At 37.0% G+C, this 72089-nt stretch overlaps 3 protein-coding genes and 1 long non-coding RNA gene across 5 annotated transcripts; 2 read left to right on the plus strand and 2 right to left on the minus strand.

Moving 5' to 3' along the window:
- Positions 1–33660: 33660 nt before the first annotated feature.
- Positions 33661–42556, minus strand: LOC104249141 (uncharacterized). The gene is made up of 5 exons (XM_070147286.1): positions 42451–42556; positions 41746–41839; positions 41456–41570; positions 40398–41189; positions 33661–33744 (listed from the first exon to the last, which is right to left on the minus strand). Exons 1-5 carry the CDS (start codon positions 42554–42556, stop codon positions 33661–33663), a joined length of 1191 nt encoding a protein of 396 aa, XP_070003387.1.
- A 1450-nt stretch (positions 42557–44006) lies between these two features.
- On the plus strand, positions 44007–51243 carry LOC104249140 (protease Do-like 10, mitochondrial). 2 transcript variants are annotated; one of them, XR_716648.2, is made up of 8 exons: positions 44007–44610; positions 45152–45397; positions 47101–47296; positions 48026–48285; positions 48805–48932; positions 49600–49803; positions 50124–50295; positions 50429–50479. XR_716648.2 is itself a non-coding variant. In XM_009805514.2 (8 exons), exons 1-8 carry the CDS (start codon positions 44157–44159, stop codon positions 50833–50835), a joined length of 1782 nt encoding a protein of 593 aa, XP_009803816.1. In that variant the 5' UTR covers positions 44008–44156; the 3' UTR covers positions 50836–51243. The 2 variants fall into 2 exon arrangements, 1 of the variants encoding a protein (XP_009803816.1); XM_009805514.2 differs by lacking the exon at positions 50124–50295 and adding an exon at positions 50593–51243 and having other exon boundaries at positions 44008–44610.
- A 7651-nt stretch (positions 51244–58894) lies between these two features.
- Positions 58895–61552, plus strand: LOC104249139 (L-ascorbate oxidase homolog). The gene is made up of 2 exons (XM_009805513.2): positions 58895–60399; positions 60986–61552. Exons 1-2 carry the CDS (start codon positions 59030–59032, stop codon positions 61287–61289), a joined length of 1674 nt encoding a protein of 557 aa, XP_009803815.1. The 5' UTR covers positions 58895–59029; the 3' UTR covers positions 61290–61552.
- Positions 61553–67954: 6402 nt separating this feature from the next.
- On the minus strand, positions 67955–68921 carry LOC104241135 (uncharacterized). The gene is made up of 2 exons (XR_714632.1): positions 68767–68921; positions 67955–68209 (listed from the first exon to the last, which is right to left on the minus strand). It is a non-coding gene; the product is annotated as an uncharacterized lncRNA (long non-coding RNA).
- Positions 68922–72089: the final 3168 nt, after the last annotated feature.

Below are 72089 nucleotides of genomic sequence, written 5' to 3' on the forward strand. Positions count from 1 at the left end.
TGAGAAGGAGGTGATATGTATAAGAACAAATCACAACACTTTATATCAATGGTAAATAAAAGTAGAATTTGCATTAATTGAATAAAAATAAATAAAAATTGTACAAAAATACTTCTTCCCTTCATAAATCATTTTGTGAGTAACATATGTCCCTCATCCTTTGGTATATGTATATATGTTGTATTTGTGAAGAATAGTATTAATCATGTTCTTATTCTTTATTTTGAATTTGAATAGTCTTGGATGAACATAATTAATACTCGGAAATTATAGTCAACGGGCAACACTTAATAAATTGTGAATTCTTTTAAGAATTTAAAGGCATCCCTTAAAATATGAATTTTACAGGAATTTCATACAAAAAATGTGTAGATATAATAAACAATTTTGTGGAAAATCCATAATATTATTACAAAGATTTTGAGCAATTAGGGATGCGTTCGCGTACCCTGATTATATTTTTAAAAAGCAAATTCGGATTATGCGTACGCGCAATTTCGAGCGAATAAAAAAAAGGATTTTTCCAAGGATGTTATTAAGTTTATAAAACCCGAGATGTGCGGTTCACTATTTAAGAAAGACGAATATTCTTGATTCGACACAATTGCGAAAAATCATTTTTTTATATTATCAAGATTATCGTGTACACGTGCGCGTGACACAATTCCGCATTTTTATAATACGAATATACGTACGCGTAATTCGTCATAAACAATAAATAAAAACGTATTTAGTAAAATCAAGATGATTAAGCCAAGAATAAAAGCAGTTGAGCGACCGTGCTAGAACCACGGAATTCGGAAATGCCTAACACCTTCTTCCGGATTAACAGAATTCCTTACTCAGGATTTCTGGTTCGCAGAATAATAAACAGAGTCATATTCTCCTCGATTCAGGGATTAAAAACCGGTGACTTGGGACGCCTTAAAATTCCCAGGTGGCGACTCTGAAATAATTAAATAAATCCCGTTTCGACTGTCCTTCAATTGGAGAAAACTCCACACGCGCCCTCGCGGGCGCGGTAAAAAGGAGGTGCGACACCTCTGGCGACTCTGCTGGGGACAAAAACCAGTGTTATTGTAACCCAGAACCATTGGTTCAGGGTTTAAAGAATTCGAGCTTAAAATATCTGTGTTAATTGGCTTTATGATTTTCAACTGTTTACATGCTAATATGCTAAATGTTTTTTTTACCGCTTTAATATTATTTGAATTGTGAATATATACAACTGCTACGAAACCCCCTTCTTTCTGAGTCTTCTGAATTTATGGTGTACACGTGCGCGTGACTCACCTTTCTGTTAAAGTCATACCAAATAAGACGGAGTTGGGACAAGTAACTAGGCCGGGCAGACTTTCGTGCTCCCGGTACGTTGCCCCCGCTTCGGCTCAAACTGTCCATTTGGGTAAGCCAGGTTTAGAACAATCAACCTAAGGTTTTACACTTAGAATAACTCAGCCATGTACCGGATCCCTAGTAGGAACGTCTATTTGTATCATACACATTTGGCCTTGGAGACTCAACACAGGGGTTGGGTCTGTCTAGGACAGGTGAACCCAAAAATAAAAAGACCATCATGATGCATCCTACTTGTTGCTTGTGCATTCATTTGCCTCGAACATGCTTGTTGACCAGCTTAAATAAAATCATGGTGAGAAGAAGGGAATAAAATGGGTTGTTTTAAAAAAAATCGAAAAAAAATAGTTTTAAATTTTGAAATAAAGGTATTTAATAAATAAAAAAAATTTCGAAAATGATTTTTTGTTTTTTTTTTAGTATAAATTTTCAAAAATGAATTTTGACTTTATCAAAATTAAATTTCAGATACAAAATGAGCACCACATAAAGCCCCTCATCTACAAGTACAGAAGAATTTCTATGTCAGCTTCAAATGTGGTGGTATGATTTAGGCGAAGACGGTCAAAAATGGGTCGTCAAGCATTTGGGAAATCTCACGGACATTATGAAAGTTAAACCCCGTGATGATCTGATTGCGGCGTTAGTAACTTTTTGGGACCCTGCTCACAATGTTTTTCGTTTCTCTGACTTCGAGCTTACTCCTACATTAGAGGAGATAGCTGGATATGCTGGTTTTGACGGAAGTTTAAGAAATCAAAGCTTGATATTCACAAAGGCTCCTTCGGTACATCGATTCTTCGGTCTTCTGAACATCAGCAGTCAAATCAGGAAAAGCAATGTCATCAATGGATGTTGTTCCTTCAACTTTTTGTATTCAAGGTTCGGAAAGTCAGATGGGTTCGAAATTCATGAGAAAGGCCTTACTAATAAGCAAAACAAAGACACTTGGCAGATGCACCGTCGATTTGCTTTCATGGTGGCTTTTCTAGGAGTCATGGTCTTCCCAAATAAAGAGCGAACAATTGATATTCGCACCGCAAAAATTGTGCAAATCCTCACCACCAAAGAAAATCACACCTTTGTCCCCATCATTCTATCAGACATTTATCGGGCTTTGACTTTATGCAAATCAGGAGCAAAAGTCTTCGAAGGATGCAAAATTTTGTTGCAAATGTGGGTGATGGAGCATCTCCAACAACAGCCCAAGATCATACAGTATGGGTCAAACAATGATAATTGCATCGAAAGCTATGAGGAAAGAACAAAAAATTATCAGGTTCCAGAAGGGATAGAAGCATGGGTATCTCATCTAAAGGCTTTAACGGCAAATCAAATTGAATGGACTCTGGGATGGCTCCCGATGAGGGAAGTAATACACATGTCAGCCTCAAATAGTTATCTACTACTATTGGGATTGAGAAGCATTCAGCCGTATGCACCACTGAGAGTCCTAAGGCAATTAGGGAGATATCAAATAGTTCCTGATGATGAAGATTTGAGTGTGCAAGTAATCGAATTACACCCAGAAGCCATTATTCCCGAGGCTCTACTTCAGCAGATGTGGAATGGGTGCCGATACTTGAAAAGTGATACTCAAGTCCCAGACGCTACAAAGGGTGAGATAAATCCTGGATATGCAAGGTGGTTTGAAAAACGGTCTCGCGTAGATGATGTACCAGAGCCTGAACTAAGAAGGCCAACAAAAAGACCCCATGTTCAAAACTTCAATGATAAAATCCAAGAACGGTTGATCTGGGGAGAAAAGGAAAAAGGGTACAAAGCAACTATCCATGCCCTAAAAGAAAATCTGAGAAGCCTCAGTTTGGAAAAAGATTTACAAGCACAAGAAGCCGAAGGCGAGAAGAAGAGTCTAGCTTGTGAGAATGAAAATCTTCATGCTCGATTCCAAAAAATGAAAAGAGTTTCTGAAACGCCAAAGAGGAGCTGGAAGGATCAAAAAACCATCGCCAATCTCTTTGAAAGAATGCAAGATTATGATTCCATTCTTGCGGAAAACGAAAGGGCATTGAGCAAGGCAAAAGAAAGGATCCAACAATTAAACGAAGAAGCCAGATCTAACAAGGAACGCCAGGATAGGCAATCCGAAAAAGACAAGGCACAATTCAAGAAGGAAAAGGACTATTGGATGCAATCAGAAGACCAGCTTCGTGCACAACTAGAAGAGGCAAGAAGATGCAACAGAAAACACCAACAAGCAGACCTCGACAGGGAAAGAGCGCAAGCAAGATTAGAGCAGGCCAGACTCCGAGCTCTGTTAGAATCAGCTCTAGATCGTGAGAACCGTGTCAGAGATATAGCCACCACTCGTCAGCAGCAATTGCAAGACCAAGACCAACGTCTCCAAGGTTTCAGGGCACAAATCCACGACCTGGCAGTCTTCACATCTCAAAGTTATGTAAACTGCCAAGGAATGGATTATGAAAGGTTTACAGAGCATGCGCCCACTTTTGCTCGTCATCTAGCAATGGAGTTGGAAAGGATGTATCGTACGCTGGGAGGCCATCCAGGGTCAAGCCCCACATTGAGCAGATAATCCAATATTTGACAACAAAAGTGGAAAGTGGGGCACGTTGTGAGATGTTAAGAATTGTATCTTTTATTTTGATTTAAGTGTGTGTGTTTTCAAGCCATTTTCTTAAAGTTTTCAAATGTAATTCCATCTTTGTGTAATGAATAAAAGTGATTGCCTTTGGTCCAAACTACGCATGGTCTGATTCATGTGGGGGCATGATACGTAGGCAATCTCTAAGATTCGACCACCACGATAAAAGATATATATAATAAATAAAAGTGAATAACAATAAAAATTTCAAGAAAGCTGGGACGACACAAGCAGCCGAGCAAATGCATAATAGAAAGGGATTATTTGTCTAGGAGCATTGCATCTCAACGTGTGATTATATATGTGTTAAACTCTCAAAACTAACAAGTTTGTTCATTTTCAGAATTCAAGCAGTTAGTTTCTCTAAAGAGTATACTGGCATATTATCACTATCACACAAGATCAAAAGGACCAATACCCGAAAGTATGTCTATCCCAGATGTTGACACAGGTATGGAGATAGAGGAGATGGATGTCGGGAAAATGAAAGAAGAGATGTTTAAACTCAAGCAGCAAATGGCTGAGATGTACCAAGCCTGGTCTACAGGACAGTTACCCCCATCTTACCCAAATAACCCTGCTCCATCAATGACCCAAACTCAGGATAATATCACCACTGAATTGTCCCCAAACTTCCCCATTTACCAGCACTACCGAGGCACCACCTCTCAGACACCGCAGTCTCCACCTCCGAAACTCGTTCCATATTTTCCTCCACCTATGACTCCTGTTTTCGTAGCACCTCCCCTTGCTACATTCCACAAATCTCCTAGTGAGCCTACATTCTAGGCCCAAGACAACCAATATTACCTCCAGGAGCCCACCCTCAAAGCCTCCGAAATTAATTCAACTGCTCCTCGTTTTGATCTCCCAACCGAAATTGACAAGCCAACTAAAAATGTTGAACAAGAAGAGATGTTCAGGAAGGTCAAGAGTCTAGAGCAATCGTTCAGAGACATGCGAGGATTAGGCGGGCAAGTCAGTGTAGCATACAAAGATTTATGTTTATTCCCCAATGTACAATTGCCAATTGGCTTCAAGATGCCCAAATTTGACCTATACAGCGGGCACGGCGACCCAGTAGCTCACTTAAGGGGTTTCTGTAGCAAGATGCGAGGAGCTGGGGGAAAGGATGAATTATTGATGGCTTACTTCAGTCAAAGTCTAAGCGGATCAGCTTTGGAGTGGTATACACGCCAGGACCATGGAAGATGGTACACCTGGGATGACCTGGCACAGGCATTCGCATACCATTTCCAATACAATCTGGAAATCATCCCAGATCGATTATCTTTGACCAAATTTGAGAAGAAACACAATGAAAGTTTCAGAGAGTATGGTTTTCGGTGGAGAGAACAGGCAGCAAGAGTGGATCCTCCTATGAAGGAGAGCGAAATGGTAGACTACTTCCTCCAAGCCTTGGAACCGACTTACTATGCCCACTTGGTTTCAGCGGTTGGGAAATCATTCAACGAAGTAGTGAAGATGGGAGGTATGGTGGAAGAAGGCCTCAAGACAAATAAAATCATGAGCTATTCAGCAATTAAGGCAACTACTCAAGCTATTCAAGGCGGGGTAGGAGGAATTGGAAGAAAGAAGAGGGAGGAAGCAGCGGTAGTTGATTCAGGAATTTGGCCGGGACCAAGAGGGTCACCGCTTTACTATAATCAACAACGACCTCGCCCATCAGCTTACCACCATGATTCATCCCAACACTACTATCACCCTTCAGAGCCTCATTTTTCCATTAACCATGCTCAAGCATACAATCAGCCACCTGTTTACACCAATTGGCGTGCTCCTGTCACACCAAATACTTACCCACGAGCCTATCCCGGACCAGGTTTCAGGCCTAGGCCAGCATTCAGGGGAGAAAGGGAACAGAAAAAGAAAACTTACACTCCATTGGGAGAGTCTTACACTAGTCTGTTCCACAGGCTGAGACAGCTAGACATGCTGAGACCAATACAATCCAAGCTACCCAATCCTCCTCCAAAGAATCTGGATTACACCATTAGCTGTGAATATTGCTCCGGTGCACCAGGCCATGATACGGAGAAATGCTGGCATTTGAAAAATGCAATACAAGAGCTGATTGATACTAATAAAATCGAGGTTCAAACCCCCGAAGCCCCAAATATCAATAGAAATCCAATGCCAGCCCATCAAGAGGCTAATATGATAGAAATCATACAAGCTGATGGGAAGACAAAGAAGCCGTCACAAACTGTCATGATGATCAAGTCTCATGAAACCAAGCCAGATAAGCAGTTAATGGAGGAGAAGCCGGTGTCTAAGCAGAACAAAAATGTTGATGAACCATCTATGATAGTCGATGAGGGATCATCGAGCAAAGTTGCTGCAAAACAAGAAAGGCCGAAAGTGATAGTACCAGGGGTTGCTAACAAACCCATTGTATTCGTGGAAGGAGCCCGTACAGATCGGGTTATTATTGCACCTGTAATCCAGCTACCGGTCATCAACAACAAAGCCATCCCATGGAGCTATGAACGGGTGACTGTAATGTATAAAGGCAAAGAAATCAAGGAAGAAGTGTGTGAGGTGCAAGGCTTGACTCGTTCGGGAAGATGTTTTACTCCCGAAGAGCTGAGAAAAACTAAAAACAATCCAATGCCAACAAAGAGAGCTGTGACGGAAGAAGAGGCGGAGGAGTTTTTAAGAAAAATGAAACTCCATGATTATTCTATTGTGGATCAATTAAAGAAGACCCCCGCTCAAATTTCACTGTTGTCATTACTGATCCATTCAGAGGAACACTGTCTGGCGTTGATGAAAATCCTGAATGAAGCTCATGTTCCTGAAAAGATCTCTGTAAATCATTTGGGAAAAATAGCCAACAGAATCTTTGAGACAAACAGAATTACATTTGCTGATGATGAATTACCTGTGGAAGGTACCGAGCACAACAGAGCTCTTTACCTCACCGTGAAATGTGAAAACTCCATAGTAACCCGGGTATTGGTTGACAATGGGTCAAGTGCAAACATATGCCCTCTCTCCACTTTAAACAAATTAAAAATTAAAGAGGAGAGGATCCAGAAAAATAGTATCTGCGTACGGGGGTTTGACGGTGGAAGCAGAGATTCATTTGGCGACATAGTGTTGGAACTAACAATAGGGCCAGTTGAATTCACAATGGAATTCCAAGTGTTGGACATAACTGTTTCTTACAACTTGTTGTTGGGTCGACCATGGATCCATGCTGCTAAAGCAGTCCCGTCAACACTACATCAGGCTGTCAAGTTTGAATGGGATCATCAAGAAATAGTCGTGCATGGAGAAGAAAGTTTAAATGCTCACAACAGTACCATTGTACCGGTCGAGGGAACAGAAATTGACCAAGGACCATGGGTATACCAAGTGTCCGACACGGTGTCAGTAGAGAAAATTCCAGAAGGGAAATACCTTCCGAATCCAAAGATATCCTCTGCATCAGTCATGGTAGCTTATGAAATGTTAAAGAATGGCTTTATACCCGGCAAAGGTCTGGGCTTATCTCTGCAAGGAATTGTACAACCAGTATCTCTCCCCGAGAACTGGGGAACATTCGGTTTAGGGTTCATACCCACCGCCAATGACGTGATAAGGGCCAGGAAGTTGAAACACCGAGCATGGGTTCTTCCAAAACCAGTACCACATCTGTCAAAGTCTTTTGTCAAGACCAGTGCTAAAAATCGCCCGATAACAACAATTCCTAAATCCCGGGTCAATCCTGAAGAGGAATTAATTGAAAGGTTCGAGAAATTGTTTAGTGATGTGAATATGTTGGAAAGCGGAGAAGGGTGTAGCAACGCAGAAGTTCAATTCGTTGGGCCAGAAACAAAGCTCAATAATTGGAAAGCCACTCCTCTCCCAATTCGAAAGGAGTCTTGGTAGTTTATTTTGATTTTCTTTCAGTTTGTTTGGGTTATTTCAAGGTTGTAATCCCAAAGTTTATCTTACAGTTGGTTTGAAGTGTGCAAAACCTTGTTATCTTTCATCATCCAATAAAAAGCAGTTTCCTTTTTATTATCATTCCTAATAGCTTTCTTTTCTTTTTCTTCTTTTCTGTACAGTTCCTTTTACGCTGGCTCTAGTGATATGGCATGCATGAAGGAATCCTCAGCCCAGTCTTAAAAATCAATCTGGTTCCGAAATATTAATTCAAGAAATATATTGTGATTATGAATCAGAATATGATGAAGATGAGGTTTTTGAAGAGATTAGTAAAGAGTTAATTCACTTTGAGGAAAAAATCAAACCTAACTTGAGTGATACCGAGGACGTCAATATAGGGGACACGAGTAATGTCCGGGAAACTAAAATAAGTGTCCATCTCGAACCAAAGATCCGAGAGGAGTTAATTAAAGCACTCATAGAATTCAAAGATGTTTTTGCATGGTCGTATGACGACATGCCGGGCTTGAGCACTGATTTAGTGGTCCACAAATTGCCCACCGATCCAACGGTGCCTCCTGTCAAGCAGAGGCTGAGAAAATTCAAGCCTGATATGAGTGTGAGAATTAAGGAAGAAATCACCAAACAATTGGAAGCAAAGGTCATTCGAGTCACTCGATATCCTGTTTGGTTGGCTAATGTCGTTCCTGTGCCAAAGAAAGACGGCAAAATTAGAGTATGCGTCGACTATCGCAATCTCAACAAAGCAAGTCCAAAGGATAATTTCCCATTACCCAATATCCATATTTTGATCGACAATTGTGCCAAGCATGATATAGGGTCTTTCGTGGATTGTTATGCCGGGTATCATCAAATTCTAATGGATGAAGAAGATGCAGAAAAGACGGCATTCATCACACCATGGGGAACTTATTGCTACCGGGTAATGCCATTCGGTTTAAAGAACGCCGGAGCAACCTATATGAGAGCAATGACCACAGTGTTTCATGATATGATACACAAGGAGATTGAGGTATACGTGGACGATGTGATCATAAAATCAAAGCATCAGGCCGACCACGTTGGGGATTTGAGGAAGTTCTTCTTAAGACTTCGCAGGTACAACCTCAAGCTTAACCCTGCCAAATGCGCATTTGGAGTTCCATCCGGAAAGTTGCTGGGATTCATAGTCCAGTCGACGAGGCATCGAGCTAGACCCATCAAAAATTAAAGCCATCCAAGAATTGCCACCTCCCAGGAACAAAACTGAAGTAATGAGTTTATTGGGAAGGTTAAATTACATCAGCAGGTTTATTGCTCAGCTCACAACAACCTGTGAGCCAATTTTCAAATTGTTAAAAAAGGATGTTGCGATCAAATGGACCGATGAGTGTCAAGAAGCGTTCGATAAAATAAAAGGGTACTTGTCGAACCCACCCGTGTTGGTCCCGCCAGAGCCAGGAAGACCTTTGATTCTTTACTTAACGGTTTTGGAAAATTCATTTGGTTGCGTATTGGGGCAACATGACCTCACTGGCAGAAAAGAACAGGCCATCTACTACCTTAGCAAGAAGTTCACAGCTTATGAGGTTAAGTATACTCATCTGGAAAAGACATGTTGCGCCCTAACATGGGTAGCTCAAAAATTGAAACACTATTTGTCATCCTACACTACTTACCTCATTTCTCGGTTGGATCCATTGAAATACATTTTTCAAAAGCCTATGCCAACGGGAAGACTTGCAAAGTGGCAGATATTGCTCACGGAATTCGACATCATCTATGTGACTCGAACTGCAATGAAGGCTCAAGCACTGGCCGATCATTTAGCCGAAAACCCGGTCGATGAGGAATATGAGCCGTTGAAGACTTATTTTCCTGATGAAGAAACAATGCATATCGACGAGGTGGAGCAAATTGAAAAGCCTGGCTGGAAACTTTTCTTTGATGGAGCCGCTAACATGAAAGGAGTCGGAATAGGAGCTGTAATCATTTCTGAAACAGGGCATCACTATCCTGTTACGGCTCAATTGCGATTTTATTGCACCAATAATATGGCTGAATATGAAGCTTGCATTTTGGGGTTAAGGCTAGCTGCAGACATGGGTATCCGAGAAATCTTAGTCATGGGAGATTCGGATCTTTTGGTACATCAAATTCAAGGAGAATGGGAAACCCGAGACTTGAAGCTCATCCCATACCGACAATGTCTACATGATCTTTGTCAGCGGTTTCAATCAGTGGAATTCCAACATATTCCAAGAATCCATAATGAGGTTGCCGATGCATTGGCTACCCTAGCATCAATGTTGCACCATCCGGACAAAGCTTATGTAGATCCAATACATATTCAAGTCCACGATCAGCACGCTTATTGCAATATGGTTGAAGAAGAATTTGATGGTGAACCATGGTTCCACGATATCAAGGAGTATATCAGGATGGGGATATATCCCGCACAAGCCACAGGAGATCAAAAGAGGACCATTAGGCGATTGGCAAATGGATTCTTCTTAAGCGGAGGAGTTTTGTATAAAAGAACACCAGATCTTGGATTATTGAGATGCATAGATGCCAGACAAGCTGCAGCTGCCATGTCTGAAGTACATTCAGGAGTTTGCGGACCCCACATGAGTGGATATGTGTTGGCAAAGAAAATCCTCCGAGCCGGTTACTATTGGCTTACCATGGAGCGAGATTGTATCAGTTTTGTGCGCAAGTGTCATCTATGCCAAATACACGGAGATTTGATTCATTCTCCACCATCCGAGTTACACACAATGTCGGCACCATGGCCCTTCGTTGCCTGGGGCATGGATGTAATTGGACCAATTGAGCCGGCAGCATCCAATGGGCACAGGTTCATTCTGGTAGCTATTGATTATTTTACCAAATGGGTTGAGGCCAAGACATTCAAATCAGTGACCAAGAAAGCTGTGGTCGATTTTGTCCACTCAAATATCATATGTCGATTCGGAATCCCGAAGGTGATCATCACAGATAACGGTGCTAATCTTAACAGCAACCTAATGAAGGAAGTATGTCAACAGTTTAAGATTACACATCGCAACTCTACCCCATATCGGCCCAAGGCGAATGGAGCAGTAGAAGCAGCCAACAAAAACATAAAGAAGATACTTCGGAAAATGATAGAAGGTTCAAAACAATGGCATGAAAAATTACCATTTGCATTATTGGGATACCGCACTACTGTTCGCACTTCAGTAGGAGCAACTCCTTATTTGTTGGTATATGGCACTGAAGCAGTAATTCCTGCAGAAGTTGAGATTCCTTCCCTTCGGATCATCGCCGAAGCAAAGATTGATGATGATGAATGGGTCAAAACCCGTCTGGAACAGTTAAACTTGATTGATGAAAAATGATTGACCGCAGTATGCCATGGTCAATTATATCAAAGAAGAATAGAAAGAGCATACAACAAAAAGGTGCGTCCTCGGAAGTTTGAAGTAGGTCAGCATGTGCTGAAACGTATTCTTCCACATCAGGTTGAAGCAAAAGGCAAATTTGCCCCGAATTGGCAAGGACCATTCATTGTGACCAGAGTATTATCAAATGGTGCACTATGCTTAACAGACATTGAAGGCAAATGCATAGATATGGCGATCAATTCTGACGCGGTAAAGAGATATTATGCATAACTTTTTGAGTGTTTGTATTTAGCATTATTTCGAAGATTGGAATGACAAAGGCAATTTATTCTGCTATCCAAACACTATACCATTTGCTTCCCCTTTGAGCCATACTGGTTTCTTTCCTACCCTCTCTTGGAATCAATAAAAAATCAAGTATGAAATAAGTAATAAAAAAAAATTACTATTATTTAGTGAACTACGTTTGACCTGATTCCTCAAAGAAGGATACGTAGGCGCCTCACGGCTCGGTCATAGGGTGCACAATATAATGATGTGCACAAAAAAGAAACATCAGGTGACCCCAATCAAAAAACTAGGGCAAGAATTGTATTAAAGAAAAAGATTCCAAGAGTTGTAATTCTAAACACATACCAAAACTGTTTAGCTTTTAATACCTTTTCCATTTCTAACCCCATACCAGAAAGACCTTTCGACCAATCTTAGAAAAATGTTGAGTCAAGCAAATGAAGATGGTTCATAACACTCTGATACAAACAAGAAAAGAAAGTAAAAATGAGAGAGTCTTATAGGTGAAAACCCACACGGGCACCATAAGGCGACGGAAGTTGAGAGAAAAGTAAAATGAGAGAGTCTTATTGGTGAAAACCTTCATAGGCACCCTAAGGCGAAAAGGAAGTGAGAAATAAACAAATGAGGAAGGTTTATCGGTGAAAACTCTTTGAGATATTGCAAGTCCAACAGGTCTGTGAAATGAAAAATGAAGTTGTATTACGGAAATTTTGGGGAAAACCAAAATGAGACAATTGAAAGGAGATTGATTAAAACACTGGGTTGATTAATCCAAAATGCATACCCTGATCATCGGTGCCGGTAATTCCAATCAGATAAGTCCTTTATTCTTTTTCCAACAGTCATCCAAAACTTGGATTTTTATTTTCATTCTATAATTGTCGAAATCAGCGTATTTCGTCACTAATAATCTTACTTTTCTAAAAGCCTTGAGATAAGTTTATTTCCAAACAAATAAGAAGGAATGTCAAGGTATACTACCAAGATTTAAGGTTACAAAATACAACCACGAAAGGTGGGAGATAAAGGATATGGGTGTAAAAAAAAAGGTAAAATCAAAAGTGGATCAGCAAAGTCAGAAGGAACATATGATTACAGTTACAAGGGTTTGAAGGAAAACATACAGAGGGGAATCCTATAGTCAAGGATCAATTACAAGGACAAAACAGTCTTTTCAACCATTCCAAGACAGTAAAGAGAGACGAAGAGAAGCCTCACCATCGGCAAGAATACCCCAGTTAACCACCCTGCTTTAAACTAACGAAGTTTTCTTTGATTTAAAACAGGGGCAAATACAACATTTGTGTCAGGAAATACCTGGTAAAGAAAAGAAGAAGTCAGGCGTCCACCTGGAGAATGAGGACAAAGAAAAGAAGAAGTCAGGCGTCCACCTGGAGAATGAGGACAAAGAAAAGAAGAAGTCAGGCGTCCACCTGGAGAATGAGGATAAGAATTAGAGAAGTCAGGCGTCCACCTGGAGAATGAGGACAAAGAAAAGAAGAAGTCAGGCGTCCACCTGGAGAATGAGGATAAGAATTAGAGAAGTCAGGCGTCCACCTGGAGAATGAGGATGAAGAAAAAGAGAAGTCAGGCGTCCACCTGGAGAATGAGGATGAAAATCAAAGAAGTCAGGAGTCCTCCTGGAGAATGAGGATAAGAAAAGAAGAAGTCAGACGTCCACCTGGAGAATGAGGATGAGAATTGAAGAAGTCAGGCGTCCACCTGGAGAATGAGGATGAGAATTAAAAAGGTCAGGCGTCCACCTGGAGAATGAGGATGAAGAATTGAAGAAGTCAGGCGTCCACCTAGAGAATGAGGATGAGAATTAAAGAAGTCAGGCGTCCACCCGGAGAATGAGGATGAGAAAAGAAGAAGTCAGGCGTCCACCTGGAGAATGAGGATGAAGAATTGAAGAAGTCAGGCGTCCACCTGGAGAATGAGGATGAAGAAATTGAAGAAATCAGGCGTCCACCTGAAGAATGAGGATGAAGAAGTTGAAGAAGTCAGGCGTCCACCTGGAGAATGAGGATGAGAATTAAAGAAGTCAGGCGTCCACCTGGAGAATAAGGATGAAGAATTAAAGAAGTCAGGCGTCCACCTGGAGAATGAGGATGAAGAATTGAAGAAGTCAGGCGTCCACCTGGAGAATGAGGATGAAGAATTGAAGAAGTCAGGCGTCCACCTGGAGAATGAGGATGAGAATTAAAGAAGTCAGGCGTCCACCTGGAGAATGAGGATGAAGAATTGAAGAAGTCAGGCGTCCACCTGGAGAATGAGGATGAAGAATTGAAGAAGTCAGGCGTCCACCTGGAGAATGAGGATGAGAATTAAAGAAGTCAGGCGTCCACCTGGAGAATGAGGATGAGAATTAAAGAAGTCAGGCGTCCACCTGGAGAATGAGGATGAAGAAATTGAAGAAATCAGGCGTCCACCTGAAGAATGAGGATGGAAAAGTTGAAGAAGTCAGGCGTCCACCTGGAGAATGAGGATGAGAATTAAAGAAGTCAGGCGTCCACCTGGAGAATGAGGATGAGAATTGAAGAAGTCAGGCATCCACCTGGAGAATGAGGATGAGAATTAAAGAAGTCAGGCGTCCACCTGGAGAATGAGGATGAAGAATTAAAGAAGTCAGGCGTCCACCTGGAGAATGAGGATGAGAATTGAAGAAGTCAGGCGTCCACCTGGAGAATGAGGATGAGAATTGAAGAAGTCAGGCGTCCACCTGGATAATGAGGATGAGAAAAGAAGAAGTCAGGCGTCCACCTGGAGAATGAGGATGAGAAAAAGAAGTCAGGCGTCCACCTGGAGAATGAGGATGAAGAATTAAAGAAGTCAGGCGTCCACCTGGAGAATGAGGATGAAGAAAAAAAGAAGTCAGGCGTCCACCTGGAGAATGAGGATGAAGAAAGAAAGGAAGCAGTCAAGGCACCCACCTGAAGAACGAGGGAATGCAATTGAAGTGTTGAAATCAAAAGCCCGATCGTATGATAGAGGAGCATGTTTGGAATCAATAAAACAGAGGAGCCCAACAAAATCCCCAGCAAGAAACAACAAGAGTTCCAAAAGGAATACGGAATAAGCCAAATGCCCAAGAGTCACCAAGATATCAAGACAACAAGAAACGCAAGGGCATGATCTAGATAAGATTTTTATAATTCATGTACCATAGTCTAGTTTAGCTTTTTGTATTTCCTTTAAAGTAAGGTGTAATAAGGAGGTCAGCAAGCAGTAAAAACAGCATGAAGCAGCAGTAACATCACAGTCCCACGGTAGTCCCAGCTACCCAAAATTCCCGAACTACATTGACCTGATTCCTTTATAGCCAAGGATATGTAGGAAACCTTTGAAGCAGAGGTTCGGTCAAATCTTTCTAAAAATGCTTCCCACGGAGTATTCGAACGGGCAAAAATCGCTCGTATCCGCTCACTTTATCTTTGCACGAAAACTCTTCGAGTTTCCGCACAAAGAGGGGCAGCTGTGAGCACGTGATTTTTGCCTTACGAAAAACTACTCCAAAATAAATCAAAAGATAAAATAAATTTCTTTTACTGTGTAATTTTTTTTGAATTTGCGTGGTGTTAAATACTTGTGATATGTCCGTAAGTGTTTACATTGTCATAATAAAATGAAAAATAAAATAAAATACATATTGCATGCATATAGGATTTAATTATGCATTTAAAAGATAATTTAAATAAAATCACAAAAAATATGCAATCGTTCTATTTTAAATATTCCACTGTGTGATTGATGTTTTGTTTATGTGTTAAATAATTGTTATAGAGTAATTAATGTATTTTTTGTGAAGTTAAAATTATTTTATAGTTAATATTAAAATTTAAATTAGAAAAAAATGAAAAAATAATATATATATACACAAAATCGGACCTGGATTAAAATCCAGGCCCAAACCATTTTAACCCACCCCCACAGCCCAATCCAAAACAGCCCAGGTACCGGTCCAATTCAGCTACGCCAAACGACGTCGTTTGGTGATCATTCATCAAGGGCCGTTAGATTAGATCAATTCAACGGCTGAGATACACTACCCTTTACCCGTAACCCGTAACCCGATCCAGTGACCCGACTCAGCCGACCCTGGCATTAAACCAAACGACATCGTTTGGTTTAATGAATTGATCCTGGCCCTTCATCTTACTTGATCGGACGGACAATATAAATCCACCCCACCCCTATATAAGTCCCAAGCCCCTACCCCGGCCCCTAACTGAACACCCCCCTCCTCTCACTGTTCATCATCTTCCTCAGACCCCCCCTAACCCTAGCCGCCCTAGGATCCCACCGCCTAAAACCCGGCGGCATCAACGCCGCCGGTCACCAAAATAACACCCTAGAATCCCCTGAACATCCTCTACACAGATCTAACATTGTTTTCCTTCGAATCAGGCCCCAACTCTTCGAATCTTAAATCGAAGGTTGGCCTGAAAACCTTATCTTCTCCGATGACCTCCAAAATAACACCACAGTTTCTCCTAAATCCCCTCACCAAGGATCTGTTAGTTGCATGGTTCGAATCATACTGGAACTACTCGAATCTTCATTTGAAGATTCGAGTACAACCTGACCTTATCCCAACCTACTTCAAACTCACACCAGTTAACCCCCTGACCTCTCTCACCCTTGTATCATGTTTGGTTCTCCTCGAATCTGACCAGAAATGGTTAAATCCCAAATCGAACTTTCAAGAACCCTAAAAATACCAAACTTTTGGATTCCGTTCAGATTGAATAAAGATTGAGGTTTAATCGACCTTAGTCGAAGTATTTTCAGTGGAAAATACTTCGACTAAGGTCTGTTTGATTTCAAACAAAATCCGAAGCCGAGTTGAGTTCGAGTCTGATTAAAATTCAGAGGTACTTTTCTATTTCTGTTTGCATATTCTGTATGTATTTTTGTTTGTTTTAATAACTTGTTAATTTTTTTTTGTTTTGATTAATTCTGTCATTTTGTCTCATGCCCGTCTATATGATCAAAATATGAAACTGTTTCTGTTGGTTGTGATTGTTCATAATGTAAGTAATCGACTCGATTAAGTTCGTCGATTAGTTATATTATGAATTCTCATTTATGATAATGCTAATAAAAAAACAGTCTGCTTCTATTATTTTAGACTGATTATAGACAAATGTTGTAAATAGTCTACTGATTAATACTTGTCAATTAAATCATGTTTGTTTGCAAATAAGTAATTTCAAATGTATGATGTGTATATATCGTTTTCTGAACAGGGCATTGTCAGTATATTGACAAGGCTCCTGTGTTTGTTTGATTTATTGTTCAAAGTTAAAGCTCAGTTACTGAACTCAGTGTAATATGTTGCTATGATGATTGGTTCTGAATTCAGTATGATTCTACCAATGTTTGATTGGATGTAATTGTGTTAGGAATTACATTTTTAATCAGAATTCAGTCCAAACTTTAGGATTGGTTATAGCTGCTTAAACAGATTTTAAAATCTGTATTGTGAAATTCTGAATTTAAGACAGTAATAACATTAATTACAGTAGAAAATCTGGGACATTTTTGGACAGAATAGTGAGGGTAATATGATATAAAAGTGAGCTGATAGTGGAGTGATAATGGCTATTAGTTAATGAGTAATAATGGGGAACAAAGGGTAATGGGCTGCTTAAAATCAGGATAGGATCATTTAATGTATTAAAAAGTAGTTTGTAATGGAACTTTCTGTTTTAAAAGAAGAAAGGGGTCCAAGAAGCACTTAAAAAGCATAGGACCAGCCTTGTATAAAGACAGGAGCTGGACAGCTTAATAAAGAACTGGAAGAGAGTTTGAGAGATTTTAGGAGAGAAAAAAATCTGAAAAACAGAAGATTTTAAGAAAGAAAAAGAAAGGAGACTGAGAGTTTTTGAGAGAGAGAATTGGGAATGATTTAGGGCAGCTTAAAAGAAAGAGTTTTCAGACAGAAAAATTAGAAAGGAAGAAGAGAGAAAATCTGATTTGAAAAGGAAAGGGGCAGATTTTGAATACAGATTTGGAAGAAAGATTGAAATCAGATTTTGAGAGGGAGATCTTATCAGTTTTCATAGAAAGAAAGAAAAAAACTGAAGCACAAAAAATAGAATTCTGTCTCGAAAGTCAGGATTGAAGTTGATTCTGTGTTTAAAAATTGAAATTTTTTCAGTCTGTTTTGTTCTAAGTCTCAGAATCAGAAATATCATTCTTTTCATTAAATCTGTCCGGATTTGTTCAATATCGTTGTTCAGTTAAAAATCTGAAACTTCCTAAAAGTACTGTCACTGTGCATCTGGGTTCTTCGGGTCTTATTATTGCTCAAACCTGTGGAAAGACTGCTATTCCATTGATTTTGTTACTGCTGCTACTGCTGAAATTTACTCCTTCTACCTTCATTTTCAGGTACATATCCTTTTAAATTCTATGTTGGAAAGAGATTCAGCATGACAGATAAATGAAGCTTGAATTGTAATAATGTCTGTTATTCATTTGAGCTCTTTAATTAAAAATTCAGTTTTGTTTCTTGATCAAATAAGTAATATATGTTGATAGGATGACTGTAAGTTAAATGTCCTTTATTGAAGACTGTATAAGTGTTGTAATAAGGTTAATTTTCTAAATTTTCATTAAAGTATAGTTATGATTGAATTGTTAAGGTAGGGAATATGGCAGAAAGTTGGTTATTAGTTAAGTCCTATGACATTGTTAGTCAGGTATAGAATATTCTGAAATATCAAAAAAATGTATGGTTAGTGTAATTCGATTGTTTGGTTGTGGATTAAGGTCAGATGTTGTTAGTTGAATAAAGAGTAGTATAAAATATCAAAAACCATATTGCTAGCTTATTCTAATACCTGATTTAGTTATGGATTGAATGGTATGAGTTATACATTCATATATGGCGTAATAACAAGTATATATATAACCATTAAGGGATGATGAATTGATGTATCTCATTATGATGCTAAGAATATTATGAATGTTTAACTATGTTGTATGTAATACAATTAGAATTGAATCAATTTGCATAATAACTCTTATTCTCATCAATTTGATCATTTATCATTATAAATAAGCGGAGTAATCATAATTCTGGATCAAAAACAAGCGTGTGAGAAGGAGGTGATATGTATAAGAACAAATCACAACACTTTATATCAATGGTAAATAAAAGTAGAATTTGCATTAATTGAATAAAAATAAATAAAAATTGTACAAAAATACTTCTTCCCTTCATAAATCATTTTGTGAGTAACATATGTCCCTCATCCTTTGGTATATGTATATATGTTGTATTTGTGAAGAATAGTATTAATCATGTTCTTATTCTTTATTTTGAATTTGAATAGTCTTGGATGAACATAATTAATACTCGGAAATTATAGTCAACGGGCAACACTTAATAAATTGTGAATTCTTTTAAGAATTTAAAGGCATCCCTTAAAATATGAATTTTACAGGAATTTCATACAAAAAATGTGTAGATATAATAAACAATTTTGTGGAAAATCCATAATATTATTACAAAGATTTTGAGCAATTAGGGATGCGTTCGCGTACCCTGATTATATTTTTAAAAAGCAAATTCGGATTATGCGTACGCGCAATTTCGAGCGAATAAAAAAAAGGATTTTTCCAAGGATGTTATTAAGTTTATAAAACCCGAGATGTGCGGTTCACTATTTAAGAAAGACGAATATTCTTGATTCGACACAATTGCAAAAAATCATTTTTTTTATATTATCAAGATTATCGTGTACACGTGTGCGTGACACAATTCCGCATTTTTATAATACGAATATACGTACGCGTAATTCGTCATAAACAATAAATAAAAACGTATTTAGTAAAATCAAGATGATTAAGCCAAGAATAAAAGAAGTTGAGCGACCGTGCTAGAACCACGGAATTCGGAAATGCCTAACACCTTCTTCCGGATTAACAGAATTCCTTACTCAGGATTTCTGGTTCGCAGAATAATAAACAGAGTCATATTCTCCTCGATTCAGGGATTAAAAACCGGTGACTTGGGACGCCTTAAAATTCCCAGGTGGCGACTCTGAAATAATTAAATAAATCTCGTTTCGACTGTCCTTCAATTGGAGAAAACTCCCCACGCGCCCTCGCGGGTGCGATAAAAAGGAGGTGCGACAATGCCCATGCTTTATTTTTCATTTTCCTAGCTCTTCTTACGTCTACAACGGTAGGGTTGAACCCCAGACCAAAAGTATCTAGATTCCTTGGAAGGGAGACTGGCTGCACAATACCTTGCAGAGATGTACCCAAACCCTTGCCCGGTACGAAACTGTTTTTCAACATTTCGACAGCTACCATGACTGATGTCGCAACCATCTTTGGAGTTGGCACGCACTTTCCTTCCGAAATTTTCTCTACCGATAATGTGTCGGAAACCTGATAAACCCATGGTCCCTTGCCATCGTCAACCTCTATGAATGGCACAATGTCACTATTGGGCACACACAAATTATCTTTGCCGTGTACAACAATTTCCTGTCGATCCCATTCAAACTTGACAATTTGATGCAGAGTAGACGGGACTGCTTTGGCAGCATGGATCTAGGGTCGTCCCAACAATAGATTGTACGAAACAGCCACATCGAGCACCTGGAATTCCATAGTAAATTCAACTGGCCCTATTGTGAGCTCAATCACTATGTCCCCGACTGAATCCTTCCCTCCACCGTCGAATTCCCGAATGCAAATATTGTTCTTATGAATTCTTTTATCCTCCACTTGCAGCTTTTTCAATGTGGCGAGAGGACAGATGTTCGCACTAGACCCGTTGTCAACCAGTACCCGAGTAACCACGGAGTCTTCGCATTTCACCTTCAGATATAGGGCTATATTGTGCTCGGTACCCTCCACGGGCAACTCATCATCGGAAAAGGTGACTCGGTTTACCTTAAATATCTTGTTAGCTATCTTTTCCAAGTGGTTTACTGAGATTTTGTCAGGAACGTGAGCCTCGCTCAAGATCTTCATCAAATCACGACGGTGTTCGTCTGAATGGATCAATAATGACAAGAGCGAGATCTGAGCTGGTGTCTTCCTTAACTGTTCCACAATGGAAAAGTCTTGCGCTTTCATCTTTCTCAAAAATTCTTCTGCTTCTTCCTCAGTCACTACTTTCTTCACCAACACTGGATTATCCTTTGAGGTCTTAGCCTTTCTCAACTCTTCGGGGGCAAAGCATCTCCCCGATCGAGTCAAACCATGGGTCTCACACACTTCTTCTCTAACCTCTTTCCCCTGGTAAGTTACTGTCACTCGTTCATAATTCCACAGGACCGCCTTGCTGCTAATCACTGGAAGCTGATCTATTTGTTTTATAACAACAGGCTCTATGCGAGCACCCTTCACAACCACGACAGGTTTACTTGTAACCCTTGGTACCACCACTTTAGCTTTCTCTGGTTTCACTGCAACAGTACTTGACGACCCTTTCTCGGCTACCACAGCTGGCTTGTTGTCTACCTCTTTTCACTGGACCACTAATTTCTCGCTGGTTACCTTTTCCTTTGAATTGGTTTCACTAGAGCGGATCATCATCACCGTATGCGAGGGTTTCTTAGCCTCCCATCCCTTGTGTATCAACTCAATCATATGGGTCTCATGGTGAGCTGGTAGCGGATTCTGGTTGATGTTTGGTGTTTCTGGGGCCTGAACCTCAATCCGACGAGTATCAATGAGCTCTTGTACAACTGTTTTTAGTTTCCAGCATTTCTCTGTGTCATGGCCCAGGGCCCCTGAGCAATACTCACAACTCACCGAGTGGTCAAGATTTCTGGGAAGAGGATTCGGCATTTTGGCCTCGATCGGATTCAACATACCCAACTGTCTCAGTCTGTGAAATAGGCTGGTATATGATTCTCCCAATGGAGTGAAAGTCTTCTGCTTCTGCAACCTTTCATTCTTAAAGGCTTGATTGGGTCAAAAACCTGTTCTAGGAGAGTTTTTGTAGGCTTTTGGGGGTGGATGGGTATTTGTGGAGCTTGGTAGGGACTCTGTGGAGCTGGCGCACGCCATTATGCGTGAGCGGGAGGTTGGGTATAGGTTTGTGCGTGATAGATAGAAAAATGAGGATCTGGCGGTAGATAGTAGTGTTGTGGTGAGCTATATGGTATGGGGGTATGTTTGGGGATAGGGTCGAGGCTGGTTGTAGAATGGTGGAAGGTTCCTGGATCCACCCCAAGCTGCCGACTCGATCGTTGCAACATCCTCTTTCTTCTTCTTCCCGAGTACACCCCCAGTACCGTTTTGAATGGCCTGGGTGGTTGCTTTGATTGCTGAGTAACTCACGATCTTATTGGACTTGAGTCCCTCCTCAACCATGCCTCCTATTTTCATAACTTCATTAAAGGACTTGCCCACTGCTGACACCAAGTGACCAAAATAAGTGGGCTCCAAAGCCTGCAAGAAATAATCAACCATCTCGCTTTCTTTCATAGGAGGGTCAACCCTCGCCGCTTGCTCTCTCCAACAGAACCCATATTCTCGGAAACTTTCACCGGGCTTCTTCTCAATCTTTGTCAATGATAGACGGTCTGGGATGATTTCAAGATTATACTGAAAATGACAGGCGAAGGCTTGGGCCAAATCGTCCCATGTGTATCACCTGCTATGATCTTGTCTGGTGTACCATTCCAGCGCCGACCCACTCAAACTTTGGCTGAAGTATGCCATCAGCAATTCGTCCCTTCAACCTGCTCCTCTCATCTTGCTACAGAATCCTCTTAAGTGTGCTACCGGGTCGCCATGCCCATCGTACAGATCAAACTTGGGTATTTTGAACCCTGTTGGCAACTAAACATCTGGGAACAGACACAAATCTTTATAGGCCACACTCACTTGGCCTCCTAACCCCTTCATATCTCGGAATGATTGCTCTAAGCTTTTGACCTTTCTGATCATCTTCATGCTCGGGATTTTTGGGCTGTTTCTCGGTCTCTGCCGGGATATCAAGATGAGGAGTGTAAGAATATGGTTCGGGAACTTTGAAGGTGGGTTTAAGGGGATAGTACTGGTTGTCATGAGTTTGAAACGGGGGTTCACTGGAAGATCTGTGTAATGTAGCAGGTGGGGTGCCACAAAAATAGGTGTAATTGGTGGGGGAGGGTACAGGACTTGTTTGGGTGGTGGAGCTTGAGAAGTATGGGAAGTGGTGCCTTGACATTGTTGGTAGAGGGGGAAGGCAGGAGATGAGTTCACAGTGGAAGGCTCCAGAGGTTGGGCTGATGGTGGGATATAAGCAGGATTGGCAGGATAAACCGGTGGTGGATGCCCTTTCGCCCAAGCTTGGTACATTTCAGCCATCTGCTGTTTCAGCTTATACATTTCTTCCCTCATTGCATTAATGTCTATTTCTTCCATCTCTTTCGATGGATCGACAATACTGGTTTTCGGTTCCTGGTCGACCATATTCAGCATGTCTTTCAATCGGGTGTTGTAGGAGTGAGTTGCCAGAATTCCAGTCAACTAACCACCTGCCTGAACTTAATACATCAAACAAACAACCTTATTAGCGATTAGGCTTTAACAGATTGACAACCGCACATTGGGCATGAATGTACCTAAATAGTTAACCGTCTCTATTATGTATTTGATCGGTTGCATGCGTCATCCCGGCCTTTTCTTTATTTTAATTGCAAACATCCCCTTTTCATTTCCTTTCATTCTAGCCTCTGTTCTCTCTTTGTTTTTATTTTCTCTTTTTCTTTCTTGTTTTTTCGCTCTTTCCTTTTCTTTACTCTCTTGTTTTTCCTCTTATTTTCTTTCCCTCTTTTCCTCTTTTTTTTTTGGTTGCGATCGAATCCTATGGAGATTGCCTACGTATCATGACCCCATATGAATCAGACCAAGCGTAGTTCTTGTGGATAAGGGTAAAATAAAGTAAAAACATTTGGGATTTTCAATTTTCATATAAAAACGCTATTACAAAGACTGAAACTAACAGACTCGAAAGAAACTAATAGACTCGAGATACAAACTCAAAAACAAATAACCCGCATGCTCTGATAACATAAATACAGACTCCAAAACAATTGGCATACTTTAACAGAAAGAAAACACAGACTCAAGAAATCACGAATACATCAATGCCTCAACTGTCCTAGGACCCGCGGGGCGTCATTCGGCCTTGTTGCGGGCCGACTTGCTAAATCCTCCTGAAGGTGGTAGAGATCTTCCATTACCCGGCGAACAAAAATTATCATAGTGGCGAAGAACATAGATCTCGTCATATCCTCACAGCTACTGCACTTCATTGCGATATAGTTGGCAACCCTTTTGACTCGCTCTCTTATGACGCCCTTCTCTTGCAACAAACGCCCAATTTGTTTGGTTCTGGCTTCCAAAGTTTGTTCAGCTACCTGGTTCTGCTCTTGGAATTATTGCAAGTCCCTTTCTAGCCATGCCATTAAGGCGTAACAATGTTCTCTTTCAGCCTTAAAATTTTTGGCTTGTTTAGTCATTTCACCCTCGAGGTTGCCGATTGCCTTTTCCCAACCTGTGACCCCTCTTTCATATCTTTCTTTCATCTGTTGAACGAAAGCTGCACGCCCTTCGGCGCTTTTGGCCAACCTTGCCCGTGCTTTTGCTAGTTCACACTCAGCTTTCTGTAGGTCATCTTCGTAGTCACGTACCTTTTGAGTGATGTTGTAAATGAGCATCTCATCTTTCCTGCTTCGGCCTGGGTTCTTGGCTTCAATTTTCAACTGTCGAACCTGAGCTTTGAGGGCCTCGTTTTCTCGCACCAATCTTCTCCTTTCACCTTCGGCCTCTTGTGCCGGCAAATCATTGTTGAAGGTGACATTTCTCAATTCTTCTCGCAGACCGTGGATAATGGCCTTATATTCCTTCTCCTTCTCCCCCCAAGCTAGCCTCTCTTGAATTTTATCATCAAAGGCTTGAACATGAGGCCTTTTTGCGGGCCTCTCGGGCTTTGACTCGTTGTTTACTTAAGACATTTCCTCAAACCAAGCAGCATAATTTGGATCTACTTCCCCCTTCACGATGTCTGGTACCTGGGTGCCGTTTTTGAGATACCGGCAGCTATTCCAATCCTGCTGAACTACAGCCTCAGGCAATGCGGCTTCTGGATGCAACTCTATGACCTGGATGCTTAGATCTTCATCTTCAGGCACAATCTGATACCTCCCCAATTGCCTCAAGACCCTCTGTGGTGCATATGGCTGAATACTCCTTACGCCCATTATCCTCAGGTATCCTTTGGTAGCAGTCATATAGATGGCTTCTGTCCTCGGGAGCCATTCTATAGTCCACTCAACCTGACCTGCGTCAAGAGCTTTCAAATGAGAAACACATGCTTCAAATCTTTCTGGTGTGTTGTAATCTTTTATCCTCTCTTCGTAACTAATGATGAAGTTATTTGGGCTCGAACCGTAACTCATGAATCTGGGATGATGGCGAAGATGCTCGATCAACCACATTTGCAGAATGATACTGCAACCCTAAAAAAATTGAGCCCCTGCTTTGCATACAGTCAATGTGTGATAGATATCTGCTAGCACCAATGTGGCAAGTGTATGATCTTCCTTGGTAGTGAGGATTTGTGCAATTCTAGCCATACGAATATCCACCGTTCCTTTCTCATTTGGAAAAACCATGATCCCCAAGAATGCCACAATAAATGCGAACCGACGATGAATTTGCCAAAGGCCTTTGTTTTGTTTGTTGCTCAGGCCCTTTTCATGCGTTTCAAAACCAGAGGAATGCCCGAACCAGAAGTATAAGAAATGGAAAGCACAGCACCCGTTGCTCACACGTTCCTTATTTGTCTGTTTACTAATATTCAAGAGGTCAAAGAACTTGTGAACCGATGGAGTCCTTGGAAATATGAGTTGTTGCTTCCTCAAGTCCCGTCCGAATTCAATGTACCCGGCTATCTCCTCCAAAGTAGGGATGATCTCGAAATCTGAGAAACGAAAGACATTGTGGACAGGATCCCAGAACCTTACCAAAGCTTTGATCAGGTCTTCCCGTGGTTTGATTTCAAAGATGTCTATAAGAGCACCCAAGTGCTTTTTCACCCATTTCTGACCATCTTCGTCTAGATCATTCCACCACATACGCAACTATAGCCGAGCCTGTTCCCTGACCACTTCTGGCAGTATGGTACTCATTGTTCCTGTGGAGGATTAAGGTTAGGGTTTGACTCGAGTTGACCTTTTGTAAACAGTTTTTCGAAGAAGAAAAGAAAAAGAACAAATAAAAGAAGAAAAGAACCATAATCTCTTCCCCTGTATGCCAACTTTAGCCAAATGGTTGTTTTAGCAAATGCGGCCCCTTCCCAATTTCACGCGAATTTTGAGACGGGGGAATTATTTTATGACCCCTCACAAGCTTGTCCATTCTTTTACGAAAATAGCCTTTCGACAACTGAAAATACTCTAAGGCTACCTCGGCAAGAACGGTTTAAGACATAGCCGAAGCTGGATCGACTTATTTTGACCAAAATCAAGATTGCATTCATTCGACCACCGACTCTCTTTTCTTGTTTCTCTTTTCTCTTGTTTTCAAAAATAAAGCCGAACCTTATGTAGGTTGCCTACGTATCCCACATCCGGTGAGAATCAGACCTTCGTAGTTCGGTCAGTTTTGACGCATTTGAAAGAACACAGTGTTTGACTCTTTTAAAAATAACCCTTTTTTTTTGAAAAATTTTGGGCAGAGTTTCAAGACGCTTTTCAAATATCGGGATGTTTTAGAACCGGGTTTTATTTCCTTCCCTATATCACTCTTTGTTTTCCTCTCTTCTTCTTTTTTCTCACTTTATTTTCCCTAGACGGTCAGCATGCAAGCCAAAACAAATAAATGTTCACATAGCACATAGGATGCATCAGGATGGTATGTTATTTCGGGCACACCTGTCCTAGATGGACCCAACCCTTGTGTTGAGTCCCCTAAGTCAAATGCACATGATGCAAACAAACGTTCCTACTAGGGATCCGGCATGGTGCTGTGTTTTTCTAGGTTTAAATCCTGGGGTTTTAGTCTAGACTTGTGGTACCCGAGCGGATAACTGGGGCCGAGGAGGGGGCGACGTACCGGGAGCACTGAAGTCTACCCGGCCTTGTCGCTTGCCCAACCTCGTTCTACTTGGTATAAGTTCTACAGAAAAAGCGGGTTACGCGAACGTATGCACCATTTTCGAAAGACTCAGATGGGTGGCGTAAGAAGACAGTTATATACAATCCAGACAATATTAAAGCGATAAACAGATAGTACTTAGCACAAAAAGGTACACAGAATATAGTAATATTAATAATAAATAAAGCCAAGCAAAATCATATTAATATGCTCGAATTCTGAACCCTGAACCAGAGATTCTGGGTTCGATCCCCAGCAGAGTCACTAGAGCTGTCACACCTCCTTTTTCACTATACCCCATAAGGGGTATATATATATATAAGGGAGTTTTTCCAATTAAAGGACAATCGAAATGGGATTGTTTATTTATTGAAAAAATCAGAGTCGCCACTTGGGAGATTTATGGTGTCCCAAGTCACCGGTTCAAATCCCGAGTCGAGGAAAAGATTGACTCTGTATTACAGTCTGCGAACCAGAAATCCGAGTAAGGAATTCTGTTAACTCGGGAGAAGGTGTTAGACATTCCCGAGTTCCGTGGTTTTAGCACGGTCGCTTTGATCATACTTGGCTTATTAAAATCATTTAATTACTTATTTTAGATCCTATGTGCATTTACCCTTTGCCGCTTTCTAATTAAGAAAATTATCTTGAAACGGGTCACGCGTACGTGTACCCATTTGTTTGGCGCGTAAAAAAAAATCATGTCACGCGAACGTGTCCACAATTAATAACGCTTTATTATTATTAGGAAAATTTGGCCGAAGTTGCGCGAACGCATACCTCGAGTTACTTTTAGAATTAAATTCGCAACTATGTTATGCGAACGTTTACACAGTCTCAATAGTAGTCTAAGTTAAGCCTAAAGCAAACTACGAGTGTTTAAGGTTATTTTATACTAAGCTAATATTAATGCGAGGGCTATAGATTATTCGTATTATCCGATATGTGTTAACTCAATTCTAACTCCAAAGATGTTCGAACTACTTTTTAAGGCCATGAATTATAGCCCTTGTCGACACGGCGCAATCCAATCTAATTAATGGGCTGGATCAGTGAGAACTAAATGTGACTACAGATTTTATGGGTGCCGATTAGAGTAATGCATTGCATAAAAGAAAACTGAATCACCACAAAGGCTTGGAGGCCCAACAAAGAGAAGGTCCGTCTCAAGAAAGACCCTCAGCACTGGGCCTCAAAATGGCTCAAACATGGAGCCTTAAGGACCTCATATCGACTCCTCACCCTAACACTTTGAGACAGTAAAGCCATTAGCCAACCAAAAGACATTGAATAATGATTTGAACAGTTGTGAACTCAATTAAAAAAATCAGTAGAGGCAAACCGAATTCAAAAGCTTCAAACTTGCCGCAATTCGAATGACCACCATATTCTTCCCAGAAACTATCCTATATACTAACTTCGATTCATTCAACACTTATTTAAGCAATTACCACTTGGAATTATAGAACTTCAACACTGACCAAGTGAATGTGATGTCCCAATTTCGTGCAGGGAAAGGAGATATATGAGTCAAATTTGTTTGCACAGTATGGGGGGTTCTAAGCTTATATAACATTCAAACAGACTTGGACCTCAGGTCCATTTCCTTACATCAGTTTATTTACACAAGTAGGATCCAAACACTGTTATAATGTTAACACTCAAACATTTCAGCCAAATTACTTTGGGCTACTAGCCTTAACCAACAGTTCAACAGAGCAAAACTTTAAATTTATATAAAATAAACAGTTCGAGCACACATAGTTATAAAAATTGGCACAATTAATCAGTACTTAAGCTTCAATTTGAATCCAGACTTTTATACAGCTTATTCAGAACTCCAGTCCACTACAGTTGAGGATATACCTGGAATTCGAAAACAAAGAACAACAAGGAAGGATCAGCAACAGAGCAGTAACAAGAGCAGTGTGTCAGCAACAAGATTGACCCAGAAATGCTCAGGAGAAGAAAATCCGCTTTGAACCAAATTGGAATCCACAACAGCAACACCCAAAGCTCAAAATCAGGATACAACTAAAATCTTGACCCAAGCCCTTAGATGACAACCAAGACTCAACTCATTTTTTAACCTTAGCTGTTTGAGAATTCTATTGAGGTGAGGATTAGAAGAATTTCAAGGATTTTTAATGGAATAGTAGACCCCTTTTTAGCTGCCTCTGTTTTCTGATATTTTTAGCTCCTTAATCCTTGCCTTGAAAGGCAAGATAGAGATGTCTTTATAGGCAAGGCATTAGGGCAAGCCTCAAGAGTTTATTTTTTGCCCTTTGGTCCCCTTTTTAATTTTCATTTTAGCTTAATACCCCTAGTTCAAATTCAGACTTTGCCAAGTAGTCCCCCCAGCTTCCAGGAAGCTTCCTTCGGTCAGTTACATCAAGATTCCTTAAGCAGACTGACCAAATTACCCTTTTATCTTCTGAAAATTACTTCAAGAAATCCGAACGGGTCAAATTGACCCAAGGACATAGACCAAATTAAATGGGCCACACTTGCCAAATGGGTCAACAACAGACTAAAGACCAATTCGTATATTAAAAACCCTAAACTCTATGAGCTTCTGAGAGACAGAACCATCCAAGTATTGGAACAATTTTCAAAACTAAGACCCTAAACCAAATTACTACTAACTGACATAAATAGAGGGAAAAAAATCCTGAACTAATCATACATGAATAACAAAACTTCGGAACAACTAAAAAAACCCCCAGAAGAGGAGATGAAGCAGAAACACATGAGAAAAGATAAACAAATAAACAAAAGGGACAAAGAAGATACCTAACACCAGCCAGAAACCGATTCGACAAACTTTGCAGGGCTTTTCAAATTCCTGACCGGAATAGCCCTTAATCATGTATTTTCATGTGAAAATACTCGACTAAAGTCTGTTACAGTCTGAAACCTTCAGCACACCCGTTGATTTGGACTTTGGGATTTTAGGGCTCTTCTCTTCAGATCAAGATTCGAGAAGTTCTGGGTATATTCGAAGGAAATTGGTCCAGGATTTAGAAAGAGGAGAGTGGGGGGGGTCATGGGGTGTTATTTTGGTGGCGTTTGGAGGTGGACCCGCCACCGGACGATGGTGGATTTAGGGGCAGCTCAACTAGTGTTAAGCCTGGATTTCTGATAGACGAGGTGTTTGGGATGATGAAATGAGGGAGGGTAGGACGTTAAGACATATTTATATCAGGTGAGGGCTAAGTTGCGGACCGTTTGATCAACCGAGATCAACGGTCCAGATCAACAAGAAGAAACGGCGTCGTTTGAATTAATTGGGGGATTTGGACCGGGTGAGGCGGGTTTGGGCCGGGTTTCGGCGTGATTGGGGTGGGTAGGCTGATGATGTAGGTTTGGGCTGGGGATTTGGATTGATTTTGGCCTAAATTTTCCTTTCATTATTTCCCTGTTTTTCCAATTCATTCATTTTTTTCCTTTTTTTTTAACAAAAATCTTTTTCTTTTCCAAAATTGAAATTAAAACTTAAATTGAATCCTAAACCAAATTATCCTTCCTAATAATTGTTACTACCAATAATTAAAAAATCAAATTAATGGAAAAAACTACCAAAATTCGTCATTAAAATTAAAAGTGCAAAATAAACTATTTTTGTGATTCTTCCCATTTTTTATAAAATAATAATTTGTCTACTAATCCTAAAATGTAAAATTAAATCCTAAATGAAAATGCAACGTATATTTTTGTATTTTTTCATTAATTAAAATGCACAAACAAAATGCAAACAATTAATAGAAAATACCACCAAATCCGACAAAATTGCAAACACTGACAGAAATTATTTTGTTTTGAATTTGTTGGAGTAATACATATAAGGCAAAACCACGTGCTCACAGGAATCAACTCATTTTGTGAATTTGCAACCACGGTCATGCGACCTTTCTTCGGTACATACTGCACCGGTGAAGTCCAAGAGCTATCAGAGATGGGGTACACAACCCCAACATCCAACCACTTAATCACCTCCTTTTTCACAACTTCTTGCATTGCCTCGTTCAACCTCCTTTGATGCTCCAATGAGGGTTTTGCATCATCTTCCAGAATAATTTTGTGCATACAAAATGTAGGGCATATCCCCCGAATATCAGCTAAAGTCCATCCAATTACCTTTTTCCGCTTCTGAAGCATCGCCAATGTGGCATCAACCTGCATGTTAGTAAGACAAGGGGAAAGAATAACTGACAAAGTAGAATTCGAGCCTAAGAACTCATACTTGAGGTGTGGAGGCAATGGTTTCAACTCCAACACCGGAGGCTCCTCAATTGAAGGTTTTGTTGGTGGAGTCTTTCGATTCTCGAGGTCCAAAGATAATTTCCTAGGCTCATAAGAGTAAGAGCTTGTTCCATGTAAAGCATTCACGCACTCCACTCGGCCCTCATCATCATTGACATCAAGATTCAACAATACGACCTCCAATAGATCCTCTACATTAATCATTGCACTAGTGTCATCAACTATCACTACTATGACGAGGTCTACAAAAGAGCACACCTCGATACTGTTGGGCTGCTTCATTGATTTGCAAACATGAAAGACCATTTTTTCATCACCCACCCGAAAGGTGAGTTCCCCTGCTTCCACATCAACTAAGGCCTTCCCCATAGAAAGAAAAGGTCTCCCCAAAATAATAGGAACTTCATAATCCACCTCACAATCCAAGATCACAAAGTCAGCTGGCAAGATAAATTTGTCCACTCGGATAAGCACATCATCAATAATACCCAATGATCTCTTCATCGTTCTATCCTCCATTTGTAGTCTCATGGAAGTCGGCCTAGGTTGCCCAATGCCCAAAGTTTTGAAAATTGAGTAGGGCATCAAATTGATACTAGCCCCCAAATCATATAGAGCGCTAGCAAAATCCGCACTCTCAATGGTGCAAGGAATGGTGAAAGCACCGGGATCTTCAAGCTTCGGGCCATTGAATGCACTATTGCACTAACTTGGTGAGTCATTTTTATAGTTTCATAATCCATAGACCGCTTCTTTGTCACCAAGTTCTTCAGGAATTTAGCATAGCCCGATATTTGTTCAAGAGCCTCCACCAAAGGCACATTAATGGATAAGCTCTTCATCATGTCAATGAACTTTTAAAACTGATTCTCATTTTTCTGCTTCGCGAGCCTTTGAGGATAAGGTGGAGGTGGCCTTGGAAAAGGAGCCTTGGAAAAGGAGCCTTGGCTTTAGGCACAACCGGTTTCGGCATGTCTATCATGTGTTCCCTAAATGGGTTCACATCATTTTGAGTTTCCACCTCAGTATCTTGAATATCAATCCTCACTTCTTCATTCACATTGTCATCAATCACATTTTCAACCACCAAAGGAACTTCATCTTCTTGCAACTCAACATCATCACTCAAAATTTGCTTTTGTTTGGAGGCATTCACATCACCGCCTCATCCACTCCTTGTAATCACCGCCATAACATGATTGTTCCTACCCTTCGGGTTCACTACCGTATCACTTGGTAGAGCACCCTTAGGGCGAGTATTCAAGGACTGTGAGATTTGGCCCAACTGAACCTCTAAATTCTGAATCGAGGTATTGTGGGAAGACAACTGAGCATCGGAATCCGCACTCCTTTTCATCGTCTGTTCGAACATCATTTCAATTTTCCCCATATCATTTCTAGAAGAAATGGGACCTTGAGATGAAAATGGGGGTGGATTGTTCGGTTGTTGGTACATTGGGGGCCTTTGAAAATCTTGCCCCCGATTTCCTTGGTTTCAATTATTCCATCCACCTTGATTATTGTTACCACACCAATTGTTGTTACCATTCCAATTTCCTTGATTGTTTCGATTGTTGTTCTGATTGCCCCAGTTGGAGTTTTGGTTATTATTTCCCCAATTACCATTGCCTTGTTGTTGTTGACTGGCCCAATTGCCTTGGGATCTCCATTATTGTTGGTTGGAAGAATTTCCCCTTTGTCCTTTATAATTACTCACGTATTGCACCGCTCACTTTGTCCATCAAAACCATCATCTTGAAATCCACCACAATCATTGTCAAATTGCTCTGAATTCCCTTGGTTCTGTTGACCTCTTTGTCTTCTTTTGTTGACAAGCATGTTAACACCCTCTATGGCATTCACTTGGCGAGGATTTTGAACTTGTTGCAACTGTGCCTTTGCTAGTTGGTTCATGGTAGTTGTCAACTCAGCTATAGGCTGCCCACGATCATGTAACTCCTTGTGCAAATGAGTGACTGTGGGGTCACCCTGGGGCACGTTGGCTCTACTTTGCCACACAGAAGAAATGTCAGCCATCTCGTCAAGAATGTCACAGGCCTCATCATAAGACAGCTTCATAAAGTTTCCCCCACCAAGTTGGTTCACTGTGCATTGGTTTGTTGTGTTAATGCCCCGATAAAGGGTTTGTTGGATCATCGCCTCTGTCATATCATTGTTGGGGCATTCCTTAACCATTGTTCTATAATGCTCCCAAATCTCATGCAAAGGTTCCGTGGGCTCTTGCTTTAACGCCAAGATCTCATCTCTCAATGCAGCCATAAGCCCCGGTGAGAAAAATTTCGCAATGAACTTATCCGCCAACTCATCCCAAGTAGTGATGGAATGGTTGGGAAGTCGCTCAAGCCAATCAAGTGCTTTCCCTCTAAGTGAAATTGGGAAGAGTCTCAACCGGAGAGTATCCTCGAACACGTTAGTTTGCTTGCTCCCCCAACATATATCCACGAACCCCTTGAGATATTTGTAAGCATTTTGATTTGCAGCGCTTGTGAAATACCCACACTGCTCTAGCAAAGTCAGCATCACATTAGTTATTTAAAAATTGCCCGCCCAGATTCAGGGTTGCACAATAGCACTTGCATAACCCTGGTTCGGAAGCACTCTAGGATCCACTCTTGGAGGTGCCGGGGGAGGGTCTGGAATATTATCATTGGCCTGGCAGCCTCACCTTTGTCCATAAGGAATAACAGGGACCTAATCTTCAACATTATCATCTAATTCCTCCCCCGGCGGAAGATCTCCAAGAGGTGCATTGTTAAGTTCGCTGCCATTTTGTACCTGAAGTTGTGACACAAACAAATTAGTAACAAAGAAGGAAAGAAGAACAATACACCAATCTATCTAGATAGATAGCCAAAACCGTTAGCTCTCCGGCAACGGCGCCAAAAAGTGATCGTGGTCAACCCTGCACCACTATTGAGTAGTGAAAGAGGTCGAAGCAGCTTTTAACCAATTAAGGTCGGGATCGATTTTCACAGGGAGCTAGAAGTTGGAGTCGAGTGTCTATCTAAAGTGGAAATGTGTATTTGCTCTTAATTGCACTTCTAAACATTTTGGGTTTTGATTTACTTCTAATTGTATAGAGCTACAATGATCAATTAAACTAAAATAAGCTAAGATTAAACTATTGCGAGTTGTTCAAATGGATAAAAGGCACTAGGGTAGTGACTTTCGCCTATGTGGTCAATTGATGGATACTTGAGTCTAAGGCATGATTGTCACATTTGGGGAGTATGATATAACCATTGCACGATTCTACTCACTCTACACTTCTTGATAGTTCGAGTGATTTTGCCCGAATTGACTTTCTAAAGACCAATTAGGTATGCAAATTTGCACAAGCAATCAAGGTTCAAGTCGGGTATTACTATCTCTAGGTTTAACCCTTTAATTGGGGCTATCAATCTCTTGAGTACGCCCAAATTCCTTGTTAGACCAATTTCAGAGACTTAGGCTCTCTTTCTCAAGAAGAACCAAAATCAACTAAACACAAACTAGTGTTTGCAACCACTAATTCAGCAATCAAACATGAAATTAGTCCAAATATCAAACACTCAGGGTCAATCAAGCCCTAAAACACAAGACCCATCAATTACCCACACTAGGGTTGAGCTACAACCCTAGCTTATGGGTATAGCTACTCATAATTAGAGAAGAAAACAAAGAAATAGATGAAAGAAAAACTCATATTAATTACTAAATTAAACTAGAAGATTCAATGTTGAAATGAAGCTAAAATTACTCAAAACAGCTAAATTTTACCCTCCCCAGACCCCACTATGTGGGATTTTACTGGGTAGTTGTTGTTGTTTGTTGTTTTTAGTTAGTTTTTGTGATTTTATAGTATTTTTATGTAATTTTTAAATATATAAATTTTATTTCCATAAACTTAATGTATTTTATATTCGAATCCGTTAAAATTACGAAGTTTTGAGTCTCGAAATTAACCCTTTCCACATAAATTGGGACAGAGAAAATATAACAGAAATCATTATAAAAAAATATTTTTTTCCATGAGAAAGTCATTTTCAAACGCTTGAACATTTGAAGATGTTTTCTCCTTGTAGAAATGACACTAGGTAGCCACTCTAAAGGGCTGCTATTTAGGAATTAGCCAGTGCATCCTTAATTTCAAATTTTCAGGATAAAAATGTCATAAATAGTCCTGAATTAAGATTTTTAGTTTAAAATTTTAAAAATAAAAAATAAAATAAACACTGGCTAATCTATAAATAACATATTTGAGAATGACTATCTGTGCACTTGCCCCTTTCTTTCTTTCAATAGTCAGCCCAGTCAGTAGGCTTAATGATGATAGCAATCTTTATACAAACAGCCGGTCAGATTCACTGTTTATTTTTCTACCCAATATACAGGATTATGTATGGTTATTTATATATTATACTAGTCTTAGGGTACGTGCGTTGCGCGTGTAACCATATTCATGTATGTAAAAAATTATATACAGGGGCAGATTTATGCTTATCGAAGCGGTGTCACGCGACACCGCTTCGTCGAAATTTTTTATTAAATATATGTATTAATATTGTACGGAAACTATTAAGCTGAAAAAAATGACACCACTTGACATAAATTGTATGTTGGTGTGTTGGTAATGTGTTTGATTTTTCTATAAGAGGTTAAAGGTTCAAACCTCAACTAAGACATTTTTCTTTTGTAAATATTTGCTTAAGACTCAACAAAATTAATAGATTAAGACTATTTCTTGTCTAAAAGTATGGCAATCAAAGTTATATTTATCAGTCGACTGAAACTATTTGTATTCGCCAGCCGAAAAGTATATAAAATATGTATATTTTTTCGCATATAATACACATATATAAAAAAAAATATACATTTTTATCGATTATTATTTTTTGGAGCGGCTAAAAATATATATTTTTCAAGACAATATTAGAAAAAAAAATTCTATACGCTTACACTGTAGAACTTCTTTTACACTAATCAGCAGGGGCGGATTTACGCTTATCGAAGCGGTGTCACGCAACACCGCTTCGTCGAAATTTTTTATTAAATATATATATTAATATTGTACAGAAACTATTAAGCAGGAAAAAATGACACCACTTGACATAAATTGTATGTTGGTGTGTTGGTAATGTGTTTGATTTTTCTGTAAGAGGTTAAAGGTTCAAACCTCAATTAAGACATTTTTCTTTTGTAAATATTTGCTTAAGACTCAACAAAATCAATAGATTAAGACTATTTCTTGTCTAAAATATGACAATCAAAGTTATATTTCAGTTTTTTTTATAAATTTCGACACCGCTTACAAAAATTCCTGCGTACGCCCATGATTATATAAAATATATACTTGAGTTATAAAATAAAAATGAAAGAAAAAAGTGTAAGTTTCTGAAAGTGAAGAATATTGATCCTTCGGTTAAATGGATAAAAATCTCGTGTGTTTATCTAGCATAAGTATTTGCTTTGTCATGAAATGAGAAACTCAAATTTATTGATTATCTTAGTTCGTTAATTGCTATAAAAAATTATTGTACTTTTTAATTTTGTTTGAAGACAATTAAAAGAATGTTGAACCCATATTTTCTAATGATTTTTCGATAAAAAAAAGTTGTTTAATTTGGCTTACTACATTTTTGGAAATAAATGAATGATTTATATAAGCTAAAATCTTAGATTTTAAAATCCTACTCTCTCTGTCTCATGAATTTATGTGTCATACTTCTTTTTCTAATATGTCTCAAAAATAAAATTTATATTTCCTTATTTAGAAATAATTTAATGTTAGACTTTTAAATTTACTCTTAAAAAGATGATTTATGGTTGCATAAACATTTGTGGCTTGTTTAGACCATATATTTTTTTAAAAATCATCTTTTTAAACTTCGTGCTCAGTTAAATACTGCAAATAAGTTAGGTTAAAAAGAGTAAATATTAATATTTCCTACATAGTTAAAATAAAAAAAAGATTTAATAAGCAAAATTTTAGTTGATATCAAAGTAATTAAATGATAATTTTGTCTAAGGTAAAATATATGTTTAGAGGATCAAAAAATCGATCAATATTTTGTATTGAATTTTCATTCAAAATTAATTTCACACAATTTTAATCGACCTTTTTACTCTTTAAAAATAAATTTTATACTGGATAAAATTTTATCAATATTCTAAAGAGTAACATATAGGTATTATAATTATATTAATTAATTCTAAAATTCTAAATATTAATACTTCCTACATGTTTAAATAAGGAAATATTTTAAGGAAATATGTAGTAAGATTTACTTAAAACTAACTTAAACTTTCTTATAATTACAGTATAATTTATTGCTATTAATTTCAATATATAAATTAGAGTATCATATATATGCTTTACTTATCCAATATTGTAATTGAGCTTTTGACTTGATATAAGTATATATTACAACATGTAAAAAAAACTTAAAGTATATTGTACTATTTATTATTACTATAAATATTATTATTTTCAAATGTAGGCATGTTGTTTGTAAACTTACTTAAAGATACTTTCTTACTAATGTGTCTCTATATGTTTCGTTTAGATTGTATATATAGCCAACTTCAATATTTAAAGACTTAAAATAGATCTATTATGATAAGTAAATATATAATGTACATGCAAGGAGAAGCTATTAATTTACACGAGTAAAATAAGAAAAAGATTTATATATGTAACCTAAATGTTAGGAATTTATTCAAAGTTCAAATAAGGAAAATTTTAATAATAAAAATTTTAATTGATTTTGAAGTCCTAACTAATAGGAGATTAACTTAAATTACAGTATTGTCCAATATAAAATATATTCTTGAAGGGTAAAAAAGGCGAACGACATTTTACTAAGGGCCTTCGTGCTTTTAATATAGTATACTAGCTCCTATGTACGTGCGTTGCACGTATAATAATAATAATAAGTAATTTTTATAAGCGAGAGCCAATTTTCTTACCTTTCTTTCTTATTTTCATATGTGATGTTCGATGAATATCAATTAGCGTTCAAATTCAAATATATATGTTCCTACTAATATATTTGCATTCATACATAAATGATCACGGTTACCTTGTGACATAAAAAAGAAACTATGCATGTGATATAAATATAACTTCTAAATTAGTAGGTGCAATCTGCATAACCATATACAAAGCGAAAAATTCATCTACGGTGAAAAAAAGTAAAATTTTCTCTACGTATCTCAACAATAATTTAAAAGAAGAATACTCTTATTACAAACCCTAATTCTCATCATAAATTCTCTAATATATCAAGATATTCAAATATAAGCACATAGAAGAAATTTACCAAATGAGTAAAAACTCAACTGTTGTATCGCAAAGCAACATAACCACCTTCGGCCTGCGATCACAAGTAAAATATGTTAGAACAATTGATGACAATTCTCAAAGTTAAATAAAAAAATATGCACGTTTCTTACAAATAATCCCTTAACAATTAGTTCTCCTTATATAAAGGACATAGAGTTGTATGGCGTAACTAATATGCCAGCCTTAGAAATTATATAGAAGGTCCTCTCCAAAAATCTGATTACTCAATCTCTATTAGACAGCTGATTATTAATGATCAATCGAATATCTCAAAAATTTCTTTTGACCCACCCCTTCCTCTAATGAACAAGATCAAGGCTACTCCTATGCCATTAGGTTCAATAAGTAAAGATCTTATGTCCTCGGATACGAATAACAATGGCATATTTTCATCCAAGTCCTGCTACAAACTTTTAGAGGATAACCACTTGATGATTCAGAATAAAGAGCCTGATTTTAATTGGATTTGAGATCTCCATTGTCCTACAAAAATCAAGTTATTTATTTGGCAATGCATGCATAATAAAATTCCTTGTAGAACTTACCTACAATATATTGGTATCAATATCGATCCTAATTGCCCTATGTGCAAACAAGGACCTGAGGATGCCACTCACATTTTTCTCCTTTGCCCTATAGCTACCCATTATTGGTCTAGTATTGGTCTAATAATCAACCAAAGTAATGCTCAATCCAACTGGTTAGCTATTTTAAGGGATTCTCATCTCCAAGATAGTCATCTGCATTATGCTTGGAAAAATATCCTCCCTTTTTCGATTTGGAATCTGTGGCAGAATAAAAATAATAATAACATAAACAATTTGGACCTGGATATTAACCCTAGACAAGTTTTTCATCAAATAAGGGAATTTCTCTTCTTTACTGAAAAAAATCTCATACAACAATCTTCAGTCAAGATTAAAATTCACCGGGAAAGACCTCCTCCAAACAAGATAAAACTTAACATTGATGGGGCATTCTTGAAAGAAAAGCTTCATGTAGGTATAGGAGGAGTTTTCAGAAATAGCTCTGGTAAATGGATCATGGGCTTCACAAAATCTTGTTATATAACATGCTCCTTTAGGTGTGGACATGCCATTTGCTGCTATAGAGATTGAATCAGATTCAACGGATATAATAAAGATGCTTATTGATGAGAATGATAGTACTAATGCATGTTTACTTAACTGCAGATCATTAATGCATCGACTGAAATTCCCGGTGATCAGGCACAATTTTAGGGAAGAAAATGCAGTAGCAGATTGCCTAGCTAAGGAAGCAGTCAAGAATTTCAAGCCGGACAAATGCTATCATTTTGCACGCCCACCTCTTTTTGTTGAAGCCATTTCGGAAAAGGACATGCAAGGCTTTTGTTTTGGAATTAAGCAACTAAGTACCAGTATTTGTAATAGTCTAGTAACTTTAAACAATAGTAATGTCCTTCGGGACTACGTAACTTCGGTGTAAGTTTTTGCGTATTAATATATATGCTTCCTTATCGTTCAAAAAAAGAATTAGAATCCATTACAAATTTCCTTTATGTAATGGGCTAGTGGCGGTGATCTCTTTTCTAAAATCTTGGTTGATTTTAGAGTTCTATTATAAGCAAAATTGTAAATTTTACAATTTCACCAACTATGGTATTGTCTTTTCCAAAAAGAATTACTAAAATTTTAAGGGTATAAACGTCGATTAACATTTCAAGGATATTTTTGTCGTTCAACATTTAGCGTTTTAACATTCGTGCTTTTATAATAATATAGATATAAATATAGATATAAATAATATATATATATATATATATATATATATAATACATCCATCGACTATTTTTGTTTAAGCTATTGGATGAGCGATTATTTAAATTAATTCTTCATGATGGATATTAGGTTAAACATAGCGGGCCCAATTAAACATAAAGTAGTTATGGACATCAGTAGAAACTTAGGCCCAGCCCAATTTAGTTTCAAATTGAAGGTTTCATCGACTTTTTTGGTCATGTTAAGTCACTATTTAATTGATTAATTTACTACTCGTATATGTAACACGTAAAATAATATATGTGCAACGGTCCTTTGAAATGAGTAAAATTAGATACACTTACCATGCGTTTGAGAGCCACATTTGCTGAAATTCTTGATATATGCCTTCCAAAACCAGAGCTCTCATTTATAGAACCATTCAACTTTGCCTTTGTAATTTCCTTTTCTTCATATACTGATTTCCTAGCATTCATAAACTTGTCCACCATTTTACTGCCAAGAACTTGTGTGGTGGAATACCCCTGTTGAAATTTTGTATTACTAGTAATAATTTCTTGTTTTCGACCGCGCGTTACACTAGGGGAACAAGATTGTCGTCTTGTTGGTTTTGTAATATGTACTGATGATGAAGAAGATGATGATGACGATGATGATCCAGGCCGTTGGTTAGCTGATTGGTGTTGGTTAATAGACCGGCCCCTGGTTGCTGAAAGGGACCGGTCTGTCCTGAGATTAACAGGTGTTTCATCAGAAAATCCTAGGATCGTCTGAGCTAGGATTTTCGGTCTTCCTGCAAGGGACACTCCTCTGCTTTTAGGCTTACTACTTAAAGACGACTCCATTCCCATGGTTTTCGATAGGTTGGAAGCTAGGAAATTGAGATGTGTCTCTTTTTGCCTTGTTGTTCTTATTGCATTCTGATCGATGAAATTGTTGGATTTGATCACTTTTTGTTGGTTTGCCGCTGTTATTGTTGTTGCATATCTTGTGTCTTTCTTGTCAATTGATAAAGCACCTTGTTGTTTTCCTATTGGTGTTAAGTTTCTTGTGGCAACTTTTGGTTTTGGATTAGGCGATGCAGATCTTATAATAAGAGTACTTCTTGTTTTTGCAACCCCTGACTTCTCTGCAAACTATTGTAACAAAATTTAGGTTAATAAAACTAGATCATATATTTCTTTAAGATAGATATAAAAGGAACGAATTAATCCTAGAGTAGTGGATGCAGGATTTTCACCTGCGCAAAAAAAAAAAAAAGGAATTCAATACCTAATATATATACTTTAAATATATTTTTGGCAAGGGCGTGCCCACCTAGCTCCGCCCCTAGTCCTAGGTCAAAGAAATTAATTTCATGCAGATGGTGAATTTTGGAAAAAAAAAATGCTGAAATACACACCCTTGAGAGAGTAACTGGTTGAATAATTGGGATCTCCTTTTGAATTACTAATTCTGGAGCATTGGCTTCCATATCAAGAGATGGAAATAAAGGCGTAGCTGGTGGCGTTTTCAACCTTCAATCGAATTTCAAAGCTATAAGTACGAAAGAACAATACTATCTCTGGTCCATATTATCTGTCTTTTAAAGTTTATGTGCACCCCTTAAGAAGCACATTTAATAACCTAAGCATGCACTAATTACTTAGTGTGACAATAAATCAATAATATGATCAAAGTAAATTAACTTACCAATCATAGTCATTCTTTCCAGATTCAGTCATCAAGTTATCCAACCCTACTTGACCTTTCTTGCTAGAAGCCATTCTGTATAGTGCATAACTCCCTGCAAGTTCCACAACTCTCAAACACGACGACAACAACAACGACAAGAAGAAGAAACTCAGTCTAATCCCAAAATAGCTTGTACGCTGACCTTACCCCCAGTGGAGAAGCCAGTAATTTCATTTAGGTTGTTCAGGCTTGAAATAAGTAAAAAAATAATCCTGATAAAGGGTGTTCAATATATGTCATATACCATTAAATCTAATATTTTATTTATATATACAGTGTAATTTTTCGACAAAGACCGGTCAGTTGACCACCCGTAGGACTATGTACCTTCGCCCATGCTTACGTCTACCTGCTAAAGGTGGAGAAGTTGTTTCTAGTAGACCCTCGACTCAAGAAAAGATGAAGAAGAGAAAGGAAGACAAGAAGAAAAGAGTAGAAAAAAGAAAAAAGAAGTAGCACCAAACAACAACAAGAGGAAAATAAGATAGTTGAAGCGAACGAAACAATAGGGGTGTAAATAAAACTCTAAGAATATGAAAATATAAAAGTGCAACTAATACTACTGGTAAGCAAAGGAGAAACTCTCAATCACGAGAAGAACCAAAAATAAGCAGCGAAAAATTATGAAAAACAACAAATAATTAAAAAGCTTAAAATTCATACCATTTGACTCTAATTCATCAGAGACAGGAAGAAGAAAGCTAGCATGTTCATTCTTTTCTCGCTTATACAGGTCTCTGAACAGAAGAAGATCTTCATCTCTATTCATGTTTCTTGATTCTCAGATAGTATTACTCTTTTCTCTCAAGTTCTTATTGCTTGTTTCTTATGGTATTAATCTTGAATTAAAGACGAGCTAAGTAAGGATTAATTAAGGAGATTAAGCTAACATATACTGTTTTATAGTAAAATGGTGAAAATGTTGCTATTTGGCCGGCAGATATATATTGGAAATGGTCCAAATAGAGAATGATAAAAAGAGGAAATTAACATTTTGTTAAGAATGTTTTAGTACATTTGGCACCAGTTTGTTTGTTGCAGGCCCTGCTGAGTTAAAAATACATGGACATTTACAAAGTTCTTTCGATAACGACTTAATAGGCGTTTGGACATAAAAATTGTAATTTTTGAAATAAAAAATTATTTGGAGTTAAAGTTAAAAAATGATATTTGGAATTGTGTTTGGACATGCATTTCACTTGAAAAAATATTACAGTTTTGTGAGTGGGAAATTTTTTGTTTTTGAAAAACTCATTTCCGAAATTTTTTCAAAAACTTGCAAAATTTTGTGGACAAAGACATTTTTGAAAAAAAAAAAGAAATTCAAAAAAAATGAAGTTTTTTTTTATGGACAAACGGGTCCTTAATTTGTTGCAGTGGCGGAGCCAGAATTTTTATTAAGGGGTGTCAAAATATATAAAAGTAAACATACCAAAAAATTAAGGGGAGTCAGCATATAGTATATATAAATATAAATAATTTTTTTACCTACTTACACAATGTATTTTCTCCCGAAGGGGTGTCATTTGACACCACCTCCTGCAGAAATTAAAAAAAAAAACTCCTAATATATAAGGATTTAAGCTTTATATAATAATAGTGAAAAGAAATTTAACCTATTATTGCAAGTTATTATTTTATACTTTTGAGTACTATATCACACTATTTATTATTACGAATTATTACTTGTTATAGATCGACAAAATCTTGCCTTCTTCTAATATGCGGGCACATGATTCATTTTTTTTTTTTTTTGGGTTTCCCGTTGGCACTCAATTTGAACCCCAAGTAATTTACAGTCACGTCAATAGTCTTACTTCAGAGGTATAACATTTCCTGCAAAAGATTTCTATTTTCGAAGTTAAAATCCATAACCTCTTATTAAAGATGAAACGGTACTTACTACTATTATTTTTGGTGATAGCGAATGTCCATTATAATAAAGTCGCATGTCCCATTAAGAATTTCAAGGAAAAAAAAGCTTTAGTTCATGTTATCAAATGAAATTGACCTTGCGGCAACTGGATATAAATAATTATGACTGCATATTAAAAGTGGTCTTTGACTTATATGTATTATATATTTATCGGCTATTTTAAATTTAAATAATTGGGTAGATGGTATTTAGGTTAATTGTCAAATCATCTTTTTATTTTATTTTAAAATCAAAATACTCAAAGAGGTCACTTGTGGTTATTTTTTTAGTTTCTTTTTTGATATCCTCCACCTCTGTATTGAAGGGTTTTAGAATCTCTAATAACGCCTAAAACCCTTCCCCTTACGCGCGCTCCGAAGGACACCGGCGTAATATTCCGTCGGAGGCTAATTTAGTCTCCGGTGAACATCGCCGGAAATACGCCGGTGTTAAGATGTTACGAATAGGTTCAACTCTCCGTACAACACGAAAGCTCTTAAACAGAAATCTCCACTTTCAGTCCCCTATTATCGCCGGACATGTAGCTCCGGTACATCACCGACGGCAAGAGCTCCATCGCTTTGTTCGGCGTTGCAATTATAGCAGCACTGTTGGTAATACTTCTGCTTCCGCCTCATGTTTTTCCACTTTGAGCAACAACAATAGCTCAATAACTTCTACGGCACCTCATGCTGAGAGAGCTCAGGAAAATGATAGTCTTCGATCCGATGTATCGGAAGTAGAACCGGTGGCGGTGGAGGAGCAGCGATTAAGTAGTGGAATGGTGGATGCTTATTTAGCAATAGAGCTAGCATTGGATTCTGTAGTTAAGATATTCACTGTTTCCAGTAGTCCTAATTACTTCCTTCCATGGCAGAACAAGTCCCAACGTGAAACTACCGGCTCTGGTATTTTTATTTTCTTTCATTTATTTTCCAAGTATGTTACTCTCTATCAGTGTAATGCTTCCTTTTTGTTTTTACTAGGCATTTGGTTATTGTGAAAATTTTACATATATTGGCAATTCATTTACTAAGGAAACCTTGTAAAAAGGCTATCTTTTATGAAGTTATTGTTCATTGAGATAAATAAATTGCTGTTGTCCCAAGGGCTGCAAGTATTAGATATTTCTTGTCCCAACGCCAACTAGTTTAGGATTGAAGCATGAAATTATTGATGTTGTATCTCCAATTAGTTTAGGATTGAGGAGTGTTGATTGATTTGTTGTGGAGACTCGATTTTGGAAGGTTAATTCTCTTATCTGATTTTTGTTACAAGGTTGGGTTTCGATTCCCCACTTGTAATCCCCTCCCCCATTTCCCCTTTCCCACCCTTTATGTGTAATAGTTTCTTTTTCTTAAAAGAAGAGAATACAGAGCTCATATCAAGTATCTGACCTTAAGAGAACATAAAGCTTACTTTTGGATTTTGCATTCTTAAATGTTATAGGTTTTGTTATTCCGGGAAAGAGGATCCTAACAAATGCTCATGTTGTGGCTGATCATACATTTGTACTTGTAAGAAAGCATGGTTCTCCTACCAAGTATAGAGCAACAGTGCAAGCTGTTGGTCATGAATGTGACTTGGCTATTCTGGTAGTAGAAAGTGAAGAATTCTGGGAGGGCATGAACTCTTTGGAGCTTGGTGATGTTCCATTTCTCCAAGAAGCTGTGGCTGTTGTTGGTTATCCTCAAGGTAATTTTTTTTTAATCAGCAGTTATCCTCAAGATAATTATTTTTCTTGTAACTCATTCAAGATGTAATGTAACCCCCGCCGCCCTATTGTTTGTGTGATATACAACATTCATGTTTTCAATGGGATGCTATACCTATTCGAAATAACTATATAATTTTCAGAAAAATAAAAATAACTGAGTTGTTGATGCGGTGTCGAGTTAATATGAAATTCACATTCTTCTTTTCGTGTTTTAAAATACAACGGCAGATGAATCACAATTCACTTTTCGTGTTTTAAAATACAACGGCAGATGAATCACAATTCACAAGTGAGCTCCTTTTATTCATGTTTTCTCACGAAATCAACCAATCAGCTACACCTCAATCCAAATCAATTGGGAACAACAGTATGAGTACTATATATATTTCACTCCAATGGGGATCTTTTTATTCTACAGTTCAAATAAATTAGGCTAATATCATTTGGTTGATTGGAATAGGAATACTTTTTTTATGTGTTTTTTTTTTTGCGGGGGGAGTGAGAAATGCATGTGACATTCCTCTCTGCTGAGGACGTTGGGCTCCCCTTTACCATAGTTTTCAGCCAATTCAATTGACAATTTCCTTCCATTTATCAAATCAAATCCTTTTTTTGATAAGGTAAATTGTATTAATCAAAAGGGATAGAACTCCCGCGTACAAGAAGTATATAAAAAGTAGAGAATTTACAACAGAACATGATTCTCCACAATAGAAGCCCAATCTTCCATACACGTAGGTGCTATATGGGTGCACCAGAATGCGATTAAAGATAAAAGACTATTCCTAAGGTGAGATCAAATCAACCTATAAAAAATATGTGCTTCTTTTCTTGTGGGAACACAATGTTTCCTACTTGAACTTACCTTTAGAGCTTCCCGGGCTCTAAGCTCGACAACGTTCACTCTTCCATCTTTAGCTAGTCTATTCTGCACTCCCCAAGCAGCATTTGTCCGTCTGAACATTGGAACAGTAACGGGAAAAATTCCCCACTCCACATTCATAACAGTTACCAGATACCCTCTGCTGAGCCTTTTCTTATCTCCTCTGCTCAAGTCACTTATAGAATGCCCACGACTATTTTTCACTTAATTAATAAGTGAAGGGGAGAGGGAAGCGAGGCTTAACGAGCTTTATAAGGCCGACCACTGCTTAAGCCGTTGGCGGAGAAAGCTCGAAGAGCTTCCCTTCATTCATTACTAAGCCAAGGTCCCGGGTCTCCGAGGCAGCCTGCGCTTTTTCGAAGAATCGTGCACCTATGGGCATACAGCCTGGTCCCTTTTCGCCAGAGCTTCATGGGCGTTGCCCCGTTCCCCAATCAAATGTTTGGATGTAAGCTATACTCCGCGAGAGAGTGCAGTGTTTTCTCGAATTCGGTGTACCCTTTTCGAGGGCTCATACGAGCAGTGAACAAATAAGATCCAGAAGTGTGAAAAGGAAACTTTCATGGTGTATTTTGTTTCTCTCTGGTGTCAACTAGGCGCAAGGTTGGATATTTGTAGCTTGCATATACTAAATTGTAGTGCAGATCCTTCTTAATCTTTTGTTGACATCTAGTTATATTTTTGTTTTCTTCAGTATACTATGTTCTCTTTTTCTTTCTTTACTTAATTGTATGCCGCAAATACCTGCACCTGAGGAGTTCTCTAATAAATTTAATTATAACTTTCGCTTTTTTCTAGGGGGAGATAATATATCTGTGACAAAAGGTGTTGTCTCAAGAGTAGAACCTACGCAATATGTACATGGCGCTAGTCAACTATTGGCAATACAAATTGATGCAGCTATAAATCCAGGGAATAGTGGAGGACCAGCAATTATGGTTGACAAAGTTGCTGGAGTTGCTTTCCAAAACCTCTCTGGTGCAGAGAATATTGGGTAAATTACAATTTTATTTTGTTACTTTGTGTCTCTGTAACTACTATACAGATTTAGTTCCATTGCATCATTTATTGCTGGGTCTACCATATATTATTTAGTTAAATATTGATGGGGTATATTCTCTAATATCCACTTGCATCATCACAAAATTCAGATTTTTCTCTCCTTTACCTGAATCTGACTGCATGTTATTCTTCCCTTCACACATGTATTCTCCTGCAAATCTTCTCTTCCATTTTTCTTCATCATAATATTCAGATTTTTCCCTTCTCGCAGTCCTTGTTCATGCATTCACAAATTTGAAGCTTGAGTTTAGCCCTTTGGCTCTAGCTTCATAATATTATTCTTTTCATCTCAGAGGGGTTACAAAGGATTACATATGTGGGAATGCCCGAAAGCTTTTAGTTGTGATGACATGCAGTTGATAAGGAGATTTGGTTGATGACATTTACTAGTTTTAATCAACATTTGTTTAGCTTGTGGGAACTTTTAGTTGCTCTTAGACATGAGATAAAAATTATAGTATTTCACACTATGATTTCGAATAGCGGTCTCGAATTCAAGTTCATTCTATTTCAACTCTTCCTCAGTGCTGCAAACAATCAAATCTAAACTTATACTCTTGATTAAACAATCTACCTAGGAGAAAAACTGTTTTAATTGGAAAGGAAATTTACAGTGTGCATGGTTGGCCTTACAAGTTTTAGTTCTGTTTGGATTTTGCAGCTACATTATTCCTGTTCCTGTGATAAAGCATTTTATAGCTGGAGTAGAAGAACGGGGTGAATACGTTGGGTTTTGCTCTCTGGGCTTGTCATGCCAACCTACTGAAAATGCACAAATTCGAGAGTACTTCCAAATGCAGTCCAAATTGACAGGTGTGCTTGTTAGCCGAATCAACCCACTTTCTGATGCTTCTAGAGTATTAAAGAAAGACGACATAGTCCTCTCATTTGATGGCGTACCCATAGCAAATGATGGAACAGGTAAGACTTTCTCTTATTGCCTTGCTCCTCTCTATTTCTTGTGATTGTTATGTATGACAGTTAAACTAGTACAACATTCTTCTTCACAGCGTTTTCTTACATTTTATGGCACATGCATTTTTCTTTCTCTGAATGTTTTGTGACGTAAAATGACGGATTTGGATGAAACATGGATGTGATTCTTGCCGTAGAGGCTCTTTTAGGCAGGCCAGCACAACTAAAAAGTATTCATGTCCAACGTGCAACTATGAGTAACATATTAATGACCTCCTTTTGAGAGATGGAAAAGCCTAGAGTCTAGTCGTTTTTCATTCTGAGTTTCTTCTCCTGCCATGTGAATAGCTGGTAATTATACCGGAAACCAGATAAGTGGGTGTGCAGGATATGAGAATTGTAAGGCTAGAATAACTTATTTTCTGTTAGAAAAGTTTGCCCTTCTGCATTTTGACTAAAATGCATGTCAAAATTAGCAACCTTATTTCCATGGACTAAAGTTTTGAGATTGCTTATGATCTGCAGTTCCTTTCCGAAACAGAGAGAGGATCACATTTGACCATCTGGTATCTATGAAGAAACCTAATGAAACTGCTGAACTTAAAGTCTTGAGAAATGGCGAAGTGCATGACTTCAAAATCATGCTTCATCCTGTAAGTCACTTTTATTTACCCTTCATAATTACACTTCTATTAACCCTTCATAATTAATTGTTGTTAATGTGATATCTCCCAGTAATTTTTCAAACTTCTGCTCATATCCTGGGTGCATGTAACCAAACGAATGGATCGAAATCACTGCATCTACATTCTACAATTAGAATGACTCTGGTAAAATAACTTATTGACATTATCGCTTTGGTAGAAGTAAATTCATCATTTGCACAAGTTATAATATGGAAGTTGAACAATGCATCATCCTCTTTCAGGTGTCTATAGTTGCTCTCATCCAGTATCCTTTTGTCAAATGGAAAACTTAAACAATCTGGTTTTTACAAAAATAGAAAAGATGAAAGAAGCCTTGAAGTATTTGGGGGTGTCACATAATTTACGTAGTTATAGGTATTTTGGTGCGGTATTGGAGCAAGGTAAAATTTTGTTTTGTTAGAAGTATTTTGGTGTGCGAGTGGACCAAGGTTATTTTTTGCTTTTTCGCTCTTGGAAATCTGATGCATAGGAGTACGGTGTTGGGAAGGTGACTGCACTTTTTGCTAAGCCTTAGAGTCAACACTTTATCAACTTGTATGATTGGTAATCTTAAAGGTTTCTCTGATGATGTGTAACTGTCTACTGTATCTAACAACTAGTTAACATTATGCAGTTGCAGCCACTTGTTCCAGTTCATCAATTTGACAAGCTTCCGAGTTATTTCATTTTTGCTGGTCTCGTCTTTATTCCATTAACTCAACCATTCCTTCACGAGTATGGAGAAGACTGGTATAATGCCTCACCCCGTAGGTTGTGTGAACGAGCACTTCGGGAACTACCTAAGAAACCTGGTGAACAATTCATCATCCTTTCTCAGGTATCTAGAGTTTCTTATCCTTCCGTCAAATGGAGAACTCAAATAATTTGATCTCTTATACAAATAGAAAAACAAAAAAGAAAAAGGATGCCATGAAGTTCCGCCATAATTTCACATGCTAAATACATACCGAGACATACAGAACTGATGGCGGATGGGTCTATCCAATGGGTAGACATTGTTAACATATTTAGATATTTGCGGCTAGATTACCTTTTCTATGTTTCTGCACTTTACTGTTGGATTTTTGAATCCACGCCCCTTAAGCAAGATGAAGGAAAGTCTTGGCGTAACTGGTAATGTTGCTGTCATGTGACCAGGAGGTCGAGGAGGTTGTGGTTCAAGCTGTGGAAACCAGCCTCTTGCAGAAATGCAGGGTAAGGCTGCGTACAATAGACCCTTGTGGTCCAGCCCTTCCCGGACCCTGTGCATAGCGGAAGCTTAGTGTACCGGCCTGCCCCTTAAACCAGATAAAGCCTCATTAGTGGCATGGTAAAGGCCCTTGAACTATCAGATAGAAGAATAACTCCTTATTCATAGAGACGGAGCTCTGTTTTTCCTTTAAGATTTTACTCACATATCAACGCACTATATGCTGCTAATATGACCTTTTGCAATTAATTAGGTGTTGATGGATGATATTAATGCTGGTTATGAGCGCCTTGCCGAGTTGCAGGTAAAACACTTGTTGCTTCTATTACTTCGTTCTCCCTTAAAAGACAAACATAAGGGCGACTTTTAATTAGTTTCCTCTATGTTTTCGGGGAAATTTTGAACCGTTTTGTATAGGTGAAGAAGGTTAATGGTGTAGAAGTTTTGAATTTGAAACATTTGCGTCAGCTTGTGGAAGATGGCAACCAAAAGAATGTGAGATTTGATTTGGATGATGAGAGGGTGATTGTTTTGAATTATGAATCGGCAAGAATAGCCACATCGCGTATATTGAAACGCCATAGAATACCTCATGCCATGTCTACTGATCTTACCGATGATGAAAATGCAGCTGAACTTCAGTCGGCTTGCTCAAGCTAATTTTTGTATTACTTCTCTTCACTATTCTTTCCAAATTTTTGCTATTTATATATCTTTATGGTTTATCCAAAATTATGTATTATTACCTTTTTTTTTGTTCCCACCCGTTGTTCGGTACCATTTTGGAGCACGACTATATCTAGACTCGTAAAGATTTTTCTATACCTAAGGCTCGAACCCAAGACTTCTGGTTAAGGAAAAAACAGTCTCATCCGCTACACCACATACTTTGGTAGTTATGTATTATTACTTTATTATTTTATCTACTACTTGTAGAAGCAAAAGAACTTGGGGTAGTAGGGGTATTTTGGGAATTGCAATTGTTTTTGCTTTTTGGGGTCAACATGTGTGTTACAGCTGACATGGAGGGTGTTTTCGCTATTTCAACGAAATTTGTCCTTTAATTAATTTGTACTTAACTGTTTTAAGTGTGTACATTTCTCTTTCTGGACAAACAACCATACCTTATTGCATGTCCCTTGAACACGTGTGAACAATATGCTGAACCAGTGGGCCTAATTTAGTTTGATGTCTCACGCGTTCAATTGTCTTTTTCAAAGCTATTTTCCCCATGTCGGCTCCACCTTAAATTTATCAGTTGGGCGCCATCTCGGGTGAAATTTAAAAATAGTCAAATTTATAAATGGTAATTAAAAAATAATTATAATTTTAAAAGTAATCGAAATTTAGTTAATTTTTTATGTAAAGATAAATCTAAACAAAAATATTGTTCAAATTTCAGAAAATATTCTAGTATAATATATTAGAGTTTTAATTTTTTACATGTAAACTTCCAGCATAATATATTGGAATTTTAGCATAACATGCTGAAAGTTCATACACAGGTAGAACCCTCAAAATGGGCTTAGCCTGTGAGGCCCGTCCAACCTAGCCCACTATTTGGGTAGGGTTGGACTAGGATTTTTGAGCCCATTTAAAGTTGAGGCTTATAAGCCCGGTCCAAGTCAGCCTGCTGACCCTTGAGGCTTGACCGAGGCTGGGCCTGGGCCGGCCCGTGGGCTAAAAATTAACAAATTAATTAAATACTAAATATTTAATATTTAAAAAAGTAAAAACTAAAAAAAAATATTAACTATAATCTTTATTCCCTAACCCTAGATTGCTCATTTACCCTTTCATATCAATTAGAATTTACATTTTTGACATGCATGTAATATGACAAAATTAGTTTTTCTTTTACTTAATTAATAGCGAACTCGAAAAGTTTTAGTTGGCCAATAATAATTATTTTTCAAAAGAAAATATTACTTTAAGTGGTCAATGATCAGTTTGGATTACTTTAATATACTATTAATATTTAAGCTACTCTTTAGTATAGAAAAAGATCAATTTTGAATACACTAAAAAAAAAGCGATTGACCACTAGCAAATTTCAGGAATTTTAAAAATTTTATGGACTATAATAATGAAATCAGCAAATGATATTAATCCTAAATTAAAAAACCTCAGCATTTAAACTCATTGAAGCAATCCCTGAATCTGAGGAAAATGAAAGAAAAATATTATAAAAATATTCATGTAACTTTAAAAAGAAGAATTAGAGATATAGAAAATTTGCATTTCAATTACGAGATTCTTCATCAAATATCAATTTTTTTTACGCTCTAAGCAAACAGAAATTATTTACATGATTAATCGACTATGTCACGAAAAAATATTTAAGGATTTAAAGAAATTTTTTAAAAAAAAAAAAAAAATTGAAGGGCCGGCCCGTCCTAGCCCGCGACTCTCTTAGGGCTGGGTTGGGCTGGCTATTTTAAGGCCCGTTCATGTGGCAGGCCGGCCCGTCATAGCCCACCAAATTTAAAAGCTCGCGAGACTTGGGCTGCGCTGAGCTGGCCCGTTTTGACAGCTCTATACACAGGTGCACCAATGCTGGAACTTTCTGTATTGCAACAAATCAGTGGTTATTCTTCAATAACTTTGTAAATACTGACTATTTTTCATTTATCAATTCGAAAATTGGCTAGCTCGTTCTATTTTCAGCACTATCACTCCATCAGTCTCACACGTTCATCAGCAATGCCCTTTTCGAGTATAATGAGCTACTAGGCTCTTCCTAAAAAGTAAAACGTGAAAATTTAATTGATGGAAAAACAAATAAAAAATTTTGAGAAGTCTTAGTGGACGTTTGGACATAAGAATTGTAAAATTTTGGAAAAGAAAATATTTTTCAAGTAAAAAAGTATTAAAAAATTAGAGTTGTGTTTGAACATGAATACAATTTAGAACTATTTTTAAACTTTTGTGAGTAATTTGAAATGAAAATCTTGAAAAAATAATTTTTTGGAGTTCTCAAATTTTCAAAAATTCCGAAATTCAATTTCAAGTGATATTTAAAATTTTCATGGTCGAACACTGATTCCAAAAGAGTAAAGTTTCCGAAAAGTAATCTTTTTTTGAACGGTCCCTTAATAACTTAGACTAACACTTCACCGATAATATTTACTTCGTTAGCCTTAAACCATTGATAAATTTACTGATTAACACTAAAAAGATGAGAAACTTACACAAGTGTCCCAAATAAATCTCAACTTACCAAACTCTAGCCATTAATCATAGATTTACCAAAACTAGCCAACAAAAATTGAAAAATCAAATAATAGGGTTCTTTCTCTCAAAGAATCACATGCAAAAATCACCTTCCATATTTTTAAGCGTGATTAGCAACACTAGATACAAGACGGAAAGGAAATTTTATGGATGAGGTAGCAAATAAGGTGATGAAATACAAAAAATATATACAATATTCCAAAAATCTAAACAAAAAGGAACTTTTTCAATGGGTATAGTTGAAATTCATTGAAAATATATAGATAAGTCAATATACAAAATTTGAGGAAGATTGGAGGCGATTTGGACTAGTTTTGTATCAAAATTCGTAATTAAATCGAGTTCAAAAAAGTCTTCTGCGACACATGTATCAAACATGTATCACGCATGTATCTTACACACAGGTATACATGGATATACATGTGATACACAATAGATACAAATATGATACATATGTGATACATAAATGATACACAGTGTGATACACATATCATTTTTTTCATGTTCAATTTTTACCGAATTTGCAATTCAAACCACCTCAAAACTTTACCAAATCATCCCCAAACTGAGATTCAAGCTCCTTAAGTTGTGCCCAATCTATTCCAATAACACCCACTCAAAACAAAGCAAAAAATTATTTTTTTTTGCTACAAATAACTAATTGGCTAATTTGACTAATAATAGTAATATTTTATCAATTGGCCAATTTTTATAATAAACTACCTATAAATTAACATAGCTGATAATTTCCCTAAAACTAAAAAGATTAGTGCAACGCAACTCCAAAGCCAATCTGCATATTATTAAGGGTCGTCTGTTTAGAAGAATTAGGAGAAATCTAACAAGAATAAAGCTCCTCTTAAAATAACACAAAGTTTGATTGATTAGGAAAAATAAATTTCACATAAGTAATGCACTTTTTATTTGATTGTATAAGAGAGAAAAGTTCGTCCCAATATATGATAGTGTCTGAATGTTTATGGGGTCTAAAAAAAACTTTTGAAATTTGTGGCATAAAATAAGACATCGATATTTGTGTTGGCTATAAATTATTTCATTAGTGTATACGTAGACCTTACCCCTACCCTGGGGTAGAGAGGTTGTTTCCAAATAGACCCCCGACATCCTTTCCTTCCAAGAACTTCCCACTTTGCTCTTGGGGAGACTCGAACTCACAACCTCTTGATTGGAAGTGGAGGTTGCTCACCATCAAAATAACCCCTCTTGTCTAAATTATTACGAAATATAGAAAGATAATATTTTTTAGTACTAACAAAATAAGAAAGAGTGTCACATAAAATGGGACGAAGAGATATCATTTTATATGAGATAAAATGTGAAATAGAAATACTCATCTTAGAGTTAAAAAAAAGGACAAGCTAATTACTACAAACCTATATTGTAGGGTTCGTAAAATGTTAATTGTGCTTGAAAAGCAAATAGAACAACACAAGTATTGTTATTTAATGAACTAGGATTGAAAGTGCCAAATAAGAATTTATTCCATAATAACACACACTATATACATAATTGTTCTTCATATTTCGCATTTGTACGTTTTTATAATTTTGATGCTATGTTGCTTTCAGTGTTGCAGCAATAATTTATGAAATAGAAAAATTATTTATTTATCAAAATATTATATATAATATACAAATAAATTATTTTGGAACGTGCTTTATTATATTTATGACTATGTATAGATTTTATGTTATTTAAGGAAAGACAAATCTATCTAACTATATATATATATATATTTAGGTTGGAATACCTAAAGAAGAAACTTATGTTTTTTTTTAAATAGTACATAAATAGGGGAAAATAATAAAAGCCAAAAAAGGAGAAGATAAAGAGGATCTTTGGCCAAAGAGAGGTGTCAACTCATCTCCTATTGCCCCGATGAAGTTTCTTCTTTAGGTATTCCAACCGTTACTTAATTTAGAAACCAAAAATCACCTCTTTTCACCTATATTTCTCCCACCTCTTCGGTTGCAACCATTATTAACACAATGACCCTATTTATTTATTTCCTCATTGCTATCAGGGGCGAAGCTACTTTGGTTGAAGGGTGGTCAACTGACCACCCTTTGCCGAAAAATTATACTACATATAAGGTAGAATATTACTTGTTATTGATTAAAAACAGATTTTGTATATCCTTGAATTTCTTGGCTTCGCCACTGACTACTATATTATTTATTTCTCCTCCTAAGATCCCCCTCTCTTCCTTCGTAATTTTCTACTGTTTTTCTTTCTTCTTTCCTACTTCATCGATTGTAGATAAATTTCGTGTCTTTCTTGTGAGACCTTTTTTGTTGAAAAGATTGAAAATTGTATAATAAATTGTTACTATCCATCTATGTTATTTTATTTCTTCCACTTTTCGTTGATCTTAGTCCGGAAATATTGTAATTCTGAATTTTGAAGCCTTTCCCTGATTAAATTACAGAAAATTAGACTATCATTGTGTTTAGTGTATCATAAGTTTCTGATGTTTTCTTTCTCTTTTTTTTTGTTTCACTGATTTTAGTTTACTGTCTTTTGCAGGTTGATTAATGTTATGTGTAATTGCTGTGTTTGGATTATTTTGTTTATAAGGATGTTGTTAAGTCATTTTTTAATTTGCATTTTTTTCAGCAATTGCAATTTGAAGGACATCTAAGTATATCATGAGGAATAATAATTGACGCATCATTATATTTTGGCTGAAGTTTTGATTGATAAAATAAAGTTTCATCTACAATTTTAATTTTATATGAGAAAGAAACGATGGTCAATTAGCTTTATATTTTTGTCATTTATTTTTATTAGTTCTCTTTATACCTAAACTATATAAAAGGATCTAACAACAAAATAAGTTTCTTCAACTATTTCCTCATTTTTCTGTTTTCTTTTCTCTTCTCATATTTCCTTTGATTTTCAAGTAGTGGTTGAAATTTCTGTCTCTATAAAATAAATTTTTGAGTAAGTTATAGTTTAGGAGAATTTTTTTGAAGAATTCCTTGCTATGGATTCTGGTCGATTTTGTAGTGCCCTGTGGAGAAAAGATTCTCTTTCTTTTTGGTTAGTGTTGGAACATGGAGAATATAAAATACGTTATTATCATGCATTTTTTGACCTCTTATACCTTATTCATGGTCATAATTGATAGTGCAATTTTGTTAAAATCTACTGCTTGTATACCTATCCAATAGAGATGGTGTCAGTATTTTTTATTTATGAATTCTAATTCACAAAACTTATTGGGTTTTAAAATAAAAATAAAAGAGGTAAGCATTGGCAAAAATTGATAGGAGCAAAATGTCTATATGTGAAGAGTGTTAAAATGGAAAACAACTTCTTCAGATTTTACGAAAATTAGCTGAAGGAAAATAAAGATAAACACTAAATGCACGCCAAATATCATGTACTTAAATGCTTATAGAAATATAGAACGACAGTGCTATTTAAAAGATATAACCAAATATATGTACTATAATAGGTAAAAATATTATATAAGGATTATAAAAATTCTAAAAATATTTAACGGAGTTCTAAAATTACTAGAAAATATTTTTCTTTATAATTTATCTTCTCCTAAAACAAGAAGAAATTAAAATAAACTATTAATAGAAAAATAAAACTGAAATCCAACTTTTTTGTACCAACAGAAAAATAGCTAATTAGAAAATGACTATTAAATGAGAGAACAAAAATCAGGTGTGTACGATGAATAGGTGTAGGCTTGTGAGGAGTTAGAACAAAAATCAGGTATCGCCAAATCTCTTCCAAACACATTTGGAAATATTTTAGAAGTATGGATGGTCATAATAAGGTAGGACGAGCAATTGATTTTTATTTAAAAAACAAGAATGTAGGCAACAGACTATATGTCGGTGTTTACTTGCCTATATTATCGTTAGTATGTAGATGAGATTAATAGTTCTCACAGTTTTTCTTTGTCTACCTCGATCCAATTTAACAAAAAATATATGAAACTGTTTACAAAATAATCGCGCGAAGCGCGACAAATTCACTAGTTTGATAATAAAGACATATGTAGCGGGAGAGGTTGGTTATAAATCTATGTAAAAGGGGAGCTCCTTAAGTACTTTAGAAATTACAAAAAAAATTGGATAAACATGGTTGGATGAAATCGTCGATGCTGAAAGAAATTCTTGAATTATCAAAGTTAATACAACCTCCACAGCTATTGATCATACACAACTGAAAAAAATAAAAACTTCACTTTCTTAAAACAATTCAAGCGTTCAAAGCACCACAAAAAAAAAATGAGAATAAGTAATAACGAATCTTAGTCTTTCCAATCAAACGATGAGAATTTTTTATAACCTTGATTAAAAAATTAGTATATAACTTTCACATCTAAAAAGAATACTATTATAGTATATTCATCTTTTGTATTAATGAATTTATGTAATTTAAAAATAAGTCCTAACGTAAAGGACTGTTGAAGGATTGCTCACATATAATAGTTGTTGGGCTCGGCTTAGCTCGGGCATAACCTCACTAGTCCTTATATATTTAGGGGTCGACTGGTACGCGGGATAAGGTGGAATAAAGTGTGGTACTAAATTTATACTATGTAAGGTTGACAATACAAATTTGTCGCGGGATAAATTTATATTGTCAATCAAATATAGTATAAACTTAAGTCCTGAATATCTCATCTTATACCACCTTATCTCATCAAACTTGGTATTATTTTATCCTATCTTCCAGGTGGGATGAATTAGTCTAGGGATTATAATTTCAGGACTATAATCCCGAAATCATTTAGTTCGTGTACCAAACGACCACTTAGTCATTACTTGTACTGAAGAAAAACAGTTAACCATTTTACTTAGTGATTTGGAGAAAATGGGAGGAATGAGATTTTTTTTTTTGACAGAATAAGAAATATATATATATAAATGCTTAAAGATGTTAGAGATATTACAAAACCATAGAAATGCCTTCTAAGGCATTTTGATTACCAAGTTCAACTAACTTGGTACATATACTATCCGAAATTGTTCTCACAATATATGTTCCTTCTCTATCAGAACGAACTATAGATTCTACTAATGGAAGGGAACCGTAAAGTGAGTTGTTTTGGTGATGTTGGACTGACTAGAAGCTTTCTTTGCCAAAAAGTGAGCTACTTTATTGCTTTCTCGGGAAGTTATGCTTGATTACCACCTTATGCAACCGGAGCATTAAAGGGAGGAATGGGATTATGGGAATGACAAATTCAACTGTACTCCTCTATGTACATATTCTATGTTTAATTAAATAAATTAATTTTATTAGCTTTTTTCGGTATAACAGAAATTGTGTTTAGGAAAAAAAATTTAGCAGTGAGATATTGAAGGAAGACCAAACAACAAGAGAAATTAAAGACCAATAGGAGAACGTTGTTTACGGGCAACGAAGGAAAATTTGAATGGTTATCACCCTTTGAATTTACAGTTTAAATAGCCAAATTCCCTTTCAGAAAACAAATATCCAATCTATGTTCTTTTAAGCTTTGTTTCCTTATTTCTTTTCTCTGGTTCTAATTTTGGTTTTTCGATTCAAAATAAAACCAAGTTTAAAGAATCGAAAAACCAAAAGAAAGACGAGAGAAAAAAATAAAATAATGAATAATAGGTTGAGGTTTGTGCTAGCAATTTTGCTAGCAATTCCTTGCTTTTTTGTTAATGGAGAGGATCCTTATTTGTTTCACGAATGGAAAGTTACATATGGCACCCTTTCTCCTCTTGGTGTTCCACAAAAAATCATTTTAATCAATGGCCAATTCCCCGGCCCTAGAATTAATGGTACATCCAACAATAACATTGTTGTCAATGTGTTCAACCAGTTGGACGAGCCGCTCCTTTTTACATGGAACGGCGTCCAACAGAGGAAGAACTCGTGGCAAGAAGGAACCCCTGGTACCAATTGCCCGATCCCTCCGGGGGCTAATATCACCTATCGTTTTCAGGTCAAGGATCAAATTGGAAGTTACTACTACTACCCTTCCACCGCCCTACACCGCGCTGCTGGTGGTTTCGGTGGCATAAGCGTCCTTAGCCGCGCGCTGATCCCTGTTCCGTTTGATACCCCTGAGGATGATTTCATGGTCCTTGTGGCTGATTGGTATACCAAGAGCCACACCGAATTGAAAAACTTGTTGGATAATGGGCGCGCTCTTGGACGGCCACAAGGTGTGATTATCAATGGAAAGAGCGGGAAAGGCGATGGTAAGGATGAGCCAATGTACACTTTAACCCCTGGAAAGACATACAGGTTCAGGTTTTGCAACGTTGGCATGAAGGATTCTATTAATGTTAGATTCCAAGGCCACACCATGAAACTTGTTGAAATCGAAGGTTCTCACACGGTGCAAAACGTGTACGAATCACTAGACGTCCACTTGGGACAATGCATGTCTGTTCTGATAACTGCTGATCAGGATCCCAAGGACTATTTCCTCGTGGCCTCCACGAGGTTCACCAAGGAACCACATGTTGCTACCGCCACAATCCGTTATGCCAATGGCAAGGGACCCGCCTCGCCTGAATTGCCTAAGGCACCAGAAGGCTGGGCCTGGTCCCTGAACCAGTTCCGCTCCTTCCGTTGGAATTTGACCGCAAGCGCAGCTAGACCTAACCCCCAGGGATCTTACCATTATGGTCAGATCAACATCACGCGCACCATCAAGCTAGTGACTTCGGCTGGCAACGTCGATGGCAAGCTTCGCTATGCCATCAACGGTGTCTCGCACGTGGATCCCGCAACACCAATTAAGTTGGCTGAGTACTATGGTGTTGGTGACAAGGTGTTCAAGTATGACTTGATCAAGGATGATTATGAGCCAGCATCAGGGAAAGAAGCACAAGATAAGATCACTCTTGCACCTAATGTTGTCAATGCCACTTACCGCAACTTTGTGGAAATCATTTTTGAGAACCATGGCAAGAGTGTTCAATCTTGGCATTTGTCTGGTTACTCCTTCTTTGCTGTTGGGTAAGTATCTCTAATAAATCTAAATACTTGAAATTTCTTATATTATCTAATAATTACTTTGGATTTAAGTTATGTATGTTTTACACTATCAATATAGTTTAACCTATTATAGCCTCTTCATCCGAAAATTATAAGAACTTCGGATGAACCAATTGATACTTACGCGCGGTGGAGGTGCACCTTTAGTTATTTTATAGTTAACCTGATTGTGTTGACGATATGACTCATAACGATATGACCTATGTTGTGCGGACTTCCAAAATGTTATCGCACCCATGTCGGATTCTCAAAAAATGCACTATTTTTGGAAGATCCGATATGCATGGAGAGTCCGAGCAACATAGTATGACTAACAAAAGGTAGTGTTGAAGCGTAAGGGAATGAAGGGGGTTACGTTCAATTGAATCCCCTCATCGGAAAATTATATTGTGCAAGTAGGATGACTATAAATTTTTTCTTACATATATACACTGTTGAATCCACTTGAATACGAGATCTAGGTATACCATTTTTTGGCATTTTTCCGAATTTACTTGTTAGAATTCCTGGTTTCGCCACTAACGAAATACATGCGTGACACATGCAGGATTGAACCAGGGAGGTGGACCCCAGAGAAGAGAAGGAACTACAACTTACTTGATGCAGTGAGTAGGAACACAATCCAAGTGTACCCTAATTCATGGGCAGCTGTTATGACAACTCTTGACAATGCTGGATTATGGAATTTGAGATCAAATTCATTGGAGAGAAATTACTTAGGACATCAATTATATTTCAGTGTCCTCTCTCCAAATCGCTCAATTAAAGATGAATACAACATGCCTGACAATGAGCTTCTTTGTGGTCTCGTTAAAGACATGCCGCGTCCTACTCCTTATAAATCTGGTTAAATTTAATTCATTCTTGTGAATTTTTTTAAAAAAAAAAAAATATTTTGTACTTTGTACTGTGATTTTTTATTGTACATTTTTTGAGCAAAGAAAAAACAAGAGTGAGTATAAGTTGGAGAAGGACAAGTTTTTAAGTCCAAGTGAAACAGATATTTTTTTGGTCTCTTTCTTGTGTAAAACATAATTTTAGTTTTGAAATGAATGTATTATTTGTTCTTAATGCGTTCATTTATAAATAAGAATATAGAGATTTTTGTCTTTTCTCTCTATCTTTTTATTCTTTTTCTCGATCTAGTTACTAAGATTATTCAAAATTGAAGGTTACTTACCCCAATGTCTAAAGCTCTTGTCTTACCTCAATTCATCTTTATCAGATTTCCTGTTAAACATTTTAATAATATTGATATAATGATATAAAATAAAATAAAATAATTTAAAGTTATTTTATTTATAAATAAAATACCCAATATAAAATAAAATAATTTAAAGTTATTTTATTTATAAATAAAATACCATATATATATATATAGAGAGAGAGAGAGAAGGTATTACATAAATGGGAGAACTTATAGTGTCAAGGGCATAAGAGATTTTTCCGGTTGAAAGTTAAAAAATTTGTCCAAAGTGACTATTGTGATAATTAGAGCAAAGTAAAATAATTTTACGTACAAAAGAAAAAAAGTGATTTTTTGGTAGTGAATACAAAACCGAATGAATTATTTATAACCAAAAAAAGTGACTTCTGGGTATGAATATAAAGCGAAACGACCACCCTGAAAATTACTTTGTTTTCCCTTGTTCTATATTTGTTTATTGAGAAATTTTCATAAAACACTATCTTTTAGTAGTAAGTAGTCATCTATAGATACCATTTGCTATATCACGGATTATAGATACTTTGATGTGGTTATAAGATGTATTTGATGTATTTAAGCTATTGTATTCATGAATACAGTAGAAAAACTAGGCGTGAATCAGGGAAGCCCAGCTAATCAGTTGTTGTATTCGAGTGTATTTGACTGTATTCATGGAATGAAACATGGGATTACAGCTTGACAAATTATTGTATTCGACTGTATTCACGACGTGAAATATGGGATTACACTGTTTTTAAAACGGAAAGTAAATCAATTAACATAATAGACTCCTAATATAACTCAACAAACTCAATTATAACACACAATTTGTATTTTCAGTTATAAAAAAGATTCTCAACCGAAAAATACCCCAAAACATAGCAATCTTCAGAGAAATTAAATAATAAATCTGAATACATAAATTATATTAATTAAAAAACTTATGAATACATTCATGGCATATAGCGAGACAGTGAATACAATTAAATATATATAATACAGCGGGATACATTGAAATACAATGAGAAAAAAAAAATAGTGAATACAATGAAATACATGGAATACAATGAGACACATTGAATTACAATGTAAAGGGAGCGGGAAAGATGGGCAATAAGGGCGGAGAGGGATGTGGCGGTGGTACGACAGTCAAGGGAGACGACACGGTTGTCACCGCCGGCGTAGCAGAGGGATTTATCGTGGGGACGTTGTGTTGAGTTTCTTTTTAATATAGAAAGGTATTAAAAAGAGGGTGAATGAGAAATGAAGGGAAATGAAAATTTTGAGTAAAATTTTAAGTTTCCCTCTCCTTTTAATGAGACATTGTCCCTCATTGGTAGCGGAAAAGGAGTTTGGTGGGTTTATATACAAATGCACTCCATGTAGCTCTTAAAGAGTTAAGAAGAAGGCAAGTCTCGCGCCGTCGTCATCGCTCGGCTCGGCTACGGCTTCGGCTTCGGCTTCGGCGGATTTTGGTCAAATGATTGATTGATTAATTTTTTGGACCAAATTTATTTGTTAATAGTGAATATTAACGTAATATTATCCGTGTTTGTAACAGATGTTTTCCAATCCGTGAATATTAATGAGCAAGTGCTCATTCCACCATGAGTAGTGCTCCAGCCACCATTGCCATATTGATTGCTCCATTAGTAAACAGCCTGGTGTTCTGTCCACCATGGCCAAGTGCTCCACTTCATGAGTGGCAGCGTGTCCATTTTTAGCAGCTAAATGCACTATAAATAGAGGGTGCAAGCAGCCTGTTAAAGACACACTGAAAACTTGAGAGCAATTGATCTTCTCTTCACCAAGAAAACTCAACGTTAGCTATACTTTGCACTCCTTCCTCTCAGATTTTCCATACGAATTTCTGACTTCTCTTCCCTTGTTCTGCATTGTTTTAAACTACTAAGAAAGCAACAGTAAGTGTGATTTGTTGCCGAACTTTGTGTTCGCTGAAACATTGGGGTTTGAAGTACCGCTACACCAGTGTGTAATTCGTTCTATCCTGGGAGGAAATAATCCATAACCTTGGGTACTATGAGGGGATTAAATTCCTTAAGGAAACACTGTGAATTCAGTGGGCTCGAATTAATTTGTGTTTCATTTATATCATTTATTTACGTTAATAAGCTAACGTTTTAATTTCCATAATCATTATTTTACAAATACAAGAGGAACAACACGTTGAACTATATACCCACCGTAGCTGCATAATCATTGCAAGTTCTGAGACTGTCTTCAAACATAAGTTTTTGCTTATAAAAAGTTTTTTTGCTTTCTGCAACTTTGAATCTCATCTTCAAGTACTTTCACATACAGAATTGGAACAACCATCAATCCTAACAATTCTGCCCTACATAGCTTTAAACTATTCCAACATTTAAAACTAGCCGACGAGCGATTGAGGTTTGCTCTAATAAATAAAACTAAAACACCAACAGAGATAAATTGGTCAAAATTTTCATCGTTGCCTTCACTTTTTATAGTCCATCGCTGCCTTTGCTGCAGAATGACTCAATTGCTGCCTCACCGAAAGAGAAAGAAATTCGTGCCCTTTTGGTGGTCCATCGCCGCCTCAGTGAAAGGGAAAGAAATTCGTGCCCTTTTGAGATTGAGCATCGTATGGGGAAGAGAATGAGATGAATCAAATAGAGAGGAAAAGAAAATAGTGTAACTGAATAGCGTATTTAGTGGCTTAGGGCTAGAAGGTAACCAAAATTAAATATTTTGCTATAAACCTTAAAATGTATCTATAGAATATAATTTTTTTAAATGGTATTTATTTAAAATAAATAAGGGGTTAACCTTTGCTATAGGAGGTAAAAATTTCTTGTTTGTTTATTTACTGGATATTTGGTCAGCTTCATTTATTTTCTTATAAATATTTTTATTAGCATGTCAAATATTCAAAATTAAGGATTACTATAATGTTTTGAATTCTATCAAGAGACTCGGTTTTAAATGAGAAAGTGTGTAAATACATGCAGACAAGAACAATATATCCTATCATTTTAAACTGCTAAAAGTATGTGCATCTACCAACAAAAAAAAACACTATGTGTGATAGCAATTCTTAACCATATTTAAATTCAGCATTTCATAAACATCATAGATTCAACTTATTTTTACCAAAATAAAATCCTAAATCTATTATTCAGAAATTGATGAAGCTCTAGAGATGGTTAATCCTCTGGCCAACCCCTCCCCCCTCCCCCCATATTCCAGATTTTATAAAATTAATTTCTTTGTTGAAAACATCCTCCCTACCTTCTCAAAGTAGAGTTGTACAATTTTTTCAACTTTTTTTTTTTTTGAAAACATCATTTGAACTATTTTTTTCAGGTTCCCAAAAACTGGTTTACAGCAATTTTTGGGTAATTTTTTTTTGTTTCACTTACAAAACTTCAAGTTTTTTTCCAAATAAAATGCATGTCCAAACTCAACTTCAACTTCCAAAATATATTTTAAACACAACTTCAAAAACTCCTTTTTTAAGTTTCGACCGAATATATATCCAAACGCTAGCTTAATCTCTTATTATACTCTTGTCACATTCTAGTATTTTTGATACTTTTATGTTACTTTTCGACAAAAGATTGTTTGCACATATTTACAGTACTTAGCTTTTTTTCTTCTTTTAACTCTTCAATTTACTTATCTCTCTCTTCTATCATAGTCCTAAAGAGGCATTTGTGCTATTTGTATATCATGTTCCTGTACCATTTAAAATTTAAAAAAAATAACTTTTTTAGATATTTTACGTGTAAAAGTAAGTTTTTCATATATAAATAAAGAGGTAAGATCATAAAACTAAAAACAAATTTGTAAAGAGCCATAAAATCAATAAAAAAAAATTAAAAAGAAAAATATATGATAATTCAGGAAAAACTTGTGTTATCTTATAAAATAATTGTAAGAGAACCTCGTGAACATAGGTTTGAGAAAATATTTAAGCAAATAAACGTTTTCTCTGCATATATATGACATTAACCTTTATCTTGCGCAGTTGCAACAAATGTAAAATGTTATAAAACATAAACATCAATCTAGACTAACATTGTTTATACTAAAACAGATTTAGCCCTCATTTTGAAGCAACATACAACCGTATAATATTGCTCAAGTATCTCCGCCTGTTATATTTATATATATCATATTAATTTTATGATCTAGTTATAAGGCAATTTACGTATCACAAAGACGGATGAAATATATATAAGATGCTTACATACATACTAAAACATAATAATACATTGAATCAATAAATACAAAGGGCTAAGTGCAATTTATAATAATTAAGAAAAATGACATTGTATAGCCACTCTCAAAATAATAGTCGAAAAAACTATATTTTTTGGTATATATGAATATTCTGTATGTTATATACAGTCAAACCTCTCTATAACAGCCTCGTTTGTTTCGAATATTTTTGGATGTTATAGCGATGTGATGTTATAGAGAACATATATTATAACATAATATGAAGTTTGGTTCGGGAAAAGCTTGGCTTTTATAATGAAGTGTTGTTATATAGGGGTGTTGTTATAGAGAGGTCTAACTGTACAAAAATTATACACATTTTATACACTTTTCCAGCTACTGAATGTAAATTTCTGGCGCAGGCTAAACATGATAATATCCCATGGTTGCCCAACGGGACGGGACGGGACATGACGAAATTAACGGGACTGGATGAGACGGGACGACATTTAAGCGAGACGGTGGCGGGACAGGACGAAACGAGACGGGACAAACAGGACGAAACGGTCGTCACATCCCGTCCTGCTAACAAACGGGATGGGACGGGACGGGTTCGTGGGCCTTAAGTGTATTTTTTTTTAAAAAAATGTCTAGTTTTTTGAAAATTACTATGTTTTTAAAGTTTGCAACGACTAGATTTTTGACTTATTTAATAAACTTAAATGTTATTTTGTTAAAACGAAAATTAGAAAACTAAGTAAAGAATTATAAAATATTAAAGCAAAAAACTTGTAATGAAATATTCTAGTAATTATAAATTTATAATAGAGTTATAATTTATTTAATATAATTTCAAAATATTAACTATTAAGTAACTAAGACAATTCATAAAAAAAATTCAACGCTTATAGCCTTTTATTTTATTAATGGAACTTTTAAATCTCAAATACAAATATAATTCTTTTGAAGAGCACCTAATCTACGCATTCACCTTCTAGGAAAGGTTCTGTTTGAACTAGGCCTCTTAGTAGCCATTACAAATTATGATACTAATATTTGTAAGCTCCTATATAGCTTCTTTGTAACTTATCAATAATATCTCTCGGACATTGTTCTGGAATTGGCAATGTTGATTGATGTTCTATGAGCTTCATGTCGTCATCGGTCCCAGTGCTAAGTATCTCATTGTATTTTTCTTCTTTCCTAGTGTTTAATTTTTCAAAACCAAGATTTCTTCTTTCTGCATTAATCCAATCTCTGAATAATACGGAAATCTCTAGGTTGTCATCTGCTAATGAATGTCTATGATCTCCGATTTGAAATATTGTTGCGCTAAAAGCATTCTCCGGTGCTAAGAATCAAGTTCATCATCAATAGAGGAATCAAAACATGTTATATCATCCATATCTTTTCATAGAATTTCTACTCTAGACTTAGAAGTAGAAGGAGCAGTTTCACCACTTGTTATTTCAATAGATTTATATTTATCAAACATTGATTTAGATTCTAGCATAAGAATATATGTGAGCTTGGAAGTCTTCGAGAGATGGTTGTTCATATTCTGGAATTGCTATATTTGATAAATTTTACGAACAAGTCCCTTTGCACCTCTTAATTTTAAATATGGGTTAAGTATTGTAGAAATTAAATAAACTTGGGGAATAGGGAAAAAATACTTTTCAAATTTTGCAATCATTTCATTAATGGCCGGTGCATAAGTTGGATTTGTTTTATACTTATCAAATACAACAGAAATTTCACAAATATACCATAAAACTCGCGGGACAGGCAGGACGGGACGGGACGAGATGGGACGGGACAGGCGGGACGGGACGAGACGGGACGAAATGGGACGGGACAAACGAGATGAAATGGTCGTCATGTCCCATCCCGTGTCCCGTTTAACATTGGCCCATCCCGTTTAAAATGAAGTGGGACGGGACGCGGGACGGGACCTGGACGGTACGGCCCGTCCCGTTGGACAGCCATATAATATCCTATTTAATGATATACTGTAGTAACAAAAAATTGTGAATAATAGAAAAATAGTAGCATATAGAAGAAGAGGTGTGACACTGTAATGCGATATTTTCTTATAAAATCAGATTTGCAGGCGAAAAAAATTGAAGGGAAAGATATCCCTTTAAATTATTCCTGTTACAGAACAACAATAATAGAACAATAATGATAGTAATAACTTCCAATAAAACCAAGATGAAACTTCATAGGCCTAAATGGCACTATAAAGGATGAGAAGCTGAGTCTTGTAGCTTAATTTAGATTATCTCTGAAAATGGAAAATAAATCACAATTGATATAATCGTTATCGACAAGGCTGACCAAGTAGTAACTGTTTTGAACCTGTAAACAAATTGAAAGAGCAATATTATCAGTAAACTAGGCGTTCGGACAATATTTGGTTGAAGTCGGAAAAGATTAGTATTTGAAGTTGAAGTTGAAAAAGTTTATATGGATGTGAAACTTTTACTCAAGGGAAAAAAATTGAAGTGCTGTGATTGAAAAACCATTATTTCACTCGAAATACTCTTCAAGCAAGTTTTTCGTTACTTTACCAGCATTTTGAATACTTAAGGTTAGTATTTGGAAATACTGACGGCCAAAGTTCTACTTGCAAATAATGACTTTAGTATTTGCAAGTGAAGTCATGGCCAAATACCATAGCATTAACGAAAATATTATAAATTGTTAAATGGAGGGAGCCTTGAAGTAACTGGTAAAGTTGTTGTACGTGACCACCTCTTGCAGAAATGTAGGATAAGGCTGCGTACAATAGACTCTTGTGGTCCGATCCTTCCCCAGACCTCGCGCATAGCGGGAGCTTAGTGCACCGGAATGTTTTTTTTTTTTTGAAAAAAAAACAAGACTTGAGACACCAAAGTGTGTGAAAGAATACATACTTGTTCAAGCAATTTTCTTGATGGATCAGACTCTGGATATAATTGAGCCCATCCTCTTGACCAGATTTCAAATGCTTCATCCTTCCATACCATGAAACTGGCAGGATCAACGACTGTCGGTTGTACAATTTCCTTAGCTGGGAACACTCCTCATGTCACCGCTGTGAGCACGTGATTTTTGTCTTACGCGACAATCGCTCCAAAAGAAATAAAAAATAATAACAAATGGTCCTGCTGTACAATTTTTGGATTTTATGTGACACTTTGTTAATTGTTTATGATGTTTGCCCATTGCTATTCTATTAAAATAAAATACAAAAAATGTGTGTGTCAGGCATAATTTGAACCGTAATTCGGTTGTTAAATAGAAAATCATAAAATACGCATTTTTATCCTGATTTGTTGTTTTGTTTAATCTTACCTACTTTTAACATTTTTATATGTGTGTGATAAAAACATTAAACGTTAATTAATGGTTTTAATTTTATTTAATTAGGTTGTGTGTTTTTAGAAAATTGGAAATAAAGAAAAAAAAAGGGTTAAAATTTGTTGAAGTTGGGCTGATCCCCATTTCAAATTTAGGGCCCAAATGAGCAGCCCAAGTTACCGGTCCGAACAGCCCACCCCCAGGCCACAAAACGACGTAGTTTGACACCAAAACTACGTCGTTTCAATACCAATCCATCTCAACCATTCAAACCAAACTGATCCAACGGCCAAGATCCCACACCCCGTACCCACTAATAGACCCGACCCGTCTCACCCAGACCGACCCAACCCTTTTTAATCTAAAACGACACCGTCCCCCATCGGCCAAGAGATCCTGACCCTTCATCGCACCCCATCCAACGGTTAGGAATCAACCCCTCACTAACTATATAAACCCATAACCTTACCCTGCCCCCCCTATCCGAACCCCAGCCTTAGGTCACCTTCGTCCTCATCCCCTTCCCCTCCAAAACCCTAGCCGCCCCTGTATTCTTCACCATGAAAGCCGGCGGCATGGACGCCAGTGACCCCACCCTTAACACCATAGAACCCTCTTGCCATCCTGAACATGGATCTGTTAACCACTTAACTCGAATCCCTTCCCACCTTCTCGAATCTTCGTTTGAAGATTCGAGTCGGAACTTGACTTACACCGTTTAACCCCAGTTTCACACCAGACACTCCCCAGACCCCCCTCGTGACCAAACCATGCTTGGTTTGGTCCGAATCTGACCAGGGAAGCATGAATCCCAGATCTAATTTTTGGAACCTTAGGGTTCCTCGTCACTGGTCCGTATTTCGTTTAAACCAAGAGATTAAGGTTTAATGGACCTTAATCGAAGTGTTTCTCAATTAAAGTCCGTTCAGCCCTAAGAAAGGTCTATTCGAATCCAAGCTAAGGTTTTGATTTTTCGGGACTTAAGGTGAGTTTTGCTTTCTTTTCTTTATTCTTTTTAGTCCATATGTTGTTTAAAAGGGTGTTCATGTTTTTGTGAAATTTGTGTTTCGAGTTTTACCAACTGTGTCCTGTCTACTTTGCCTGAACCTCGATGTTTTGAGTCCTTCTGCTACTTGTTCTGATAATGTGTATGTATGTATGTGTTGTGTAATTAGCTGAATTTCAAATTTGAACTGATTAACTGATTCCTCGAGTACAATTCTGCTTAGTCAGTACAATTCAAATCAGGTGTTCGATACTGTTAAATGTCTGATTTTGGCTACGATTGTACATGTTATGATTAATATAGTCGAGTCGACATGTGTCGTCAATTAGTTTCAGCTGCCTGAACAATAACAAATCGATTTACTTTTGATAAGCATGACCTGAATCATTTAGGAACTGAGTTTAGTGCTTATAATTGTTAATTTGAATCAGAAATGTAAAAATCAATGTTCTGTTTAGTCACAGTTCTGAAATTGGAGGGCATGTGCACTTGTGCACAACATGTGCATTTGTGCACAACCTGTGCCCTGCCTAAGTGCTTTTTGAATTAAATAGTTTGACAGCATATGCTGTCAGACTACATCCTGCTGCCCATATTCTGCTTTAAGTTTCAGAAATAATAAACATTACTAAAAAGTTAAGCCTGCCAGGGGAATATCATGGGGTTGTGCTCTTATTTAAATAGTGGGTGGAAACTGAAAAGGGGTAGCACATGGGAGGGTGTTCTGATGGTCTAAACAGGCTGTTAAAGGGTTGATTTGAGGCTGATAAAAGGGGGACACACATTGAGGGATAGACACACACAGACAGACATTAAAAAACAGGGTGAATTGAGAGGGAACATTGTGAGGAGAGTTGAGTTCTGAAAAATAGAAAACTGGAAAAGAATTCTTTTGGATAGCCAAAAAATAGATTCCAAGACTGAAATTGGACATTGGATCTTGAAAAGAAATAGATAGTAAGAGGGATAAAAATACAGAAATCAGAAACTAGTTTTCTTCCTGCTTTTGTTCAATTCTTAGCCTGCTCAGCCTATTCAGTCAGTTTTCTTTTCTTTCAAGTATCAGCTAAAGTGTGTCGGTTTGGTTTGCCTTGGTTGATTCCCTTGGAATTGGATTGTCTGGATTTCTGTTTCCTACTGCATTGTCTGCTGCTGCCTTTCTGCCATTTTTATCGGTTCTAACTGTATCCTGCACTGGGAGCTGTCCTATTTGTACCTGTTGTTACTGCTGCTGTTTGGTGTTGCGTCTTTGTCCTACTGACCCCTTGCTTCTTCTGTTGTATCCAACATCCAGGTACATACTAAGACTTTGCATCTGATGTAACAATGAAAGCATGAAATCAAAGATATGCAGAAGTTTAATCATTCGTTTGCTGCAGTTACAGTTTTTTTTAATGTTATTAAGATCTATGTAATTTGTTTAGTTTGTAATTCAATAAAGAAACACGTTAGGTAGCCTTGTACTTAATCGCAGCTTAGTCCGTCCTAAATTGTGATTTCGTTTGCTTAATGGGTTGTCTAATGAGGAATGTATGAGTGTTTTAACACACAGATAATTAGGTAACTTTTCAACTAATATTCTGCATGTATAGAAAAGAATGCTTTAAGCTCACCAGATATGATATTTAGTTTTATTGAATCTTTGTAGATAGTTCACAGGATCCTGTTCAAACTCTATTAGTAGTAGTTTCCGATAAGTTAATTCCACTGATTTGGTTTAAATAAGCAAGTTTCAAACTCGGATCTGAAGAACATTTATCATAAGCTTTTAACAGTTCTATTAATCTTGTATATTAATTTCCCCTGACAATTTAACAACATGCTCATCCATGAAATAAGGCACAAAATAACTCACGCCTCATAAAATCAGATAATCAAGTAAGGATCCAA

The sequence above is a fragment of the Nicotiana sylvestris genome, chromosome 5 (assembly GCF_000393655.2).
Source record: "Nicotiana sylvestris chromosome 5, ASM39365v2, whole genome shotgun sequence".
NCBI lineage: Eukaryota > Viridiplantae > Streptophyta > Magnoliopsida > Solanales > Solanaceae > Nicotiana > Nicotiana sylvestris.

What these genes read in the sequence shown, in the direction of transcription:
- LOC104249140 (XM_009805514.2), top strand. Translation starts at nt 44,157, where the DNA reads ATGTTACGAATAGGTTCAACTCTCCGTACAACACGAAAGCTCTTAAAC. An exon ending in ACGTGAAACTACCGGCTCTG is followed by an intron (nt 44,611 to 45,151) that starts GTATTTTTATTT and finishes TAAATGTTATAG; the next exon opens with GTTTTGTTATTCCGGGAAAG. An exon ending in CATAGCAAATGATGGAACAG is followed by an intron (nt 48,286 to 48,804) that starts GTAAGACTTTCT and finishes TATGATCTGCAG; the next exon opens with TTCCTTTCCGAAACAGAGAG.
- LOC104249141 (XM_070147286.1), bottom strand. Translation starts at nt 42,556, where the DNA reads ATGAATAGAGATGAAGATCTTCTTCTGTTCAGAGACCTGTATAAGCGA. An exon ending in GGAAAGAATGACTATGATTG is followed by an intron (nt 41,571 to 41,745) that starts GTAAGTTAATTT and finishes ATTCGATTGAAG; the next exon opens with GTTGAAAACGCCACCAGCTA. An exon ending in AACCAGTTACTCTCTCAAGG is followed by an intron (nt 41,190 to 41,455) that starts GTGTGTATTTCA and finishes TTGTTACAATAG; the next exon opens with TTTGCAGAGAAGTCAGGGGT.
- LOC104249139 (XM_009805513.2), top strand. Translation starts at nt 59,030, where the DNA reads ATGAATAATAGGTTGAGGTTTGTGCTAGCAATTTTGCTAGCAATTCCT. An exon ending in TACTCCTTCTTTGCTGTTGG is followed by an intron (nt 60,400 to 60,985) that starts GTAAGTATCTCT and finishes TGACACATGCAG; the next exon opens with GATTGAACCAGGGAGGTGGA.